Source organism: Bufo bufo, chromosome 6, assembly GCF_905171765.1.
Source record: "Bufo bufo chromosome 6, aBufBuf1.1, whole genome shotgun sequence".
Lineage (NCBI taxonomy): Eukaryota > Metazoa > Chordata > Amphibia > Anura > Bufonidae > Bufo > Bufo bufo.
Window position 1 is genome coordinate 433,087,200 of NC_053394.1, and position 72,089 is coordinate 433,159,288.

The window sequence follows — 72,089 nt, forward strand, 5'->3', positions numbered from 1 at the left end:
TTGGGCCTAGGGACCCTATTGGCTAAGACCGATATTGAGGCAGCTTTTCGGTTACTCCCAGTTAACCCTGATAGTTTACACCTGTTGGGTTCTTTTTGGGATGGGGGGTATTTTGTGGAGAGATGTTTACCGATGGGTTGTTCCGTGTCGTGTGCATATTTTGAAGCGTTTTGTTCTTTCTTGGAATGGGTAGTGGCGGACGTGGCGGGGTGTTCATCCTTTATCCATTACTTGGATGATTTTCTGTGTTTAGGACCGGCGGGTTTGAGGGTTTGTTCTCTCTTGTTGTCTACGTTACAGTCGATTTTTGCGTATTTTGGGGTGCCGTTAGCTGCAGATAAGACTGTGGGTCTGGCGACTGGATTTAGTTTTTTAGGTATAGTGATAAATACGGAAAAAATGGAGTCGGATTGGGTCGGATTTTTTGTCAACTGTTGGCGGTGGCTACGGCTGGGGTTCTTGCGCCACATCACTTTATCAGGTTGGGTCGAGAATTGAAGAAAGATTTGGAGGTTTGTGTCGGTTTTTGAAAAAAAAATTATGGTACAGCGTTGGTGATGGGAGATGTGGTAGATAGTTTTGATTTCAAGTTATTTACGGATGCAGCTGTGGGGGTTAGTTTTGGGACATATTGTAATGGCCAGTGGTGTGCGGATCGGTGGCCAGAATCCTGGGTTTTACGGGGGTGGGTTAGGAATTTGGCTCTCTTGGAGCTCTTTCCCATAGTTCTTGCAATGGTGCTCTGGGGCGATAGATTCAGTAACAGGAAGGTGTGTTTTCATTGCGATAATCTTGGGGTGGTGCAGCCAATCAATGATTTGACCGCCTCGTCTCCTCCAGTGGTTCGTTTATTGAAGCACCTGGTGTTGCTCTGTTTATCGTGGTTTATGTGCCTGGGTGGTTCATGTGCCTGGGGTTTCTAACTGCATTGCGGATGCCCTTTCTCGATTGCAGTGGGAGCGGTTTCGACAGTTGGCTCCGGAAGCAGAATCCGAAGGGATGAAATGTCCGGGGTCGTTGTAGGAGCTCTTGGAGGTACCGTAGAAGGGCTTTTGCAGGCTTCTTTGAGTGCAGTTACTTGGGCCACACATGGGAGAGCTTGGAGGGAGTTGCAGCAGTGGTGTGAAACAGTAGGGGTGGGAGTAGACGAGGGTGAAATACCATTGCTGTTATTCCTGGGTCATGGCAAGAAGCAGGGTTGGACAGTGGCACAATTAAACAAATGTGTTGCAGGCTTGGAATTCGGGTTTAAGTTAAGGGGTATGTCTGATGTTACTAAAGCTTTTCTTGTGAGACAAGTTTTGAAGGGTTGGAGGAGAGGTACGCGAACAGAAGATCGAAGACGGCCAGTGTCGTTTGCTTTGCTGTTAATAATTCAGCCTGTAGACCAATTTTTATGTAGTTCTTTAGGGGAAGTTCGGTTGTTTCAGTTGGCTTTTTCTATGGCCTTTTTTGGGGCGTTTCGTTTGGGTGAGTTGGTGTCCAAGAGTGTTAGCGTTGCTGGGGGTCTTTATGGGGAGGATGTGGCTCTGTTCTATAACAGGGTGGTTGTTAGGCTTCAGGCGTCTAAGACGGATACAGAGGGCAGAGGGCGGTATGTTACCTTATTTTCAGTGCTGGAGTGTTCATTGTGACCCGTGAGGTGTCTGCAGGTTTATAGGGAAGGTGTGAGTTTCGATTGTGGCCCGCTTCTGAGACATGGCAATGGGTCGTTTCTCTCAAGGTTCCAATTTGTGGCTGTTTTTAGGAACAGTTTGTTAGGGGTGAGACTGGACCCAACGGACTTTACGGGTCACTCCTTCAGAATTGGGGCATCAACTGAGGCAGCTAGGTTAGGGATGAGCGACGATTTTATAAAAATAATTGGAAGATGGGAATCCATCAGGTTTCGTTCCTACATGCGGCTACGTAGTTTATAAGGGGTAGTTATGGCAGGATGTATAGTAAAGTGTTCTTTTTGTGGTTCATTGTAGGTTCTTCCCCAGCGTTAGTCTGGATCCTTGGGCACTCTTTTGTTTTCTGGGGGGCGCTGAGGGCAGATGTTTGGCTGAAAGGACGCAAATTCTGTTTTAAGAGAGAAGTCGTAGTCATGAAGTGGCTGGGGTCGCGAGGTATGTTGTGGGGGAGTGTGTTGAAGGAGGTTAATCGTTTTGTGAGGTTAGATAGGTCTCCGGACATTTTAGTGCTTCACGTTGGATGCAATGATTTGGGAGTTAGACTGGTAATGGAACTGATCAGAGATATCAAATTTGATCTGTTAAGGCTTTGGTCATTGTTTCGACAGTTAATAACAGTGTGATCTGACATTGTTCCTAGGAAAACCTGGAGGGAGACGCGGTCAGTAGAAGGGGTTAACAGGGCCCGTATAAAGGTGAACAGGGCGGTTTGTGGCCAAGAGCAGGGCAGTGGCAGTTAGGCATGGGGAACTTGAGTCGGAGGTGGGGGAATTTTGGAGGGCAGACGGTGTTCTCCTTAATGCGAGAGGGCCTTAGGGGTTTGGAGAAATGCGCCAGCTTGAGGGTTATAGAGTGGTCAAGTTGCGCGTTGTTGGCGACGGGAGGTCCTCTGAGCTGGTGGAATGGGTTGGTGCTTGAGAATGGGAGGGCCTCAATGGTGGGACTGGACTCTCAGGATTGGGCACTTGGTTAGTCGGTGAGGCGTCCATCAGTTGGTGGCTCCGAGCTGGTGTTCTACGGATGGAGGCAAGGTGGATTGTCCAGTTTTTGGTTTGTGAATTTAAACATGTTGGGGCTTCTAAGACCTCCCTCGTCTGGGTTAAATTATTTTTTAATTATTGTTAAAATAAAATTATTATGTATTTTTGGTTAATAAAATGACTGCTGTGGCCGATTAAATCCGACTCAAGTCTCTGTGTTCTTATTACTATGGGGGTAACGAGAAAAATAAATAAAGAAAAAGGTGAAAAAAAAAGTATAGGTCAAGGGTTTTAGTTTAATGGGGCCCGAGGATGTCACCTATAATTTGATCATGCTTGAAGAGGCCGTGACACTCCAGTCACCTTCATCGGTCTCAAGGTCTAGGCGTAGCTCAGTTGCATTCTAGTGAATGTGGTCTGAGCTGCAGTACCAGGCTCAGCCACTGTACAAATGGGGCAGCAAAAGATGTGGACAGCACACCATGTGCTGTCTGCATCCGTATGTCCGTTCTGCGGCCCTGCAAAAAAATATAGAACATATCCTATTCTTGGCTGCATTACGGACAAGGAAAGTACTGTTCTATTAGGAGCCGGATGTTCTGTTCTGCGAAATGCACACAGTCAGTATCCATCTTTTCCGGATCGCAAAAACGCCAACGGTCGTGTGCATGAGCCCTAACCTTTCCATGAGTTGTCAGGAGTTTTGAGAGATTTGCCAACTCATTTTGGAGGTCTCCCCTTTTTACGGGGGCCTACCTTACGTTACAGGGGTGTCGGCACTTCAGCTTTAGAAAGGGACCTGTTATTTTGAGAAGCTCTCAGTAGTGCAGCCTCAGACTTCGACCTTTACTTTCAGATGACCAGAACAGACTTTTGTAGTGTCCCACTAGGTAAAGGTGGGCACTACACAAGGGTCAATTGGGTTGCGTGTTACTTCTACTCACCAGGGACAGTGTCTTGTATTTAATTATGCACTTAATGCATTTTCTAATGTGTTGTTGTATGCAATGTTCCCCTGTGTAAATGCTTAGCAGGCCTAGTTAGGGAGCCCCTAGTATAAATGTCCAGGCCCAGACAGGGAGGAGGGAGTTCAGAGTCAGGAGTCTGTGGAGACAGAAGTCAGAAGGCACCAGCCAGAGATATGCTGAGGGCCTCCTCCTGACATACAGCTGGATAGTCCTGGCTGCTAGCTATGACCAGGAGGCTAGTGAAGAACGCTAGCCTGCCTGAAGTCCAAGAGAGCCTTAGTTAGCTCATAAGTCACCCCAGTAGAAGGACAGAACCTCCTGGGAGAACCCTGCAGTTACCTTCAAGCCAAGTAAGGATATTTCCAGCCAAGATAAGTACACTAATAGGCAGAGGAACTATAAAGCAAAGCAAGGATTAATACGGGAGGAAGATATATTTTACCAAGGATTTAAGCTAGCATTTAGGCATCCAGGCCTTGGGATTGAAACCAGACAGGAGTTCTAAAAGGACAGTGTACACTATTTCCGAGGAAAGGTACAACCTGATTCTGAGTGTTTTGTGGATTTGCCCTCTGAGTATCTTGCATGATTAATACCTGCCATCTTGTGAAGTAAGCCTGCTTGTGAAGCTTGTGATATAAAGGACTGCATTACTATCTTGATGTACAAAGTTGGACTGTTTAAGTAAAGCAACGTTTGGTTCACTATACCACCTGTGTACCTCACTTATTCCTACTATAAATCGGTGTGCCACCTTTACAGGCACTGGCGTCACGAATCCAAAAGGACCTTGCTTCAGGCACTCAAAATACCTGTAACATCCAGGGCACCTCATCCACCATCAGGCCTGGTCCCTACATACCGAGTGTGCCCCAGAGGAACTTGTGTCTACCTCTCCTTCACTGCCGCATGCCTGCCCAGGGTTCTCCAAAAAGTGAGCAACCCTCGATTGCCCGTAACCGTGACCTCACTTCGCTATACCCTGCAGGTCTGGCGTGCTGCACTTTGCTTTAAAATCCTGAAATGCAACAACATAGAAAACAATATATCCTCGGGCTCGTGATTTTGTAGTTTTGATCCATGGTCCACTGAAGCAGACGGAACAAGCGGTGAAAAAACATATATACCGACATATCGGAGCCAGTGATTTGGGTATTTATCCATGCTTGATTATCGGTATGTCGTGCCAATGGGCACCGGGCATTTTTTCCTTGATTTGACAAGTTTGTTTTATCATTAAAGGGGGTGTCCGGGATTACGCTTCTCCCTATCATTGCCGGACCCTATAACTTCCTAATACAGAGATCAGGGGACTCATCACGTGCTCCTTCATGCACACAGCATTTCCACTGACTTCTCGACCAGACCTCCCATCATGCACTGCGAGAGAACCCCGGGCCGAATAGTCCTGACCTCAGTCCCATGTGACCCCGGCGGGGCCGATCCGAGGACCTCACTAAATCATACAACCCCTGCCGGAATAGTCCTGACCTCAGTCCCATGTGACCCCGGTGGGGCCGATCCGAGGACCTGACTAAATCATCCAACGCCTGCCTGAATAGTTCTGACCTCAGTCCCATGTGACCCCGGCGGGGCCGATCCGAGGACCTCACTAAATCATCCAACCCCTGCCTGAATAGTCCTGACCTCAGTCCCATGTGACCCCGGTGGGGCCGATCCGAGGGCCTCACTAAACCATCCAATCTCTGGCCAAGTGGTCCTAACCTCAGTCCCATGTGATTTGAAATGTAGAACTGACTTGACTACTAATCGGCCAGCCAGCGCATGCACCGTAGCTTCCTGGAGGTCGGAGGAGTGGTCCTCGGAGGGAGCAATGGAGGATGGAAGGTGTGGAGGACAGGGTTTGCTGCAAAGAGAAGAGGTGTAGCGGGCGTTTACCCGGAATATAGCAACATGTACAGTATGCTACCAGAAGATGTATGAACCACAGACAGCCCCATTAATATTGGAGGGGTTGTCCATTGTGTGAAGTAGGCTTCCTTTGGGCTGAACAGATCCCTAACAATGAGCTGTGGTCACCAGGGAAGCCGTCAGCATCTGCACAGTTCACCACTATAATTGATCGAGTGGACTCGTCCATATGTGCATTTGGAAATGATGTATTCACTGCAGTCCCCCCCCCCAAAAAAATAAAGCCTTTCTACCCAAACATAATCCAGAATGTGTACCCCCCCCCCCCCCCAAAAAAAAAAAGAAAAATTGAATGGGATTCTGACATACAGCACCTTGTTCAGACATGACTGAGTACTTTCTGTCCAGATTTGGGAGCAGCAAATTTGCATGGATGGCGTGTTCAGACCTCAACCACACACTAGGAAAATGGCGGTGCTGTGGATTTTTCGATCTGCTGTATGTTACTCTGTGACGTGGGTTTGTATTTCTGCATTCCCATGGGAGTGTCAGGAGAGGCGACTGCAGGATTTGTTTTATTTTTGATACTTGCCTGTTTTCCGAATTGACACTTTTTGTTTCTCTGCGGATTCTTGTGGAATTGCTAGTAAAAGTTTTTGCAGACTGCAAAAGTTGCTGTTCGCATCTTCTGCGGCCCCATTGAAGTGAATTGGTCCGCATCTGAGCAGCAAAAAAATGTGGCTCAGATACGGACCCAAACAACGGTCGGGTGAATGAGGGCTAAATGTGAGATTCTTGGCAAATATATTTTGACCAAAATTATTTGTGCCTGTCCGCTGGCGTCGAGGCGATCTCTTTAGGACAGGAACCTACACTAAATACTACCTCCACTGAAGGAATGCAGCTTCCACATGCAAGCTGAGCCCACACTGTATTAAACCTTTTTTTGTGCCATCAAAGTATCATGAAAAACTGTTAGTTTTAGGTATAATTATTTATTACATTTTTTACGTCTGACTTTTGTGAGTTTCAGTTATTTTTTGCTCTATACTTTTTGCAGTAGCTGTTTATAATACACAGTTGATTTATTTTTTTAAGCTCACTCAATATTAGGGTACTTTCACACTTGCGTTAAAGTTTTCCGGTATTGAGTTCCGTCCTAGGGGCTCAATACCGGAAAAAAACGCTTAAGTTTTATCCTAATGCATTCTGAATGGAGAGCAATCTGTTTAGTATGCATCAGGATGTCTTCAGTTCAGTCCCTCTTACGGTATTTAGCCGGAGAAAATACCGCAGCATGCTGCTGTATTTTCTCCGGCCAAAATTCCGAAACACTTGCAATTATTTTCCATTGAAATGCATTAATGCCAAGTGTTCCGGAAAAACGGATGCGGTTTTCCAGTCTGCGCGTGCGCAGACCTTTAAAAATGTGAAAATAAATAAATACCGGATGACACAGGAGAGACAGATCCGGTGTTTCAATGCATTTGTTAGACTGGATCCGTCTACACATGCTATCCGTTTGCACATGGATTTCCGGAGCCGGCAGGCAGTTCCAGCAAAGGAACTACCTGAAAGTACCCTTAAAAAAAAGCTGAAAATGGTGTCACATTCACACTGTATTGCCTTTTAAAATTTTAAAAAATTCACCACTTACTAGAAAAAAAACATAAAGTGAAGCAAGGTAAAGTAATATGGAAAAACCACTACGTAAAAGAAGTAAAAGTTGTAATATGCCGCTGTGTTTCTTGTATACACATGACTGGTCAGCACAAGGATGATATGATTGTGACCGGGACAATGCCCGTACATAACAGTAAGATTCTTGGCTCATGGAGGAGTACCTGTAATGTTCTGCAGTGTTACAGTTCACAGGCAGAGCAGGTTTTTTGGACTCTTTGGAACCTAGAATGAGAAGACGAGTGATAAAGTAGCCCTAAATTAGAGCATTTGAGATACACTCTGGTGCTCCAAATCAATGTACCCCCAGGGGGTTAATCTCCACCATCTTTAACACATGTGTGGCTTACATTTCCGCAGAGAAGACGCTCTATACTGACTCGCGTAGGTGCTGCCAGTATGTACGGTACGAGACCTCTGCGGTCAATGTGTCATCGATGTAGCAGTATTAATAAAGAAACGTGGAGGACCACAGAAACATGGGCGCCGGGTTGGTAAGGGATTTACTGGGTGATTGTGGGCATATTGTTTATTTCAGCCCATCTGTAGGTAACAGAAGCTGGAAAACTTCAACAATAAAATAACGTAATGAAAGTGAATTATAATTACTACTAATAATAATAATTTAGATAATTTATAATAAATAGAATACACAACATTTTAAGTTATTATTTTGTGAATTCATGGTTCAAGATAATCAAGATGCGATTTTGTCGTAACATATACATGGCCACAGATGGGCAAAGGCCTGGACATCACCAACAGTTGGCCATCAGGATAACATCGAGTATTTCTGATTGTTGGGCATGCTCTCATCTACACAGCTCCATTGACTTCTCAGGCTATTAAAGTGTAGCATGTATGTGGACGACGCGATTGATGTCCAAGATGACATCTTCTGCTCATGCCATTAGTCCAAAAGAAAACTGCTCCGTCTGTATATAGTACACGGTGAAGAAGACATTTCATACGCATATCTCGATGGGCGCAGACACTAAGATGGTATTTGCGTTGCTCTCTTTCGGGACGTCCTCGTAGCTGCTGCACGAGGAGAAGGATAAACTGGGGCTGGTGTCGCTTTTATTGTTATCTAGAGTGTTGCCATTGATGTAAGGAAGAGCTTGCGTCTTAATGTGTACAAAGACTTCGCCGTTGTTTTTTGCCTCTGAAGGATGGGAGTCTTCCTTAGTGACCAGCCAAGTCTTGCCAAAATACCAGAGGATATCCTTAATGGAGCATCTTTTCTCCGGCTCAATGGAAAGCAATTTGCTAAACATTTTAAGGGCATGAGAGGTGAATCTCCGCCACTGCGATGGCACGTTGGCATTCTTGTATTTTTGCCACTGGTAAAATTCATAGTAAAACGAGTCTGAATGTAATGCTTTTTCCCAAGGGAAATTCCCAGTCATCATGCAGAACAGAAGGACCCCAAAGGCCCAGACGTCGATACTATATTCCACCAAGAATCCACTGTGTTTTGATGTTTCGCACAGTTCGGGAGCAGTGTAAGGGATGGTTCCACTAACACGTTTTTCCGTGGTGCCGGCAATCCTGGTCATGCCAAAATCTGAGAGTTTAATTTTTCGGCATTCTTTGTCAAAAATGAGAATATTTTCTGGTTTGATATCGCGGTGGACAAGCTTTCGGTGGTGGAGATAATCCAGGGCTAATGCTACTTGGTAGATGCAGCGTTTGGTTGTATGCTCGGAGAGACCAACCTGGAGAGAACAGAGTAAGGAAAAGAATGAAGGACAGAAAATACATTCCTTTCAGATCTTAAGATGGAATAATACTGTGTACATTTTGTTGGTGTGGCAACATTTTTATGCTTATAAATAAGGGGCTCTCGTGTAACAGGCTTCAAAGATTTCACATTCTTGTAAGCCCTTAGGTGAACATGTAGTTTTCCATCTGTAATGCCTCAGAGTGGCATTACCACCTTTTACGCCTCTCCACTATCTTCTATGGTTAATGTAACATCATTTATGAATTTATATCCTGATCATGCAAAATGTGTCATTTCCATGCAACTGTTGTATTTATATGTAATGCGTCTGGTTCACCAGCAGATGGCGGCGAGTATGGCAGAGCTACAGGGGCAGAGGATGGAACCTTCTTTCCATTCTCTTCTCTCCCTCTAGGAGAAGTTTAGTTAGTGAAGGTCAGTGGAAAGTAGCTCCCTGTTCAAGGGAGATTGGGCAGCAGGGAGCTCAGCCTGGCTCGGCGAGCCCTGCCTTTGCCAGCAGAGCACCATCAGCTCTGTAGGACCTGGAGGCCAAAGCTATAAGCTTCAGCAGCCAGGGAGGGGAAGCTCCCCTGGATAAAGCAAGACAGAGACAGACCAGACTACAGAAAGTAGTTTCTGTTTAATCCTGTCAGCAAAGCAGAGCTAGAGAGCAACTGATGTAGCAGAGCTGAATGTGTTCGCCTGCCAGAATTTATGCCAAAGCTTGCTGGTGACCAACATAACATTGGAAGATTGTTGCCTGATGAAAGTTTATTCAAGTAAAGTTGCTGTCAAGTTTAAGTCTGGACTCCAATTTATTTCTTCATCCCACCATCCCTACCTCTTTTCTGCAACGGACGACCACGCCTGGGCTTCCAGCGTATCCAGGTAGGAGCACCGTGACAAGTGCTACACCACTAAGGAACCTTAGGCCACCCTACACCACTCTGGCATTCCTATCCTGGGTACTACCATATCTACTAAAAGGGGGACTCTGTCCCTCGTTGCTGAAATGCAACTGGCGTCACGACCAAAAACTCTTATAACATTTAAAGGGACCACAAGTAGTGGCCTCGCTTCCTTGTTGCACATCCGTACCTGAGGAGGGATGATATCAAAGAGGTCCCCAGCCACGGCATATTCTTGTGCAAACACGTAGTATTCATCTGTCTCGAATGCAATGTCGTACATGCCAATAATATAGGGACAGGCTGACAGGTAGCGTGAAATACAATATTCCTGCAGGAAACTCTTTTGTTTTGTTGTTTTCTTCCTCAAAAATTTTAAGGCCATCTTTATACCTAAAGTGACAAAAAAGATTGTTTGAAACTGTCAAATATTACTAATAACATATGGCTGCCCCTCCACAAGCTACAGGGGTTGCAGTGGTCGCAATTGCGACTGGGTTCTTAAAGGGATTCTGTCACCTCGTTTTAGCCTATAGAGCTGCGGACATGCACGGCTAGATCGCCGCTAGCATGTCCGCAATATACCTGTCCCATAGCGCTGTGTGCATTTATTGTGTTTAAAAAAATTATTTTATAGATATGTAAATGAGCCTGGAAAGGAGCCCAAGGGGCTTTACTAACCTTCTCATTTTTTAAACACAATAAAAGCACACAGCCCTATGGGACAGGTATATTGCGGACATGCTAGCGGCGATCTAGCCGTGCACGTCCGCAGCTCTATAGGCTAAAACTAGGTGACAGAATCCCTTTAAACCAAGGGGGCCCACAGGGCCACCCTTGCTAGTGGCGCACCGCCAATTACCATATTTTTCACTTTATAAGACGCAGTGTGTCTTATAAAACGAATACTAGTGAGCGCTTCCATTACATTCCACGCTGCACTGTCCTGTCTGTGTACAATGTCACAACGTGACGTTGAACGTAGTCAGGTCCAGTGCATCGTGGGCCCAAAGAAGACCAGGGAGCAGTGACTGCAGGGGAGGCCGTCAGACCGGGAAAGTGGCAGCAGAGCAGGAGAGGTAAGGGAATTTATTTATTTGGGGTCTGATCTGAGGTCTGATGGAGGTCTAAAGGGGGTCTGATCTGAGGTCTGAAATGGGGGTCTGGCATGGAGGTCTAAAGGGTATTTGATCTGATGTCTGACATGGAGGTTTAAAGGGGATCTGATCTGAGATCTGATATGGGGGAGGTCTGATGGTGGTCTCATCTGAGGTTTGATATGAAGGTCTGATATGGGGGTCTGATTTAAGATCTGATATGGGGTTCTGATTTGAGGTCTGATATGGGGTCTGATCTGAGAGGTTAGGGGCTATACACTCTGGCAGAGAACTATTACTATTGGTGGGACTTTGGGGAGCACTATTACTGTGGTGGACATTAGGTTTACACTGTTAGTGACAGGGACACTACTGTATTTGCTGGATGCAGTTAATTGTTAGGGCGCTGTGTGCCAATAATTATTGAAGGAGGCACTATCTGTGTGGTACTAGTATTTTCAGGGGGATCATCTGTTTCTGCAGTGTAGTATTGGGGAGCACAGCGGGCGCAGTATTGGGGTGGCAGGATCGGGTGTTGAAAAGGTGGTAGGATGATAGAAAAGTAAGAAACTAAGATGTCTGTCAAACTCTGCAGAGACGAGAAATGTCTGAAAGACATGATCATGGCGGTCTGGTCTGAAAGAAGAAGATGAGGAAAGAGAATGTCTACATCAGACGAGACATCCTTGGATGTAAGAGGTACATATGTGGCGCTGTATTACCCTGTATGTTCTGTAGCTCTGTATGTAATGTTTTCGAAGTATGTCTTCCACAATAGGGCTGAAGGGAAGGGCTTAGGTTGAGAAGTTGGCAATGGGGGTGCCTCAGGCAGCAGAAAGGGCCACAAAGCACTGAGGGAAGGGGGGCCCAAGCTGAACTTCTGCACCTGGGCCCATGAGCTTTTAGCAACGCCCCTGGCCACGCTTAGAGTTGAAGACAAATGTTTCCATCCACATTGGTTTTTCTCAATTCCTGGGACACCGGCTGTGTGCATTCCGCATCACGGATGTGGACCCATTCAATTGAATGGGTCCGCAAATCCGGAGTTGCGGTGCGGAACGGAAGCACTACGGAGTGCTTCTGTGGTGTTTTCCGTTCCGTGCTTCCGTTCTGCAAAAAGATAGAACTTGTCATATCTTTTTGCGGAATGGATGGATCGCAGACCCCATTCAAGCAAATGGGGTCACGATCCGCATGCGGCTGGCCCACGGTTGGTGCCTGTGCACGGAGCCCTTACGTTCGTCTGCAAGAGGCCTTAGAGAAATGTCCTCTGGTCTGATGAGCAAAAATTTAACTGTTTGCCTTTAATGACCATCGTTCTGCATGGAGACAAAAGGGCGAGGCCTACACAATCCAAAGAACAACATCCTAACCGTGAATCACTGGGCCGGATTATGTTGTGGAGGTGCTTTACTGCAGAAGGGAGAGGTTCACATCATAGATTGTATTATGTAGAGATATTAAAGAAACATCTCAGGATGTCAGCCAGGAAGTCAAAGCTTGGATACAAGTGGATATTCCAAATAGGAAAATAACCCCAAACAAACTTCCAAGGTTGTGGCAAAATGGATTAAGGACAACGTGAAAGTAATGGAGCAGCCATGACAAAGCCCTGACCTCAATCCCATAGAAATTTTTTGGGCAGAACTGAAAAAGCGTTTGTGAACAGCCACAACCCCTGATCCAAGTTCGAAAATTTAGAGGCAATGCTACCAGATACTACTTCTGAGACACTGGGAATGTGAGGAAAGAAATACAAGATGAAATAAATCATTGTATTTCACCGTCTTGAAATGGAGTGATCCTACCTGACCTACGAGAGGGAACGTGAACCAGCATTAAAGGTCAGCAATTGTGAAAACCTGAGTTGTAATGAATGTGTCTAAGGTGTATGTAAATGTATCTCCTGAAATATTCTGTGCTGCTTGTGGATCCTGCTTCTTTCAATATCAGTTTGTGATGTCCCGCTGACTCAATTGCCTCATTACAACAATGCCTCTGTCACATGAGTGGACAGGTCACTGCCTCCCGCAAGACCTCTCGTCAGATACCCACTGGAGAACCCAGACCATACCACTGACTAAATCTCAGTCTGTGAGCAATATACAGTTGCAAGAACAAGTATGTGAACCCTTTGGAATGATATGGATTTCTGCACAAATTGGTGATAAAATGTGATCTGATCTTCATCTAAGTCACAACAATAGACAATCACAGTCTGCTTAAACTAATAACACACAAAGAGTTAAATGTTACCATGTTTTTATTGAACACACCATGTAAACATTCACAGTGCAGGTGGAAAAAGTATGTGAACCCTTGGATTTAATAACTGGTTGAACCTCCTTTGGCAGCAATAACTTCAACCCAACGTTTCCTGTAGTTGCAGATCAGACGTGCACAACGGTCAGGAGTAATTCTTCACCATTCCTCTTTACAGAACTGTTTCAGTTCAGCAATATTCTTGGGATGTCTGGTGTGAATCGCTTTCTTGAGGTCATGCCACAGCATCTCCATCGGGTTGAGGTCAGGACTCTGACTGGGCCACTCCAGAAGGCGGATTTTCTTCTGTTTAAGCCATTCTGTTGTTGATTTACTTCTATGCTTTGGGTCATTGTCCTGTTGCAACACCCATCTTCTGTTGAGCTTCAGCTGGTTGACAGATGGCCTTAAGTTCTCCTGCAAAATGTCTTGATAAACTTGGGAATTCATTTTTCCCTCGATGATAGCAATCCGTCCAGGCCCTGACGCAGCAAAGCAGCCCCAAACCATGATGCCCCCACCACCATACTTCACAGTTGGGGTGAGGTTTTGATGTTGGTGTGCTGTGCCTCTTTTTCTCCACACATAGCGTTGTGTGTTTCTTCCAAACTCAACTTTGGTTTCATCTGTCCACAGAATATTTTGCCAGTACTGCTGTGGAACATCCAGGTGCTCTTGTGCAAACTGTAAACGTGCAGCAGTGTTTTTTTGGACAGCAGTGGCTTCTTCTGTGGTATCCTCCCATGAAATCCATTCTTGTTTAGTGTTTTACATATCGTGGATTCGCTAACAGGGATGTCAGCATATGTCAGAGACTTCTGTAAGTCTTTAGCTGACACTCTAGGATTCTTCTTCACCTCATTGAGCAGTCTGCGCTGTGCTCTTGCAGTCATCTTTACAGGACGACCACTCCCAGGGAGAGTAGCAGCAGTGCTGAACTTTCTCCATTTATAGACAATTTGTCTTACCGTGGACTGATGAACAGCAAGGCCTTTGGAGATACTTTTATAACCCTTTCCAGCTTTATGCAAGTCAACAATTCTTAATCGCAGGTCTTCCGAGAGCTCTTTTGTGCGAGGCATCATTCACATCAGGCAATGCTTCTTGTGAAAAGCAAACCCAGAACTGGTGTGTGTTTTTTATAGGGCAGGGCAGCTGTAACCAACACCTCAAATCTCATCTGAATGTTTAAAACATAGAAACATAGAATGTGTCGGCAGATAAGAACCATTTGACTCATCTAGTCTGCCCAATATACTGAATACTATGGATAGCCCCTGGCACTATCTTATATGAAGGATGGCCTTATGCCTATCCCATGCATGCTCTATGGACTCCAGTTGACTGACACCTCACTCCAATTAGCTCTTGGAGATGTCATTAGTCTAGGGGTTCACATACTTTTTCCACCTGCACTGTGAATGTTTACATGGTGTGTTCAATAAAAACATGGTAACATGTAATTCTTTGTGTGTTATTAGGTTAAGCAGACTGTGATTGTCTATTGTTGTGACTTAGATGAAGATCAGATCACATTTTATGACCAATTTGTGCAGAAATCCATATTATTCCAAAGGGTTCACATACTTTTTCTTGCAACTGTATCATAGTACTAAAGTGAGATGTAGTTTAGAAGTTTTCAGTATCTGGAATTAAAGAAAGTTTATGTCCCAAAAGGTCTTTGCAGATGTCCACTACTGTTGGGGCTAACTGGGTCATAGCTCTGTGGGGTCTAGAGGTAACAGGCCCTGGTGCATTAAGGGTAAAAAAAAAAGCTTCTACCCCACAAGACACTAATAATATAAAAAGCACATGGTATGTGGGGGCCCTGTTACAAGTTGTGAATTGGGGCCCACCTTCATGGGCAAAGTACTTTTCATTTTCTGTAAATTTGATCTCACCTCTTGCTTTATGGATCACCAGATCAACTCTTCCATATGTCCCTTTCCCAAGCTCCCTGATGACTTCATATTGTTTTGTGATTTCTACTTTCTCCATCGTCTTCGCTGTCAACATCTGGAGCTCCTCAAGAATATCCACTGCTCCTCGGGACAGTAGTGATGAGACACTCATAATTATTTTCTTTGTGAAGTAATTTAGTCACTAAAACGGTTTCACTTTCATTAGATTCGTGAATATCTGCAATTAAGAGACAATTTTGGTTAGTCACCAAACAGTCGTTTATGGTTTTCATCTCTATCAATATCCATCACCAGCAGTTCTCATACTTTGTCATCCATCAAATATCCTCAGCCATGATCATCAACCATTGTGTCATAGAGGCATTTTGTGCTGCTGCTGTCCTCCTATCACCTAACCTGGTGGAAGACCGCCTTAGTCCAGTGTCCAATCATGCTGCAAAGGTCTCTTCCTGTTTCTCTTAGGGCATTTGCATCTCCTGACTCTTAAATGGCCAGTGCTCAATTGCCTCAGTCTCTGCCAGCCACCTGAACAGTCACCTTAGGGTATTTAAGGCACCTTTCCCTAGGGGAGGGTGCCTGAGCTTTAGTTTCCTAGCTTACTAATTTACTAGTGAAGGTGTGCTTTTCCATTTGCCTATGTACCCATCTCTGCCCATTTACCAATTCTGATTCTCCACTGGTTGCCCTGACTTCTGACTGTTCGTCGTATTCATTCTCTGCTTCTTGTCCTGACCTCGGATAGTTTTATGGATACGCATGTCCTCTTCCTGACCACGGCCTATTTCTGACTGAGTATTGCCTGATGCCTCAGTGCTTTGCACAGTTGTCTTTGACCCCTGGGGGTCAGCTTCCAAATACACAAGGACTTTTCCAAGAGGTAGGTGCCTGGTGGCTCACCTGCAGCGAAGTTCAGGGGTTAAAAGGTTAATTGAGTGATCACCAGAATTACTCCCCTAGGAATAGCCCTAAACCAAACTGGTTAGTTAGCACAGTGATCCTACAACCATTGTTCCTTACACATTTCCACTTACCCATCAAACCATGGCAGTTGTCATCTTTGACCATCATTCTTGTCAACCATCAGCATTGGGGGGATCTGCTGCCGAGAAATAAGCACTGCGGTTCCTGCATTGCTGGCTGATGGCTGGGATATTTACACAGGCCAGTGATCGGCAATGAACTTTCATAGCAATGAGACAACCTACCCTATCGTGAGGGTGAAATTTCTCTAGTTTTACATTCATGAGGAGTGTTAATTACTCTGCTAATGATCAGGATGTAGCAGCTGATCCATCACAAAACTGCTGGCCGGCTTTTCGTAATCCCCTTGGAGATAAGGACAGGACAACATGTGTCAGATTGACGTCCTCTGTCTGCGACAATGTAAGTGGATTTAAATGTCATACACTACATGTACTTGTACTATATGTAGATCTAGTTGTGTACCAGAAGACAAAAACCCTCAAACAAGTGTTTCACACCATTACCTGGCTATGGTGGAAGCGTCTGAGGAGAAGAGACTTAGGGGCCCTCTACACAAGCCGAGAATCCACCAGATAATCGCCAACGAGCGTTCATGGGAATGCTTGTTAGCGATTATGACAGCGCAAAGGTGCCGCCGATTACCCGATGAACGAGCGAGATACTGATTCATCAGGTAATTGAATCATGTGTAGACACCTACATCATGGTTGGCCAGCAGATCGTGTTGTCTAATCACGATCTGTTGCCGGCAAACAACAAGTCTGTATGGGGACGAGTGATGGCATTAGCGATCACTGCTCCCCGCACTGTGGAGGAGATGGCTGCATGTAAATGATGTAATGTAACTGGTTTTCCTGTAGGCACATCCAGTTGTGATCACGACAAAGGACCAGCTGTATTGGTAGTATTTTTGTGCATTTACACTGGACGGCTATTGAGAAAATGATAGTTTAATGGACACATGGAAGGGGTTCAACGGCAACTACACCAATCTTCAGAGTCAGGCATGTGAGGTATCTACTTTGGCACAAATTTAGATTTGAACTTTGTAAAACTAAGTGAAATAAAATACAAATATATAAAAAAAAATCTAATCTGTAGGACCAGCAGCATATCAAACCTGGGAATATCCAATGAAAAGAGAGAAGAATGTGCCACGAGGGCCGTGGACACCCCATTTTGTGGCAGTGCCATAAAATCAGACACACAAACTGTCCCAGCTTGTTTTTATTGTCAGCGGCTTTTATCAAAATCAGTGACGGCAGAACAGGATAAACAACACTCGGCGAAGGCCGGGAGAGCCACGTGTCTCCATAAATGAACAGGAGGACGCAGACGGAGCATCTGGCCCATTATAACATTGCCGGCTCTGTAATCCCTGAGAGATAATTAGGACAAGACCTCTACAGTACCAGAACACGAGCCATACATCTACCCACCGCAGTCCTCTCAATATCACAATCACCTCTGAATGCTGGACATTAAAGGGAAAATCTTGGGGGGAAAAGCAACAATATTATTTAACATAACCAGGAGATGCCCAGGTTATACCAGCATGGTCCATATCACTATATACAAGAAGATGTATAACTTATACCAGCTGTACATATATAATTATATACAGGAGATACCCAGGTTATACCAGCTGTACATATATATTTATATACAGGAGATACCCAGGTTATACCAGCATGGTCCATATCACTATATACAAGAAGATGTATAACTTATACCAGCTGTACATATATAATTATATACAGGAGATGCCCAGGTTATACCAGCATGGTCCATATCACTATATACAAGAAGATGTATAACTTATACCAGCTGTACATATATAATTATATACAGGAGATGCCCAGGTTATACCAGCATGGTCCATATCACTATATACAAGAAGATGTATAACTTATACCAGCTGTACATATATATTTATATACAGGAGATACCCAGGTTATACCAGCATGGTCCATATCACTATATACAAGAAGATGTATAACTTATACCAGCTGTACATATATAATTATATACAGGAGATACCCAGGTTATACCAGCATGCTCCATATCATTATATACAAGAAGATGTATAACTTATACCAGCTGTACATATATAATTATATACAGGAGATGCCCAGGTTATACCAGCATGGTCCATATCACTATATACAAGAAGATGTATAACTTATACCAGCTGTACATATATAATTATATACAGGAGATACCCAGGTTATTCCAGCATGGTCCATATCACTATATACAAGAAGATGTATAACTTATACCAGCTGTACATATATAATTATATACAGGAGATGCCCAGGTTATACCAGCATGGTCCATATCACTATATACAAGAAGATGTATAACTTATACCAGCTGTACATATATAATTATATACAGGAGATGCCCAGGTTATACCAGCATGCTCCATATCACTATATACAAGAAGATGTATAACTTATACCAGCTGTACATATATAATTATATACAGGAGATGCCCAGGTTATACCAGCATGCTCCATATCACTATATACAAGAAGATGTATAACTTATACCAGCTGTACATATATAATTATATACAGGAGATACCCAGGTTATACCAGCATGGTCCATATCACTATATAGAAGAAGATGTATAACTTATACCAGCTGTACATATATAATTATATACAGGAGATACCCAGGTTATACCAGCATGGTCCTTATCACTATATACAAGAAGATGTATAACTTATACCAGCTGTACATATATAATTATATACAGGAGATGCCCAGGTTATACCAGCATGCTCCATATCACTATATACAAGAAGATGTATAACTTATACCAGCTGTACATATATAATTATATACAGGAGATACCCAGGTTATACCAGCATGCTCCATATCACTGTATACAAGAAGATGTATAACTTATACCGGCTGTACATATATAATTATATACAGGAGATACCCAGGTTATACCAGCATGGTCCATATCACTATATACAAGAAGATGTATAACCTATACCAGCTGTACATATATAATTATATACAGGAGATGCCCAGGTTATACCAGCATGCTCCATATCACTATATACAGAAGATGTATAACTTATAGCAGCTGTACATATATAATTATATACAGGACATACCCAGGTTATACCAGCATGCTCCATATCACTATATACAAGAAGATGTATAACTTATACCAGCTGTACATATATAATTATATACAGGAGATGCCCAGGTTATACCAGCATGCTTCATATCACTATATACAAGAAGATGTATAACTTATACCAGCTGTACATATATAATTATATACAGGAGATACCCAGGTTATACCAGCATGGTCCATATCACTATATACAAGAAGATGTATAACTTATACCAGCTGTACATATATAATTATATACAGGAGATACCCAGGTTATACCAGCATGCTCCATATCACTATATACAAGAAGATGTATAACTTATACCAGCTGTACATATATAATTATATACAGGAGATACCCAGGTTATACCAGCATGCTCCATATCACTATATACAAGAAGATGTATAACTTATACCAGCTGTACATATATAATTATATACAGGAGATACCCAGGTTATACCAGCATGCTCCATATCACTATATACAAGAAGATGTATAACTTATACCAGCTGTACATATATAATTATATACAGGAGATACCCAGGTTATACCAGCATGGTCTATATCACTATATACAAGAAGATGTATAACTTATACCAGCCGTACATATATAATTATATACAGGAGATACCCAGGTTATACCAGCATGGTCCATATCACTATATACAAGAAGATGTATAACTTATACCAGCTGTACATATATAATTATATACAGGAGATGCCCAGGTTATACCAGCATGGTCCATATCACTATATTCAAGAAGATGTATAACTTATACCAGCTGTACATATATAATTATATACAGGAGATGCCCAGGTTATACCAGCATGGTCCATATCACTATATACAAGAAGATGGATAACTTATACCAGCTGTACATATATAATTATATACAGGAGATGCCCAGGTTATACCAGCATGGTCCATATCACTATATACAAGAAGATGTATAACTTATACCAGCTGTACATATATAATTATATACAGGAGATACCCAGGTTATACCAGCATGCTCCATATCACTATATACAAGAAGATGTATAACTTATACCAGCTGTACATATATAATTATATACAGGAGATACCCAGGTTATACCAGCATGCTCCATATCACTATATACAAGAAGATGTATAACTTATACCAGCTGTACATATATAATTATATACAGGAGATACCCAGGTTATACCAGCATGGTCCATATCACTGTATATAAGAAGATGTATAACTTATACCAGCTGTACATATATAATTATATACAGGAGATGCCCAGGTTATACCAGCATGGTCCATATCACTATATACAAGAAGATGTATAACTTATACCAGCTGTACATATATAATTATATACAGGAGATGCCCAGGTTATACCAGCATGCTCCATATCACTATATACAAGAAGATGTATAACTTATACCAGCTGTACATATATAATTATATACAGGAGATACCCAGGTTATACCAGCATGCTCCATATCACTGTATACAAGAAGATGTATAACTTATACCAGCTGTACATATATAATATATACAGGAGATACCCAGGTTATACCAGCATGCTCCATATCACTATATACAAGAAGATGTATAACTTATACCAGCTGTACATATATAATATATACAGGAGATACCCAGGTTATACCAGCATGCTCCATATCACTATATACAAGAAGATGTATAACTTATACCAGCTGTACATATATAATTATATACAGGAGATGCCCAGGTTATACCAGCATGGTCCATATCAGAACATGTTTGCTTTCTGTCTTTCTCAGGTTCTGTCGATCTCCGGTCCCTGGTGACCTTGTGGTTCAGACCTTCTGTCAGGATGTAATGTGATATCACTGATGTATATAATATAGGTAATTGTGCTGAAGCCTTCCTGGTCCTATATACCTATATGGCACCTGGCCTTCTTCTTACTAAGAACATGCAGACTGAGGAGTGGGACGCTCTTCTTTGTGGGGTATCAGTTATAGAGCTGAACATTACTGGAGATGATCCTCAGGATGCCATATTTGCTCCAGTCATTGGCCCTGTACTGGCAGGTGCAGTAATTCTATGGATATGTGATGGCAGGGCCTACCACGGGAGCCTCCACCACAGCCCTGTCCTGAGGTCGATGCTTTATCGTATAATTTACGTTTTTCACCACAGAACCCGGCCTCTGGAAGATCCTGGCAGCCGCGTCACATCATTGTGCAGCCGTGATAAACCCCATCCACCTCACAGGAGTGAAATGCCAATCTCTGCGGGGTCGGAGACAAGACTCAACCCCAGGTGTGACATACACAGTAACATAGGATATAAGGCCGAAAAAAGACATCTGTCCATCCAGCTCGGCCTGCTATCCTGCATGACCGAGTCCTAGAACCGTATAGGATCTGGTAGAGGATAAGTGTGGAGGGGATTATATTCTATACTGTGTGTATATATACAGTACAGACCAAAAGTTTGGACACACCTTCTCATTCAAAGAGTTTTCTTTATTTTCATGACTATGAAGGCATCAAAACTATGAATTAACACATGTGGAATTATATACATAACAAACAAGTGTGAAACAACTGAAAATATGTCATATTCTAGGTTCTTCAAAGTAGCCACCTTTTGCTTTGATTACTGCTTTGCACACTCTTGGCATTCTCTTGATGAGCTTCAAGAGGTAGTCCCCTGAAATGGTCTTCACTTCACAGGTGTGCCCTGTCAGGTTTAATAAGTGGCATTTCTTGCCTTATAAATGGGGTTGGGACCATCAGTTGCGTTGAGGAGAAGTCAGGTGGATACACAGCTGATAGTCCTACTGAATAGACTGTTAGAATTTGTATTATGGCAAGAAAAAAGCAGCTAAGTAAAGAAAAACGAGTGGCCATCATTACTTTAAGAAATGAAGGTCAGTCAGTCAGCCAAAAAATTGGGAAAACTTTGAAAGTAAGGGCTATTTGACCATGAAGGAGAGTGATGGGGTGCTGCGCCAGATGACCTGGCCTCCACAGTCACCGGACCTGAACCCAATCGAGATGGTTTGGGGTGAGCTGGACCGCAGAGTGAAGGCAAAAGGGCCAACAAGTGCTAAGCATCTCTGGGAACTCCTTCAAGACTGTTGGAAGACCATTTCAGGGGACTACCTCTTGAAGCTCATCAAGAGAATGCCAAGAGTGTGCAAAGCAGTAATCAAAGCAAAAGGTGGCTACTTTGAAGAACCTAGAATATGACATATTTTCAGTTGTTTCACACTTGTTTGTTATGTATATAATTCCACATGTGTTTATTCATAGTTTTGATGCCTTCATAGTCATGAAAATAAAGAAAACTCTTTGAATGAGAAGGTGTGTCCAAACTTTTGGTCTGTACTGTACATATATGGAATGGAATATATGGAGGGCAAAAGATAGATAGACAGATTGATAAATATAAGAGTATATGAGATAGGAGCAATAATATAATAGGCCAAGTCCCCTCATATTGTCCCTTTTCTAGTATACTGTATATATATCACCCCCAGACCCGGTTATATACTGTGTATATATATATATATCACCCCCAGACCCGGTTATATACTGTATATATATATCACCCCCAGAACCAGTTATATTTTGTATATATATCACCCCCAGACTCGGTTATATACTGTATATATATAACCCCCAGACCCGGTTATATACTGTGTATATATATAACCCCCAGACCTGGTTATATACTGTATATATATATATCACCCCCAGAACCAGTTATATTCTGTATATATATCACCCCCAGACCTGCTTTTATACTGTATATATATATATATATATATATATATATATATATCACCCCCAGACCCGGTTATATACTGTATATATATCACCACCAGATCCGGTTATATACTGTATATATTCAGCCTCCAGTCACCTGCTGCTCTGTGTGGAGCTGGTGCTGGTGCTCCTGCTCCCTCTAGTGGTTATTTTGTGCAATTAAAGCAAAATGTAGTTAAAGTTTGTTCAATTCCCAGGCGTCTGACATCACTTTCAGGGGCGGGGCTTAGACAAATCTGGCGCCAAATTGTATTATAAAAAGCCTCCATTCATCCAGGCTGTTTCTGTTTGCAGCCTGGTTTGGTTACTTAGAGAAACTATTGTAGTTAACAACTTATTGTGCCTTGGGTATGTCTGGTTGTTCTCTTTCTCTAATGAATAAGGATTGTTCATTCATTATTGTCTTCTGCCGGTGATGGTGATCGGTCTGGCTGCAAATCGACATCCAAGCGCAGATATCTGGCGTGTAGGGATTGTGACACCCCTCTAGCAGACACCTATGAATTTAATAGGTGTCCTTCTTGCCGTCCTCCTCCAGGAGAAATCCTACCATACCATGGAGGAAGTCCATTCCTCTGAGTCTAGCGGGGAGGAAGAAGAGGCCATAAGGTACTTCTTTCCTGTAGAGAAGACCCAGAGATTAATTAGATCCATCCAGTCGGGGGACCAGGATGTTGATCCCGGGGAAGCTTCAGAGTCCACCTCTAGGGGGCCAAGGTCCTTCAAAGTGGACAAGACTCTGTCTCGGTTAATGAAGCTAGAATGGAAGCATCCTGAGAAGGCACCGGTCATCTCAAAGCGCTTCAAGTCCATGTTCCCGATTGTGACATCCCAATTAGACCAGTGGGGCACTGTGCCCAAAGTTGATTTGGCAATCGCAAAATTGTCTAAGAGGACCCTTGTCCCGGCTGATGACGGCTCCAACTTACAGGACCCGATGGACAGGCGGGTAGAATGCACCTTGAGAAGATCTTACTCCACCGCTGCTGCTGCATCTGTGGCTATATCCTCTACGGAGGTAGCCGTCTTGCTTCAAAGATGCCTCCGACAGGTGCAGTCGGATATCGACTCTGGCATATCCCGTGATGACATCCTGGCGCAGTTTAAGTCCATTCTACTTGCCGTGGATTTTCTGTGTGACTCCGGCCCACAGCAGTTAAAATTAGCCTCTAAGGCTATGGCCCTTTCTTCAGCGGGTAGGAGGCCACTATGGCTAAAACCTTGGGTGGCAGATAATGCCTCCAAGTATAATTTATGCAGCCTCCCTTACGAGCCAGGAAGGCTTTTTGGGGCTGAACTGGACCGCATTATGGAGGGTCTTGCCGATAAAAAAGGTAAATGCCTCCCTCAAACTCCTATTCTTTCAGACCTCCCAGGCCGTTTAACTTTTTTTCTAAATACCTGGACAGAGTTTGTTCCAGATCCCTGGGTCCTGAATATAATAAGGACAGGGTACAGGATAGAATTTCTACTTCCCCACGAGAAGCAAGCAGTGTTGGAGGAGTCTTTACTGGAATACAGGCGGAAAGGGGCCTTGGAGGAGGTTCCTCCAGAAGACATTGGCTCCGGTGTTTATTCACCAGTTTTTCTTGTTCCCAAGGCCACAGGAGGTTGGCGCATGTTCATAGATCTCCGCTACCTCAACCGATTCATAAAGAAGAGGTGGTTCCGGATGGAGTCCATCAAATCGGTAATCAGCATCCCAAGCCCTAGGGACCTGATGGTTACACTGGATCTAAAGGATGCCTATCTTCACATCCCTGTGTACCAGGCCCACAGGAAGTATCTACGAGTGGCAGTGAGTCTCAGGGGGACGGTGAAACATTTTCCCTTTGGCATCACAACCGCCCCCTATATCTTTACCAAGGTGGTAATAGCTGTAGTAGCTCCCCTCAGATTGAGAGGCCTGGAGATCATTCCATATCTGGACGATTGGCTCCTAAAAGCCCACTCGGTAGAGACTCTTCATCTTCTGCGGGCTCAGTCCTTCCTCCAGCATTTGGGCTGGATTATCAATTGTCAGAAGTCAGAGATTTCTCCCAACATGACGCTCTCCCTTTCTCCGGAAAGAAAGTCACGCATTTCCAAGACTGCAGATCATCTCATGGTTCCCCGCCAGGTAACTATCAGAGTATTGATGAGGATGTAAGGCCTAATGTCAACAGCCGTGGATGCGGTTCCTTGGGCCTTGTGGCATATTCGCCCTCTTCAAGCGGAAGTTTTGAGTCTATGGGATCGAACTCCCAGAGGGCTAGAGACAAAGTGCTCCCTGTCATCTCAGGCTCGCCGCTCACTGAAGTGGTGGAAACAGGTCAAAGATGGGAGGTCCTTGATCCAACCTTGTTGGATCCTGTTGACGACAGATGCATCCCTTCTAGGCTGGGGTGCCCATCTAGAGGAACTTCAAGTTCAAGGATCCTGGAGCCCTCAAGAGCATTTGATGTCATCCAATCTGAGAGAACTCAGAGCAATCCAGATGTCTCTCTTTCATTTTTTCCCCCTTATCAGAAACAAGGCTGTAAGGGTTCGCTCTGACAATTCTACTGCGGTATCCTACATCAACAAACGGAGGCACCAGGTCCCAGAGTCTACTCTCAGAAGTAGGTCTAATTCTGTCTTGGGCAGAGCAGAATCTTTCCCACCTTTCAGCAGTCCACATTCGGGGGTCCCTGAATGTGGTTGCGGACCAGCTCAGCAGAGGAGTCCCAGCTCTAGGAGAAATGTCTCTGAATCAGGAGATCTTTCATTAGATCACTCTCCGGTGGGGTCGCCCAGACATAGATCTCATGGTGACAAGATTCAATGCCAAAGTGGAAACGTTCTGTTCCCTGTATCGGGAGGACAATCCCTTGGCAATAGATGCTCTGTCAATTCCATGGGAGTTCAGGCTGGCCTACATCTTTCCTCCCATCGCCATGATACCCAGGGTATTGATGAAGATTCGGCAGGACCAAGCCTCAGTAATAGCCGTGATTCCATTCTGGCCCAGGAGGTCTTGGTTTACCCTGCTCATGCAGATGAGCCGAGGGCAATATTGGAAGCTTCCCCCAATGCAGAACCTGGTGTCCCGGGGCACTCAGCTCTGCCTGGATCCATCCAGACTCAATCTGACAGCCTGGAGATTGATGAGTCCCTTCTAGAGCCTGAAGGGCTATCAGCGGCGGTCTTAAGAACGATGTCTCATTCCAGAGCTCTTGCGACTGTCAAGGCCTACACCAGGGTAAAGCGCATTTTTCTTCTAAGGTGTGCATCTCATCAAGTACCATCTCAGGATCCTCCAGTATCAGCTAATCTCCAGTTCATGCAGGATGGACTAGATAAGGGCCTCAGCCCTTCTACACTCAAGGTACAGATCTCGGCTCTGTCAGCCGCCTTTGGCAGATCTTTACATCAAGATCCTCTGATTAAGAGGTTCCTTAAAGGAGCCGTACGTCTTAAGCCTAGCATTTCAAGACCTATACCGCAGTGGGATCTCTAAGTGGTGCTTAAAGGGTTAAGTGGTCCTCCCTTTGAACCCTTGGAAGAAGAGGACTTTAAGTTTTTATCCATGAAGGTAACCTTTTATTTGGCCGTAACTTCGGCCAAATGCATTTCAGAGCTTCAGGCTTTTTTGGCGTATGAGCCATACACTTTATTTTTACAGGACAGAGTCCTTTTACGTTTTCTACCCACCTTTTTGCCTAAGGTGCCCTCTGTGCACAACATCAGTCAAGTTGTGTCTTTGCCTGTGTTATGTTCCTCTTCTTCCTCTGCAGAAGAAAGTTCCCTCCATACTCTGGATGTGGCCAGATGTTTGAGAATCTACATTGAGAGATCCCGGGAGTTCAGAAGGTCGGAGAATCTTCTTATCCTGTTCTTTGGCAAGAATAAAGGGAAGAAGGCCTCTAAGCCTACTCTAAGTAGATGGATCAGAGAGGCCATCAGAGAATCTTTCGCTTCCCAGATTAGACCTCCTCCTGCCTTTGTCACTGCTCACTCCACCCGAGCAGTCTCTACTAGCTGGGCCGAAAGGTCTCCTATTCCTCTGGAACAGATCTGTTCCGCGGCCTCCTGGAGCTCACATTCTACCTTTGTGAGCCATTATAGACTCAACCTCAGGGGTTCAGAAGACAATGCCTTTGGGCGGTCTGTTTTGAATTCCATTCAGCATTGAAGTCCCTACCCTCTAGGCTAACTTCTTGCTAAGTCCCCACATGTGCTGCTGGTTAGGACGTAAGGGAAGCGTTAATTTCTTAACGATAATTTGTTTTCCCTTAGTCCTAACAGCAGCACACAAATATCCCTCCCTTTGTTTTTGAGAGTTTCTTGTTATACCAACACTGATGTATGGGGGGTTTGACCTCTTATAGTGCGGTAATGGGGGCGTAGATTTATTTGATTACTTTACTTCATTAAATATTCCGTCTGTCCTACCAGTTTCACTGGGGCGGATAAACCCCCACATGTGCTGCTGGTTAGGACTAAGAGAATACAAATTATCGCTTAGAAATTAATGCATATATATCACCCCCAGACCTAGTTATATACTGTATATATATCACCCCCAGACCTGGTTATATACTGTATATATATCACCCCCAGACCTGGTTATATACTGTATATATATCACCCCCAGACCTGGTTATATACTGTATATATATCACCCCCAGACCTAGTTATATACTGTATATATATCACCCCCAGACCTAGCTAAATACTGTATATATATCACCCCCAGACCCGGTTATATACTGTATATATATCACCCCCAGACCTGGTTATATACTGTATATATATCACCCCCAGACCTAGTTATATACTGTATATATATCACCCCCAGACCTGGTTATATACTGTATATATATCACCCCCAGACCTAGTTATATACTGTATATATATCACCCCCAGACCCGGTTATATACTGTATATATATCACCCCCAGACCTGGTTATATACTGTATATATATCACCCCCAGACCTAGTTATATACTGTATATATATCACCCCCAGACCTGGTTATATACTGTATATATATCACCCCCAGACCTAGTTATATACTGTATATATATCACCCCCAGACCTGGTTATATACTGTATATATATCACCCCCAGACCTGGTTATATACTGTATATATATCACCCCCAGACCTGGTTATATACTGTATATATATCACCCCCAGACCTAGTTATATACTGTATATATATCACCCCCAGACCTGGTTATATACTGTATATATATCACCCCCAGACCCGGCTAAATACTGTATATATATCACCCCCAGACCCGGTTATATACTGTATATATATCACCCCCAGACCCGGTTATATACTGTATATATATCACCCCCAGACCCGGTTATATACTGTATATATATCACCCCCAGACCTGGTTATATACTGTATATATATCACCCCCAGACCTGGTTATATACTGTATATATATCACCCCCAGACCCGGCTATATACTGTATATATATCACCCCCAGACCTGGTTATATACTGTATATATATCACCCCCAGACCCTTTTATATACTGTATATATATATATCACCCCCAGACCCGGTTATATACTGTGTATATATATCACCCCCAGACCTGGTTATATACTGTATATATATCACCCCCAGACCTGGTTATATACTGTATATATATCACCCCCAGACCCCATTATATACTGTATATATATCACCCCCAGACCCGGTTATATACTGTGTATATATATCACCCCCAGACCTGGTTATATACTGTATATATATCACCCCCAGACCCGGTTATATACTGTGTATATATTACCCCCAGACCTGGTTATATACTGTATATATATCACCCCCAGACCTGGTTATATACTGTATATATATCACCCCCAGACCTAGTTATTTACTGTATATATATCACCCCCAGACCCGTTATATTCTGTATATATATTACCCCCAGACCCGTTATATACTGTATATATATCACCCCCAGACCTAGTTATATACTGTATATATATACCACCCCCAGACCTGGTTATTTACTGTATATATATCACCCCCAGACCCGTTATATACTGTATATATATCACCCCCAGACTCAGTTATATACTGTATATATATCACCCCCAGACCCGGTTATATACTGTATATATATATATATCACCCCCAGACCTGGTTATATACTGTACATATATCACCCCCAGACCCGTTATATACTGTATATATATCACCCCCAGACCCGGTTATATACTGTGTATATATTACCCCCAGACCCGTTATATACTGTATATATATATCACCCCCAGACCCGGTTATATACTGTATATATATCACCCCCAGACCCGGTTATATACTGTATATATATCACCCCCCAGACCCGGTTATATACTGTATATATATCACCCCCAGACCCGGTTATATACTGTATATATATCACCCCCAGACCTAGTTATTTACTGTATATATATCACCCCCAGACCCCATTATATACTGTATATATAATCACCCCCAGACCTAGTTATTTACTGTATATATATCACCCCCAGACCCCATTATATACTGTATATATATCACCCCCAGACCTAGTTATTTACTGTATATATATCACCCCCAGACCCGGTTATATACTGTATATATCACCCCCAGACCTAGTTATTTACTGTATATATATCACCCCCAGACCCCATTATATACTGTATATATATATCACCCCCAGACCCGGTTATATACTGTATATATATCACCCCCAGACCTGGTTATATACTGTATATATATCACCCCCAGACCCGGCTATATACTGTATATATATCACCCCCAGACCCGGCTATATACTGTATATATATCACCCCCAGACCCCATTATATACTGTATATATATATATCACCCCCAGACCCGTTATATACTGTATATATATCACCCCCAGACCTGGTTATATACTGTATATATATCACCCCCAGACCCGTCATATACTGTGTATATATATATATATCACCCCCAGACCCGGTTATATACTGTATATATATCACCCCCAGACCTGGTTATATACTGTATATATATCACCCCCAGACCCCATTATATGTTGTATATATATCACCCCCAGACCTGGTTATATACTGTATATATATCACCCCCAGACCCGTTATATACTGTGTATATATATATATATATCACCCCCAGACCTGGTTATATACTGTATATATATCACCCCCAGACCCCATTATATACTGTATATATATCACCCCCAGACCCCATTATGTACTGTATATATATCACCCCCAGACCTGGTTATATACTGTATATATATCACCCCCAGACCCGGCTATATACTGTATATATATCACCCCCAGACCCCATTATATACTGTATATATATCACCCCCAGACCCGGTTATATACTGTATATATATCACCCCCAGACCCGGTTATATACTGTATATATATCACCCCCAGACCTGGTTATATACTGTATATATATCACCCCCAGACCTGGTTATATACTGTATATATATCACCCCCAGACCCGGCTATATACTGTATATATATCACCCCCAGACCTGGTTATATACTGTATATATATCACCCCCAGACCCTTTTATATACTGTATATATATATATCACCCCCAGACCCGGTTATATACTGTATATATATCACCCCCAGACCTGGTTATATACTGTATATATATCACCCCCAGACCTGGTTATATACTGTATATATATCACCCCCAGACCCCATTATATACTGTATATATATCACCCCCAGACCCGGTTATATACTGTGTATATATATCACCCCCAGACCTGGTTATATACTGTATATATATCACCCCCAGACCCGGTTATATACTGTGTATATATTACCCCCAGACCTGGTTATATACTGTATATATATCACCCCCAGACCTGGTTATATACTGTATATATATCACCCCCAGACCTAGTTATTTACTGTATATATATCACCCCCAGACCCGTTATATTCTGTATATATATTACCCCCAGACCCGTTATATACTGTATATATATCACCCCCAGACCTAGTTATATACTGTATATATATACCACCCCCAGACCCGGTTATATACTGTATATATATCACCCCCAGACCCGTTATATACTGTATATATATCACCCCCAGACTCAGTTATATACTGTATATATATCACCCCCAGACCCGGTTATATACTGTATATATATATATATCACCCCCAGACCTGGTTATATACTGTACATATATCACCCCCAGACCCGTTATATACTGTATATATATCACCCCCAGACCCGGTTATATACTGTGTATATATTACCCCCAGACCCGTTATATACTGTATATATATCACCCCCAGACCCGGTTATATACTGTATATATATCACCCCCAGACCCGGTTATATACTGTATATATATCACCCCCCAGACCCGGTTATATACTGTATATATATCACCCCCAGACCCGGTTATATACTGTATATATATCACCCCCAGACCTAGTTATTTACTGTATATATATCACCCCCAGACCCCATTATATACTGTATATATAATCACCCCCAGACCTAGTTATTTACTGTATATATATCACCCCCAGACCCCATTATATACTGTATATATATCACCCCCAGACCTAGTTATTTACTGTATATATATCACCCCCAGACCCGGTTATATACTGTATATATCACCCCCAGACCTAGTTATTTACTGTATATATATCACCCCCAGACCCCATTATATACTGTATATATATATCACCCCCAGACCCGGTTATATACTGTATATATATCACCCCCAGACCTGGTTATATACTGTATATATATCACCCCCAGACCCGGCTATATACTGTATATATATCACCCCCAGACCCGGCTATATACTGTATATATATCACCCCCAGACCCCATTATATACTGTATATATATATATCACCCCCAGACCCGTTATATACTGTATATATATCACCCCCAGACCTGGTTATATACTGTATATATATCACCCCCAGACCCGTCATATACTGTGTATATATATATATATCACCCCCAGACCCGGTTATATACTGTATATATATCACCCCCAGACCTGGTTATATACTGTATATATATCACCCCCAGACCCCATTATATGTTGTATATATATCACCCCCAGACCTGGTTATATACTGTATATATATCACCCCCAGACCCGTTATATACTGTGTATATATATATATATATCACCCCCAGACCTGGTTATATACTGTATATATATCACCCCCAGACCCCATTATATACTGTATATATATCACCCCCAGACCCCATTATGTACTGTATATATATCACCCCCAGACCTGGTTATATACTGTATATATATCACCCCCAGACCCGGCTATATACTGTATATATATCACCCCCAGACCCGGTTATATACTGTATATATATATCACCCCCAGACCTGGTTATATACTGTATATATATCACCCCCAGACCTGGTTATATACTGTATATATATCACCCCCAGACCTGGTTATATACTGTATATATATCACCCCCAGACCCCATTATATACTGTATATATATTACCCCCAGACCCCATTATATACTGTATATATATCACCCCCAGACCCGGTTATATACTGTGTATATATATCACCCCCAGACCTGGTTATATACTGTATATATATCACCCCCAGACCTGGTTATATACTGTATATATATCACCCCCAGACCTAGTTATTTACTGTATATATATCACCCCCAGACCTGGTTATATACTGTATATATATCACCCCCAGACCCGGTTATATACTGTATATATATCACCCCCAGACCTGGTTATATACTGTATATATATCACCCCCAGACCTGGTTATATACTGTATATATATCACCCCCAGACCCGGTTATATACTGTGTATATATTACCCCCAGACCTGGTTATATACTGTATATATATCACCCCCAGACCTGGTTATATACTGTATATATATCACCCCCAGACCTAGTTATTTACTGTATATATATCACCCCCAGACCCGTTATATTCTGTATATATATTACCCCCAGACCCGTTATATACTGTATATATATCACCCCCAGACCTGGTTATATACTGTATATACATCACCCCCAGACCCCATTATATACTGTATATATATTACCCCCAGACCCGTTATATACTGTATATATATCACCCCCAGACTCAGTTATATACTGTATATATATCACCCCCAGACCCGGTTATATACTGTATATATATATATATCACCCCCAGACCTGGTTATATACTGTACATATATCACCCCCAGACCCGTTATATACTGTATATATATCACCCCCAGACCCGGTTATATACTGTGTATATATTACCCCCAGACCCGTTATATACTGTATATATATATCACCCCCAGACCCGGTTATATACTGTATATATATCACCCCCAGACCCGGTTATATACTGTATATATATCACCCCCCAGACCCGGTTATATACTGTATATATATCACCCCCAGACCCGGTTATATACTGTATATATATCACCCCCAGACCTAGTTATTTACTGTATATATATCACCCCCAGACCCCATTATATACTGTATATATAATCACCCCCAGACCCGGTTATATACTGTATATATATCACCCCCAGACCTAGTTATTTACTGTATATATATCACCCCCAGACCCGGTTATATACTGTATATATATCACCCCCAGACCTAGTTATATACTGTATATATATCACCCCCAGACCTGGTTATATACTGTATATATCACCCCCAGACCTAGTTATTTACTGTATATATATCACCCCCAGACCCCATTATATACTGTATATATATATCACCCCCAGACCCGGCTATATACTGTATATATATCACCCCCAGACCCGGCTATATACTGTATATATATCACCCCCAGACCCCATTATATACTGTATATATATCACCCCCAGACCTGGTTATATACTGTATATATATCACCCCCAGACCCGTTATATACTGTGTATATATATATATATCACCCCCAGACCCGGTTATATACTGTATATATATCACCCCCAGACCCGTTATATACTGTGTATATATATATATATCACCCCCAGACCCGGTTATATACTGTATATATATCACCCCCAGACCTGGTTATATACTGTATATATATCACCCCCAGACCCCATTATATACTGTATATATATCACCCCCAGACCCCATTATGTACTGTATATATATCACCCCCAGACCTGGTTATATACTGTATATATATCACCCCCAGACCCGGCTATATACTGTATATATATCACCCCCAGACCCGGTTATATACTGTATATATATATCACCCCCAGACCTGGTTATATACTGTATATATATCACCCCCAGACCTGGTTATATACTGTATATATATCACCCCCAGACCTGGTTATATACTGTATATATATCACCCCCAGACCTGGTTATATACTGTATATATATCACCCCCAGACCCCATTATATACTGTATATATATTACCCCCAGACCCCATTATATACTGTATATATATCACCCCCAGACCCGGTTATATACTGTGTATATATATCACCCCCAGACCTGGTTATATACTGTATATATATCACCCCCAGACCTGGTTATATACTGTATATATATCACCCCCAGACCTAGTTATTTACTGTATATATATCACCCCCAGACCCGTTATATTCTGTATATATATTACCCCCAGACCCGTTATATACTGTATATATATCACCCCCAGACCTGGTTATATACTGTATATACATCACCCCCAGACCCCATTATATACTGTATATATATTACCCCCAGACCCGTTATATACTGTATATATATCACCCCCAGACTCAGTTATATACTGTATATATATCACCCCCAGACCCGGTTATTTACTGTATATATATATATATCACCCCCAGACCTGGTTATATACTGTACATATATCACCCCCAGACTCAGTTATATACTGTATATATATCACCCCCAGACCTAGTTATATACTGTATATATATCACCCCCAGACCCGGTTATATACTGTATATATATCACCCCCAGACCCGGTTATATACTGTATATATATCACCCCCAGACCCGGTTATATACTGTATATATATCACCCCCAGACCCGGTTATATACTGTATATATATCACCCCCAGACCCGGCTATATACTGTATATATATCACCCCCAGACCTGGTTATGTACTGTGTGTGTATATATATATATATATATATATCACCCCCAGACCCGGTTATATACTGTATATATATCACCCCCAGACCCGGTTATATACTGTATATATATCACCCCCAGACCCGTTATATACTGTATATATATCACCCCCAGACCTGGTTATATACTGTATATATATCACCCCCACACCTAGTTATATACTGTATATATATCACCCCCAGACCCCGTTATATACTGTATATATATCACCCCCAGACCTGGTTATTTACTGTATATATATCACCCCCAGACCTGATTATATACTGTATATATATCACCCCCAGACCTGGTTATATACTGTATATATATCACCCCCAGACCTGGTTATATACTGTATATATATCACCCCCAGACCCGGTTATATACTGTATATATATCACCCCCAGACCCGGTTATATACTGTATATATATCACCCCCAGACCTGGTTATATACTGTATATATATCACCCCCAGACCCGTTATATACTGTATATATATCACCCCCAGACCCGGTTATATACTGTGTATATATATCACCCCCAGACCCGTTATATACTGTATATATATCACCCCCAGACCCGGTTATATACTGTGTATATATATAACCCCCAGACCCGTTATATACTGTATATATATCACCCCCAGACCCCATTATATACTGTATATATATCACCCCCAGACCCGTTATATACTGTATATATATCACCCCCAGACCCCATTATATACTGTATATATATCACCCCCAGACCCGTTATATACTGTATATATATCACCCCCAGACCCGTTATATACTGTATATATATCACCCCCAGACCTGGTTATATACTGTATATATATCACCCCCAGACCCGGTTATATACTGTATATATATCACCCCCAGACCCGGTTATATACTGTATATATACATATCACCCCCAGACCCGGTTATATACTGTATATATATCACCCCCAGACCTGATTATATACTGTATATATATCACCCCCAGACCCGGTTATATACTGTATATATTACTCCCAGACCCGGTTATATACTGGATACACACAGCATATGCCTCCACGTAGTGTCATGTCAGATGCTGCATAGCTATAGGCAGGGCCATCATCTGGGAGCATCACCCTCCTCACCTTGTGTGCACACCCTGTAGGTCATGCAGCTTCCTCCATGCCCCGGTGCTGGGTCCAGAGGTTGGGGGTGTATTATGTGATTTGCCTTTGTTCCAGTGCAGATCCTGTCATTGTAGTGCAGCCCGCAGTCTCTGCAGCAGATGGAATGAGCGGTGTACTATGGAAGTGACAATAGACCCTCCCACCAGTGTAATCCATGCACTGCAAATCCTCCCTGCCCTGCACAATGCAGCTCTGGAGGGGGCGTCACCAGTGCAAAATGCAAGTGTATATTGTGGGAGGGAAAGCTGCGTCAATTCTCCATTTCTATTTTACAGAAAGCATTTATGTTACCCTTTATAGTCTCCATTTATTATGTCCTCCCACAAATCCATGCACTGCAGCACTCATATATAAGGCGGAGCTAGACCCTGCTCATCCTGAGCCTCCTGGTTCTGCTTACCCTTAAACCTTTGGTTCGTAGATACAGAAAAAAAAATGACACACAGGCAGAGGAATGGAAGGGCGAAACAACGCACACTGATGTACCATGCAGAGCGACAACCACGATGTTCGTTGTAAGGCCTTTTATTAAGGTTGTCACTGAACAATAACTTATAGGACACTGAGATGCATCAAAGTGGACAATTGGGTTATATGTCTGGGTAGCTCAATGGTTCTAGGTGGAAGTGTTCCTTAGACATAGCTATTTGTCCTTTGGATCCATCTCTATTTCCAGGTCGTGTCCACAGTATTAATGGAGAGGGAGAAATAGAGCATAGATCATACTTAAAATGGACATCCCCTTTAAATGATCTGGTTTTTGCACTGCGATTCATCCAATCTGCATGATGCTACCTCTCCATCGTTCTAGGAGGCCTTGTGAAGACGATTGGCAATTCCCGACACACATGAGGCGGCAAGGCCATTCTCCACCATAAAACATTTGACCAGTGAAGACAACCCAATGGTGGCCATTGTGCTAGGCTACATGGTAGGGATAAAGTAATGGCTGTCATTAGTGGTTGTCACCAAGTATCTGTTACCTACATGGGAGTCCTAATATTCCCGAACTAAGATACTTTGCACCTGAACATGTCTTCTATCATCCTCGCTGCTCGATGGAAGGGAAACTGTTACCACCCCAAAGGTCAGAGAAGGGTCAAAATTAACTTATTTCCAGCATAAAACTCACATAATTTATTGAAGAAAAAAAAATAACCCACTGCTCAGCTACTTGGATGAAGGATGTGACCAATTTATGTAGAAGATCGGAAGAATCAGAGTTGGCTTTTCACTATACCTGGTGAAGAAACTATGAAGATGTTCTTCAGACATTTCATGTAGACACTTCAGAGGAATGTCTTGGAGCCGAGAGGGGTCTCAACGTCTTTGGCACTCTACGGGGATTCCAATCAGCAGAACCCAAACCTTTGAGGAAACACCAAACAACTGTGTTATGGGAGGCAGATGCTCACTGTAACGAGCCCCGCTCTATTCTGCTCTCATGGCTCTCCCTGATGTGACCACAATATCTGCTGGTTCCGCCGTTGAGGATCCGACCGCTCGTGTCGTTTTAATTCTCACAGAACTAACACCAGTCAGGCTGTATGTGAGTTCAAACTGACCGAATCTTTATCGAATGCATCACATATATTTATAATGACAGTTGGAACACCTCTTTCAATTGGTAAATTGTAAAGCCCCCTCTGATTGGCTATGCAAATGAGGTAAGCAGAGATTAGTTCAAGAGCTTGGCTGGGAGGCAGATGGGTGTGGCCATTGTCACAGAGAGAGTCAAACCATGACATTACCCCCCCCTCCCGGGAAACAGTCCAACAGCCACAGTGGGACCCTCACCGGGTCAACTCGAGGATGTTGGAAAAGTAGTCTTAAGATTCCAGGTCCGTTTGCCGTGACAATCCATCCGCATTCCCGTTTTGAGGCCCTGGCCGATATTGTATGGTGAAATTGTAGGGTTGCAAAGCCAGGCTCCACCTTAGTAATCGGCCATTCTCTCCCGCCACCCGGTTTAGCCATATCAAGGGATTGTGGTCCGTCATGACGGTAAAAGAGCGTCCATAGACGTAGGGCTGCAATTTCTTTAAAGCCCAGACTAAAGCCAAACATTCTTTTTCCACGGCAGCATATCCAACTTCACGGGGTAACAACTTGCGGCTGAGATACGCCACCGGGTGCTCCTTCCCATCGTCGCCAACTTGACTTAGTACGGCTCCCAGTCCGAACATGGAGGCGTCTGTATGTACGACAAAGCGTTTGTTAGGATCGGGTGCCGTCAGTATGGGAGCTTGTGTTAGGGTGGTTTTCAACTGTTGAAATGCTGTTTCGCACTCCGGGGACCACAGGACCTGTCTAGGGAGATTCTTTTTGGTCAGGTCCGTCAGTGGTTTGGCTATGTCACTATAGTGAGGTACAAACTTTCTGTAGTACCCGGCTGTCCCTAAAAATGCAAGTACCTGGGCCTTGGTTCTGGGAACCGGCCAGTTTAGGATGGCCTCGATTTTTGCAGGCTCCGGCCTCCCACATCCCACTCTATGTCCCAAATATTGTACCTCAGACATCCCGATATTACACTTGTCTGGCTTCAGGGTCAGGCCTGCAACTCTGATTCTGTCTAGCACTATGCCCAGGTGTCTGAGATGCTCCTCCCATGTCTGGCTATAGATTGCGATGTCATCAAGATATGCGCATGCAAAATCCTGCAGACCACCGAGGAGTTGATCTATCATTCGTTGGAAGGTAGCCGGAGCATTTTTCATCCCGAATGGCATTACCCGGAACTGGTAAAGGCCAAACGGGGTGATGAAGGCCGACTTTGGAATGGCGGCCGTATCCAGGGGAATCTGCCAGTAACCCTTACACAGGTCAATAGTCGTCAGATAATGTCCCTGAGCTATTTTGTCCAACAATTCGTCCACTCGGGGCATGGGGTAGGCATCTGTCACAGTATAGTCATTCAGTCGCCTATAGTCCACACAAAATCGGGTCGTGCCATCCCGTTTTGGGACTAATACTACAGGGGAAGCCCAGGGGCTTGCTGATGGTTCGATCACCCCTAACTCAAGCATCTCCCTAATCTCTGCTCTCATCCCTTCTTGCACAGCTCCAGGAATCCTATAGGCTGATTGTCTCAGGGGCTTCTGCCCGAGGGTCTCCACCTTGTGCACTGCCAAGTGAGTGTATACAGGGAGTGTTGAGAACATCTCTTTCCGGTCCTGGAGTAATTCCCTGACCTGTTCTTGTTCCTGGGGTCCTAACCCATCTCCTAACTTAACATCTTCCACCCCCCCAGAATGATTACTGATTGCAGGAAGCTCCAGCATCGGCAGGTATTCAGAGTCCCCGGTGGCAGGAGCGCATATGGCGGCTACTGCCTCAGCCCACTCGTGATAGGCCTTCATCATATTGATGTGGAATGTCTTCTTAATTCTTGTGTCTGCACAGCTGGCGACCACGTAGGTGGTGTCGCACAGCTGTTTTACCACCTGATAGGGGCCCTGCCAGGAGGCCTGTAATTTATTTTGCTTCAAGGGTTTTAGTACTAGGACCTTCTGTCCGACACAAAAAGTGCGATTCCGAGCAGATTGATCATACCAAACCTTCTGCTGACTCTGGGCTGATTGCATATTCTCATGGACTAGCTCGGTAAGTTCCCGCAGTCGATCCCTGAGTTCCAAGACGTAACTAAGGATGGGGAGGTCTTCAGGATCCTCTCCCCCTTCCCACTGGGCCCTCACTAAGTCTAAGGGTCCCCTAACCCTTCGCCCATACAACAGCTCAAATGGTGAAAACCCTGTGGACTCTTCAGGTACCTCCCTGTATGCGAACAGTAGGTGGGGAAGATATTTTTCCCAATCCTTCCTACTCTCCACGAAGGCCCGAAGTAGCTGTTTTAGGGTCCCGTTAAATCTCTCGCACAGCCCGTTCATTTGGGGGTGGTAGGGTGCACTCTGGAGGGTTTTAATACCACAGAGGCGCCAGAGCTGCTGGGTCAGCTCAGCGGTGAACTGATTTCCTTGATCAGACAATATCTCCTGGGGAAATCCTACCCTAGTAAACACCCGCAGTAAGGCATCAGCTACCGTGTCAGCCTGGATATTGGATAGGGGAATAGCTTCCGGGTAGCGTAATCCACCACTGTAAGAATATACTTCTTCCCAGTAGCACTGGGGTGGGCCAGTGGGCCAATAATGTCTACTGCTATCCGGCTAAAGGGTTCCCTAATTATCGGCATGGGGTGCAGAGAGGCTTTTGGATGATCCCCCGCCTTTCCTACTCTCTGGCAAGTCTCACAGGTCCGGCAGTATTCTCGTACCTCTGCATGTAACCTAGGCCAGAAGAAAGCACGAGACAACCGACTCCGGGTCTTAGCTATCCCTAAATGTCCGGCCAAGGGGATGTTGTGAGCCAGTCTCAATAGCTCCTGTCTGTACTTCTGGGGTACGACTAGCTGTTTGTGGGGGCCCTCACGTTTCCCGTTGCCCACCCCTTCAGTGTAACGATAAAGAAGCCCTCCCTCCCACTCTATTCTGTCTTCCCCTAACCCCCCTGGATCCTTGCCCGCCCTGTCCCGATAGCACGCTAAAGTAGGGTCTCTCCGGGTTTCTTGCCTAACGTCGGAAGGAGAATCCCAGGACATGGGGTTTTCAAGTCGGGGTAACATGGGAGGATTTGGTCTTACCTGGGTCCCCATAGGAGTGGAGTTGCCTTGTAGGTGGCTTTGTTGTCGGGTGGTCACGGCCATGGCGGTCTCTGGTGCAAATAAAGAAGTCAAATGCCCCAAGTCGTTCCCCAAAAGTACTTCTGTGGGTAACTCACGGAGTATCCCTACTCTCACTTGTCGCTTCCCTGAGCCCCAATTCAGGTGAACTCTGGCGGTGGATAAGCGCAGCACCTTGACCCCTGCTACCCTGACTGCCACAGTCTGGCCGGTTCGGGCCGACTGAGGAACCATGTGAGGCTGAATAAGGGTAATCGTAGCCCCGGAATCACGAAGTCCCTGGGCCGGCTGCCCATTAACCCATACCGCCTGACGATGGTGCTGCCGATTATCTTCAGCTGCGGCCTGGACGGGATCCGCCTCGAACAGCTCACCAAACTCTTCCTGAACATCTAGCGGGTTGGCCTCGTTCTGGAGGCAATAATTCGCCGACCTGGATAACTGGGCAGTCTCTTTGTACCTCGGGGATCGGTTAGGGCAATAACGCTGCAGATGACCCGTTTGATTACATGTATAGCACTTAGGCCCGGTAGAAGATTTTGATTGGGCTAAGGGTCTAGAGGCAGCCCACTGAGATACTGGAGTTGGGCTCGAGGTACACTAGGTACACTGGGCCGCGGTAGTGGATAGCGCTGGCCTCCAATGGATCTCCGAGAGTCCAGATATTCATCGGCCAAAGTAGCTGCTTGCTGTACCGTCTGTGGCCGCTTATCTCGCACCCAATCCCGTACTATCGGAGGGGTGTGGTCAAAGAACTGCTCTAAGAGAACTAGCTGGGTGATGTCCTCTATGGTATGAGCATGGCTTCCCTGGAACCAGCCCTTGAGGTTCCGCTGCAGACGATGTGCCCACTCCACGTAGGTTAGGTTGCCTTGTTTCTGGGATTCTCGAAACTTAATCCGGCTGGCTTCAGGGGTAATGGCAAATCGGGCTAGCAGGGCTTCTTTCACCCGGTCATAATCCATGGCGTCCTCATCCTCCATGGCCCGATACGCATCCGCAGCTTTGCCAGTTAGGTTACTCGCCAGTAAGGCGACCCGATCTTGGGACGGCACTTTATGTATCTGGCACAGTCTCTCAAAGTCCTGGAGGAACTCTTCTATTTCCTCCTCTCCTTCCTTAAATAATTTGAATGCGCGAAAGGGCAACTTACGGACAGGTGCTGTATCTCTAGGTGCTGTCTCTGATCGCCGTATTTCCGCCATTCTCCACTCATGTTGTCGCTCCAATTCTCTCTCTTGTCGCTCTAGTTGTTTCTCTTGCCGCTCATCCTGCAGCTGGATGTCTCTGATGGCATTCTGTATGGCGGTCTCGGATGGGTTGGCACCATATAATGCCAACCGTTCTCTAACTCGTTGCTGAAACAAGGCTTCCACGGACCGAGGTCCAGCATCACCATCCCTCTGATCCATCTCAGCTAACTCACTGATCAAGGTGGCCTTGTTCTTTGTCCCAGCGATCCCTCCTCGGCTCTCAAGTAAATCTTTCAGCGTGTCTCTCCTGCAGGCTGCGTAGCTGGTCATTCCTAGTTGTGATTTGGAGTGTCCCAGTAACTGGAGAGCCAATCCCACCGCTGCCACCAATGTAACGAGCCCCTGCTCGCACTATTCTGCTCTCATGGCACTCCCTGATGTGACCACAATATCTGCTGGTTCCGCCGTTGATGATCCGGCCTCAAACGACCGCTCGTGTCGTTTTAATTCTCACAGACTAGTCAGGAGCTAACCTAATGGGGTGTTCCAGTGTGAACAATATATCTTTTTGTGAGAAGAATCCATGAAGATTAGTAGATAATAGAGTATTCTGCTGCTTTGGCACCTAGTGACCACTTTTAATTGATGGGGAAACTTCCAGTAAGTGTTTAATTTCACTCCGAGGAGAAATTAGGCATTACATTGTGTCTTTATGAGATACAGACATTTCCAGGTCCTCCAAGGATTTCCTTAGTAGGGAATATGAAACAATTTTTGTCTAAACCATGCTAACCATATGGAATTTAATATGGAAGACAAGGCATTATGTTGTGCTCTGTTGGTGGCCTTGTTGATAAAGACTTTCCATTGATACATCACTAAAATAGTTGAGATTTGTGATTTAATATTCCCGAATGACGTTCTTTTTGTTCCACCCCAGGGAGCAGGTTATAAATATATAACAGAACTAAACTCATTGTCCAGACATTTCTGGAAACATTAATATGACAGAACATTTCGAACGTAAAGACGCTCGTTCTTTCCTCCTCCACTTTCTGCTCCATAGCTATTTCTGGGCTGAGTGGGCGTCTTTAGTACTGAGATGCCTCAACATTGCTCAGGAAACATACTGTATGTGTAATCTTGGTCTATGTTACCGATTATCCAGCGCTTGGCTCTTCAAATATAGTCACTTAGTTGAAAAAAAGGCCCATGACCAGAAAGTCTGACCGATCTAGATATTTGGCCAGGAGAAACCCAACAAAGACACTGGTTCTGGCAAATTTTGCTTCCTGAGGATGGGAAGTTTAACCTTCCTGACCCTACAAGGGCACGTTATCTTAAAGCATTCGCCTTGTCCATTACAAGTGCCAATAGTCTCTTGTGAGTAATTCATTTGGGGGTGTTGTGGTATAACCACTGTTACTTGTCAAAAACAAGGCACAGTGTAAACACTCTTACAGTAAAGAATCCTTTCACTTACTAACTCTAGTGGTAGGACATACCACAGCTAAACCACTATCATGGTAAAGAACTGCTTCAAATAAACAAACGTAACAAACAACAGAAAATATCACGTGTAGTAAGAGAACATAACATGCTAAGAGTGCAGGGCAGTAGTACAGTCCAGGCAGTCTTACCCATAGCACAGATATAGGGAGAGTGACAAGGGGGTGAGACAACCTCGATTATTAAAAATTATTCATTTGATGCCTTTAACTTGAATGTTAGATAAAGTATGTATAAAATGTATAAAATATAAAAAATCTATGTATACCTTTTATTCTCAATAAAAATTATAATTTTTTTTGTTTAAAAGTCTGCTCCAGAGCATTACATATGCTCTGGAGCAGACTTTTTTAAAAATTTTTTTATAATTTTTATTGAGAATAAAAGGTATACATAGATTTTTTTTATATTTTATACATTTTATACATACTTTAAAGGGCTTCTGTCACCCCACTAAACATATTTTTTTTTTTATTACTTATAATGCCTATAATGCGATTTATGCATACATACTGTAATTAATCATTTTCGTTTAGCAGATTCTGTTAAAAACGTACTTTTAAAATATGCAAATTACCTTGCTACCAGCAAGTAGGGCGGCTACTTGCTGGTAGCAGCCGCATCCTCCTACCCTAAAGACGCCCCCTCCGCATGCTGATTGACAGGGCCAGCGGACGGGATCGTCCTCTGGCTGGTCCTGTCTGCTATCAAGATCTCGCGCCTGCGCCGTACCTGTCTTCAGTCGGCGCAGGCGCACTGAGAGGCGGACACTCGCTCGGTCGCTCCATCCTCAATGTGCCTGCGCCGATGATGTCACATCTACACCCGGCGCAGGCGCATTGAGGAAGGAGCGACCGAGCGAGCGCTCTCCTCTCAGTGCGCCTGCGCCGACTGAAGACAGGTACGGCGCAGGCGCCAGATTTTGAATGCAAACAGGGCCAGCAGAGAAAGATCCCGTCCGCTGGCCCTGTCAATCACAATGCGGAGGGGGCGTCTTTAGGATAGGAGGATGCGGCTGCTACCAGCAAGTAACCGCCCTACTTGCTGGTAGCAAGGTAATTAGCATATTTTAAAAGTACGTTTTTAACAGAATCTGCTGAACGAAAATGATTAATTACAGTATGTATGCAAAAATCGCATTATAGGCATTCTAAGTAACAAAAACAAACAAACAGCTGTTTACTGGGGTGACAGAAGCCCTTTAAAATCTGGACATTTGTGGACATTTGCCCCTGCCTCTCTTATACAAAGTCATATAAACTCCTTACTTTATTTCACTTTAAAGGGTTAACTTTCACTGACTTATACTGTTTAATACTGTGTAACTGCATTTTATATGTTTGTTATATCTCTTGTTCATTTGCACTGTGTTTGCACAGCACGGTGGAAAGGTTTACAGAATACTGAGAGACTTTTAGTACTTTGTAGCTAATAATGAGAAGCTGGTAATTTTGTGCAGTTACCATAAGAGTTGAAGAAGAGCATGTTTTGGAGGGAAAAAGACAGACTTGTTTTACCACCAAAACCAGACAGACTGACCTTTCGAATGCCAGGTACTGCTATGTTATTATGTCTGAAAACCTGTTTTTGTCTGGAAAAACTGCTGTGTCATTGCCATCGAGTATCATTAAAGCTCTAATGCAATTCTGTGAGAGACGGAAAGTGTAACATTGTATTTGTTTGTGCTGAGTTTCTCCAAGGAGAGCAGTCAGAGCCCCTAGTGTTCTGCAGTTAGGGACCAGTGCTTAGAAAAGGAGACTTGAGTGACCAGAAGAAGACGCTGAGACAGACCCTGGGTCCAGGGTACCAGCCTTCTGAGAGAGAGGGGCAGCTAGCTCAGGCCATCAAATCCTTCTTCTGCCCTGGAGGAGACTAGAGAAGCCAGCCCTACGCCTCGCCTGTATTGTTTTGCATTTGAGTTCCTTCAAGAAGCACACTGGTTAACTGGTTAAGCATCTGCACTTGTAAGTGTTCTCTTTGTGGGGTCTGCCACAAGCAAGTGACTAGCTAGAGAATTGCTAGTAAAGGGACTGAGTTACTGCTTTATTGTGCTACTATACTTTGCTGCCATGTCAGTAGACGGAGACAGTGATATGCCTGCTATTCCTGGGGTCTCTAACCCTTCTCCAACAATACCCTTGTTAGTACCATACTTATTTGGCGCACCATGGTTACCGAAACATGGAGGAGAGCCTACAGGCCTCATGGCCTAGTACTGAGAAGCAAACTGTTAACCAAATTTTAAACAGACTTGCCAGTATGTTTGACAGGCACACATTTTCACGGTTAAAAATGCATTTCTTTAGCAATAAATAAAATATGAGTGAAAACCTGAGAGATTTTGCTCTAAGTCTCCAGGAAGCTCTGCGTGACATCCAGCACACAGGTCCACATGAGGTACTTAACCCAGACCGGTTTGTAGAGGGTGCCAGACTAGATGCTGTAAAGACCCAGCTGAGAGTTCTTACATTAGAACGCCCTGATCTGCCATTTCTTGACTTTAAGGAGTTTGCAGTAAAGGTACTGGTACTGATCCAGACCCAGGTTATAATTGTGCCATTATGTCTGAACAAAAGAGCGCTCCAGTAGAGTCTAATGTTAAGAGATGTGATGAAAATACAACGTTAACTTGAGTTGGTATTAAAGCTTGATAAAATGTTGAGGTATTACAAAAAGAGGTCCAGGGCATGAAACAGCCGCCAGTCTGATAGAGGTACTTGGTACCCTTGAGGTAGACCGAGATATGGTTCTAATGGTAACTTTAGGAATTATAGTTGATTACCCACTGAACGGTTTGATGCCAATGGTTGACTTATATGTCATAAGCATCATAAAGTTGGTCGTGTGGAGCATGAACGCAAGCAGGTAAAACTAGCTTCTCCTGGGGCAGTGGACTAGCCCTCAGGGGGAGACTATTTGGGTAAAAAACGTTCTGCATATATTGGTATATGTCCTACAATTACTGTCAGAATTAATGGTGTGTCCTGCCTTGCTTTAGTGGACACTGGGTCACAAGTGACTACTATGCAACTTCCATTCTATCAGCGGCATTGGGAGCGAGACCAGCCTATCCATCCTACTCAGAGTAAGATGATTGTAATCGGCAGCAATGGCCAGCCCATAGCGTCCCAGGGATACTGGGAGCCCACTGTGTAAATCGGTAATACTGAATTACAGCAGCAAGGGTTAATAGTTGTGTATGATGAGGGTTTTCCCCCAGTGGTATTGGGGATGAATATTCTGCAGAATTGTATGGAGGACCTGATGTGTATTCTCCAGAAGAGTTAGTTGCAGCCCCTTGTGTTACAGCATGTGGGCACAGCATGTGGGCACTCCAAGGGCATAAAAATTTCAGTGATCACAAGGGTGAGATTGGAAATGTAAGGGTTACTGATGCTAAACGCATATGGTTGCAACCTCACTCAGAGACATTACCACATATAGGACCAGATGGGCAAGCTTACCAGGCCCTTGTGGAACCTATACTGGATGGCAGCAAGGAATACTTGCTCGCTGCCCGCAGTCTAGTTACTGGGAAGCGTGGCCGGGTGCCAATCCGCATTCTAAACATCAGTGACCGCCCTATTCAGTTGAACAAATACCAGACTGTTGGTAAATTAATGCATGTTGGGAATGATGATATTGTCCAGTTTGACCGTCCAGTTAAAAATTGTTATGCACCCACTAATACCCACGGGGTGAAGATTTATTCGGGACTTTACTAAGATTGCAGCCCCTTTGCAGGATTTGTTAAAAGGCCAGCCTAATAGAAAAGGTCCAGATAAGACGCTGTTGTACGGACTGATACTCAGGAAAAAGCTTTTAATGATCTGAAATGTAAACTTAGTGAAGCCCCTGTTCTTGTTTACCCAGACTATACTAAACCCTTCATACTGTATACCGATGGATGTAAGAAGGGCTTGGGTGCAGTGTTGGCTCAAGTGCAGGACCGTCACGAAAGAGTCATTGCATCCGCTAGTCGCTCACTGAGGCCTACTGAGAGGAATGACTGGAATTATAGCTCTTTTTGGCTGGAGTTGCTCGCCTTGGTCTGGGCGGTTACAGAGAAATTTAGGGAATACTTGACTGCTACTGAATTTGTGACCTATACAGACAACAACCCGATGGTTCTGCTGCACATATAGGTGCCATAGAACAGCGCTGGGTCTCTAGATTAGCCAATTACAAATTTACCATCAAATACCGTTCTGGCAAATGAAATATGAATGCAGATGCACTGTCGAGATTTCCTATAGGTATACCAGCCAACCTGCCTGATGACTACTGGGGGGACGCTGAAATGCCAGCCTTTTTCACCTTGGGGCTCAAGCAGTACACCATCACTGCCCGACATGCTAGTCAACAAAATCCAATCCATCCACAAGCAGTCAGAATGGATTGGACTCAATTACAACGTAATAGCAGAGTGCTACAGGAACTATGGACTGTGCTACAATCTGGTAAGAGCCTTACACCATATCAGAGAGAAACCGTCGACCCTGAGGTCCTCAAACATCAGACAGAAACCGCTGACCCCGAGGTCCTCAAACTGCTGAGACAGAGGAAACACCTCTTTTATGAGAAGGGTCAGCTCAAACGTTGCACTAATGTCATGACCGGCGACACGCAAAGGGAGGGAAATGGGAAGGCCCTGTCCAAAGGAGAGGGAAAGGTGGTGACCCCTGACTCACCTTGAGGCTGGCACCTGACTGCTCTGACGTCCCTAGACGGGTTCCTCACCCATACGCCGATCACGTGCCTAAACCCTGGCTTTCCCTAAGATGAGCCCTACGTAGTAAACAGGGCGGTGGGACCACTAGTCCGCACCACTGACACTAAAGGAAAACACCAAGGAGAGGACAGACAATACATATAATCCCAGGTGGGCGACAACAGCAGACAACAAAGGCCCAACAGGGATCCGGAGGGTAACGCTCTGGAACAACGACCAGGGATCACAGCTACTCAGCTCCAGTGGGTCAGTATAGAAGTCCAGGCAGGAAGCTCTATATCTGGCAACCAGAGAAGTGGGAGAGGGGAATATAAGGAGGTTGGGAGTGCTGGACAAGAAACAGCTGAGGAGAAGAAGCTACGGATCCCTGAGTGAGCCAAAAAGGGTTACAAGGCAAACCCAGAAAGCTACCATTAAGAAACAGCACTATCTTTATACATAGAGCGCGCAGCCACCCACTGCGACTTCCTGACCCCGGGTATAACGGAGTCAGGGGTGGTTCTCGATACCCTCGTGACAGTACCCCCCTTTCCACGAGGGGCCTCCGGACACTCAGGACCAGGTCTCTCAGGATGAGAGGCATGAAAAGCCTGAACTAACCTGTCGGCGTTTACCTCAAACGCTGGAACCCACATTCTTTCCTCGGGACCGTAACCCCTCCAATGCACCAGATACTAAAGAGAGCGGCGGACTCTGAGAATCAACAATTTTGGATATTTGAAACTCTAGATTACCATCCACAATAACAGGAGGGGGTGGCAGCGGTGATGGTTCTAGAGGTGGAACATACTTTTTGAGTAACGACTTATGGAAGACGTTATGAATTTTAAAAGTCTGAGGTAGCTCCAGGCGAAAAGCCACGGGGTTAATGATGGCTACTATTTTGTAAGGACCAATGAACCTAGGACCCAGTTTCCAAGAGGGAACCTTTAATTTAATATTCCTAGTAGACAACCACACATAGTCATTCACACCTAGGTCCGGACCTGGCGACCGTCTCTTATCAGCCATGCATTTATATTTACCTCCCATATTTTTCAAATTAGCTTGCACTTTCTGACATACAGATGAAAGAGATGACGAAAACCGTTCCTCTTCGGGAACCCCAGAAGACCCCCCCCTCTTTGAAAGTACAGAATTGGGGATGAAAACTATATGCACCAAGAAATGGCGACTTGCCAGTGGATTCCTGACGGCGATTATTTATAGCAAACTCGGCTAACGGTAAATATGATGACCACAACTCTTGGTTTTCAGACACAAAACACCTCAGATATGTCTCAAGGTTTTGGTTGTACGCGCAGTCTGTCCATTCGACTGAGGATGGAAAGCTGAGGAAAAGGACAAATGTACCCCCAAACGGGAACAAAAAGCTTTCCAAAACTTAGAAATAAACTGGGTACCCCGATCCGAAACAACATCGGAGGGGACCCCGTGAAGCTTCACGATTTCACTGATGAATACCTGAGCAAGAGTCTTAGCATTAGGTAGTGCGGGTAACGCAATGAAGTGTACCATCTTGCTAAACCTGTCTACTACTACCAAGATAACTGTTTTACCCGCAGACAAAGGTAAGTCAGTAATAAAATCCATTGACAGATGTGTCCATGGCCTATTGGGAAGGACAAGTGGCAATAAAGACCCTGCAGGACGTGTATGAGAGACTTTCGCGCGCGCACAAGTAGAACAAGTAGACACAAAATCCATTACATCCTGACGCAACCTTGGCCACCAAAAACGACGAGACAATAGTTCCAAGGTTGGTTTATACCCGGGTGCCCAGCAAATGCCGAATTATGATGTTCCTTTAATAATTCGAGAAGCAGGTTTAACGGTACAAACAATTTCTCTGAGGGGCAAGAGACCGGGGCGTCCCCCTGGGCCTCTAACACCTTCCCCTCCAGAACAGAGTGTACCGCAGAGACAACCACTCCTCTTTGTAGAATGGATACCGGATCACTCACATTACCCCCTCCAGGGAAACAACGAGATAATGCATCTGCCTTGGTATTTTTTGCCCCAGGACGATAGGTAATAAAAAAGTTAAACCTGGTAAAAAATAGCGACCACCTAGCTTGTCTAGGGGTGAGACGCTTAGCTGATTCGAGGTACAGAAGGTTTTTGTGGTCTGTAATCACCGTGACGGGGTGGACTGCCCCCTCTAAAAAGTGACGCCACTCTTCAAACGCTAGTTTAATAGCTAATAGTTCCCTATTGCCAATATCATAGTTCTTCTCCGCTGCAGATAGTTTTTTAGAAAAGAAAGCACAAGGACGCCATTTACCAGGAGACGGACCCTGAGACAGTACAGCCCCCACTCCGACCTCTGACGCATCTACTTCAACAATAAAAGGCTGGGAGACATCAGGTTGGATTCGTACAGGTGCCGAGGTAAACCTCTCTTTTAGAGAGGAAAAAGCAATTTTAGCGGCGTCAGACCATTTAGAAAAATCAGTCCCCTTCCTAGTCATGTCAGTAAGGGGTTTGACAATCACCGAATAATTTTTAATGAACTTTCTGTAGAAATTTGCGAAGCCCAAGAACCGTTGCAGTGCTTTGAGGTTCTCAGGAAGATCCCAATCTAAAATTGCCTGGACCTTCCTAGGATCCATATGGAAACCTGAAGCAGATAATAAATAACCTAGGAACTGTATTTCCTGAACGGCGAAGACACACTTTTCAATTTTCGCATATAATTTATTCGTCTGTAGGACCTGCAGTACCTGTCTGACATGCACCTCATGTGTTTTCAGATCAGACGAATAAATTAAAATATCATCTAGGTATATCACCACAAACCTGCCGATAAGTTGACTAAAAATGTCATTAACGAAATGTTGGAAGACAGCAGGAGCATTGGTCAGACCGAAAGGCATGACTAGATTTTCATAATGCCCCTCAGGGGTGTTAAAAGCTGTCTTCCACTCATCCCCTTCCTTGATATGAATCAGATTGTAGGCCCCCCTAAGATCAAGTTTGGAGAACCACCTAGCACCCGCAATCTGATTAAACAGGTCAGGAATGAGAGGAAGAGGGTATGGGTCTCGGATGGTTATCCGGTTTAGTTCACGGAAATCTAGGCAAGGACGCAGGCCCCCATCTTTCTTTTTAACAAAGAAGAACCCTGCAGCCACGGGTGAAGAAGAGGGTCTGATGTGTCCCTTAGCCAGGCTCTCGGAGATATAATCTTTCATGGCTTGTCTCTCTGGACCCGAAAGATTATATAACCTCGTCTTGGGTAATTTTGCACCTGGGAATCAGATTAACCAGGCAATCATAAGGACGATGAGGTGGTAACTTCTGGCAACCCTTTTCAGAAAAAACATCCTCAAAGTCCGAAATAAATGTAGATAGGGTAGCTATGGAGGCGACTAAGCAATTGCTATTTAAGCCATTTTCTCTGCAATGCTCACTCCACTCCAATATCTCCCTGGCCTGCCAATCCACCACTGGATTGTGTGCTACCAACCAGGGAAGACCCAGCACTACCGGAGTGGGAAGCCCCTCCAGAACATAACATGAAAGCATCTCGTTATGGTGGTCCCCTACCCGAAGGTGTAAGTTATGGACAATGTGAGTGAGGTTTTTCTGAGACAGAGGAGCAGAATCAATAGCGAATATGGGAATAGGTCTCTGTAGCGTACAGAGAGACGGGCAAAATGGGCATCTATCAAATTTACCCCTGCTCCACTGTCTAGAAAGAAAGAAAGAAATAGTCTCCGTCTTAACACCAAAAACAACAACTGCTGGCAACACAAATTGAGATGTTCGTATGGAGGAAACGTATACCCCCCGGCTGACATCCTCCACACAGCCTGGGGTTAGTAGTTTTCCGACGGTCTCTTGTTTTTGAGAAAGGAAGGACAGACATTAATGAAATGACCCCTCCCCCCACAGAAAAAACAAACCCCACGCCTACGGCGAGCCTCAGGAGGACGGACCTGACGAGTAGTTCCTCCTAGCTGCATAGGCTCGTCTAAGTCCGTACAGACTAACTGCTGCTTGGGAGGGGTTACCAATTTCTCAGGATTTTTCAATCTGTCCCTCAGACATCTATCTATTCTGATAGAAAGGGACATAACCGCATCAAGGGAAAAGGGGGTCTCATACAGCGCAAGCGCATTCTTAACCCTTTCGGATGACCCAGAGCAGAACTGACTCCTGAGAGCCGGGTCGTTCCACTGGGTATCCGTAGCCCACCAACGGAACTCTGAGCAATACTCCTCTGCCGGCCGCTCTCCCTGTAGGAGTCTCCGTAATTTTGATTCAGCCAGAGTGACTCGGTCAGGGTCGTCATATATGAGACCCAAGGCCCCAAAAAATTCATCCACTGACCGGAGAGGCTGGGAATCAGTAGGTAAAGAGAACGCCCAGGACTGCGGATCCCCCTGCAGCAGGGAAATAACAACCCCCACCCGCTGTTCTTCATTACCAGAGGAGTAAGGGCGCAGCTTAAAATATAACTTCCAGGCCTCACGGAACGTCACAAATTTGTCCCTTCCCCCAGAAAATCTGTCAGGAAGAACAACCTTGGGTTCCGCAACAACCTGGTTACCCATAGCAACCGCTGGGGGTGCGGTCTGTTGTAATTGCTGCTGTTGCTGGAGGACCGACGCCTTCAATCCTGCCACCTCCAAAGACAGGCCTTGAAGTTGCTTTGTCAAAGCAGCAATTGGATCCATACTGGATTCTAAGTAGGCAGAAAAAGAAAAAAGTATATATATATATATATTTTTTTTTTCTACCTACACAAAATGGTGGCCAGATATAATGTCATGACCGGCGACACGCAAAGGGAGGGAAATGGGAAGGCCCTGTCCAAGGGAGAGGGAAAGGTGGTGACCCCTGACTCACCTTGAGGCTGGCACCTGACTGCCCTGACGTCCCTAGACGGGTTCCTCACCCGTGCGGCGATCACGTGCCTAAACCCTGGCTTTCCCTAGAATGAGCCCTATGTAGTGAACGGGGCGGTGGGATCACTAGTCCGCACCACTGACACTAAGAGGGAAACACCAGGGAGAGGACAGACAATACAGACAAACATATAATCCCAGGTGGACGACGACAGCAGACCACCAAGGTCCAACAGGGATCCGGAGGGTAACGCTCTGGAACAACAACCAGGGATCACAGCGACTCAGCTCCAGTGGGTCAGTATAGAAGTCCAGGCAGGAAGCTCTATATCTGGCAACCAGAGAAGTGGGAGAGGGGAATATAAGGAGGTTGGGAGTGCTGGACAAGAAACCGCTGAGGAAAAGGAGCTACGGATCCCTGAGTGAGCCAAAAAGGGTTGCAAGGCAAACCCAGAAAGCTACCATTAAGAAACAGCACTATCTTTATACATAGAGCGCGCAGCCAACCGCTGCGACTTCCTGACCCCGGGTATAACGGAGTCAGACGTGGCTCTTGACACCCTCGTGACAACTATTGATCCTCTGACACATGGCCATATTAAACAGACTGTAGTACAGGATGCCCATCTGATCCTAGATGCAGACCACAATCAATCAGGACATTTTGGGTGCAAAAGAACAGAGTCACTAATCAGACAGAGATTTATTTTGGGTTGGAATGCGAGACGAGATAGAAAAATGGTGTTGCGAGTGTCCTATCTGTACCATCAATGGACCAGCCCAGACAAAAAGCACCACTGCACCCAATGGAGATCATAGGCCATTTGAGCTTGTTGTATTGGTCCATATTAAATTAAGACCCAGCTGAGATGGGCATATGCATGCTCTAACCATCATTGACCATTATAGCCAGTATGCCCTGGTGATACCAGTAGAAGACGTTTCAGCACAAACCACTGTGGATGTGTTTGAGAAGAGGTTTATTGAGGTCCACAGACCACCAGAAAAGATTGTGATTGACCAGGGCTCAGCATTTGAGTCATAATAATTCCGAGAAATGTGCATATAAAAAAATAATTACGACTGCCCATCACCGGTTTTTGTGAAAAATTGAATCGAAACATAATGAACATATTGCGCAAATTGCCAGGGTGTGAGAAAGCAAAATGGCCGACATGGTTATCTAGATTGACTTTTCTATATAAGCATACACCGCACTGTTCAACCAAACAAGCCCCCTATACATTCATGTCTGGACACAAAAGTTGGCTGCCAGCCGACATAGTGCTTAATGTGCCAACAACTCGTTACCACAAACTGACTGGGGAAAAGATCAACAAACTGATCCAACAAATAACCAATGAAACAACCCAGTAGACACAACAAGAACAAATGGATGACTATAATGCCAAAGCTGAGGCTAAACCACTATATGTAGGAGATCACGTATGCTTACAAAAACAACACAGGTCAAACAAACTGGAAAATAAATGGGAACTGTGCCCTACGAGATCAAAGCAAAACCAACTGCTGAAACCTATCAAATAAATAAAGAGGGTGATGAGAATCTAAAAATTGTACACGTAATCAATTGAAGCTGTGTTTAGCCAAGGAACTTGGGGAAGAAACCTCTATATCTCAGGAAAATGTACCAACTGAAAATGTATTACCGGAAATTAAGTTAAAACCAGTTATGGTCAGTGAAACCCCCTTTAACTGGTTTTCGCTTCTAAAATGGTCGGTGCTGCTAAAAGTGTCGTTACCTGTGTCTAGTGTTCCTGAACATTGTGGTTCCATCTCCGAGGTCACCAATAATGCTTTTTCTGATCCTGTGATTGATGCACAGCTTAGGACATCCAAAAGAGTCACCAAAGGTATCAAACTAGCAAGATACCAGCATTAAAGGGGTATTCCTGTAAGATCCTCACCTGTCTCGCACTCCGGTGTGACCAAAAAGGGTCCTCCTGGAGCTGTGGGACAGGTGTAACATCCCAGAGTTATGTTACTACACTCTGTTACCCTGCTACAACCTGTTAAGTGTATCTGCATTATCATCTTGTGTAATTTTACATCACATCCTCATAATGTGCATTTTATAAGCTTGTTATCCATATTTGCTGTAATTTTCATGTACACCAGCAGGTGGCAGCAATGTGTTCAGCAGGCCTTAGTGACAGTTTAGCATTTCTAGACTGGAATAGTACATTTCAGTTTAGCTCCCCCCTCTTTGAGGAGGTGTGGAATGTTCCCACATCCTGCCTCATGGGGAGGAAAGGAAGTTAAGTTAGTGTGCCAGCTACCCCTGCTAGGGGAAGGCTGTGCTGGTAGGAGCTCCCAGAAATAGGGATCCCAACCCAGGATCGTGCCTCGGCTGAGGCCAAAGATCTTCATCCTCAGTCTGAGCCTTCAGACTCAGCTGGTTGACAAGCAAGCAGCACCTCCAGATCTCCAGGACGAACCATTCCCTGTGAGCAGAACTGTGAGTAACTATCCAGAGACCAGGAGAAGCCAAATTCCTCCTCAGCTAGTCAGTCCCATACCAAGCAGAAGATAGACAGAGCAGAAGACAGATTCCTGCCAGATTCTCCAGGCACATAGTATAGACGCAGAAGAGATATTGATCCCTGCCATACATTGCCAAATACAGTTGCAAGAAAAAGTATGTGAACCCTTTGGAATGATATGGATTTCTGCACAAATTGGTCATAAAATGTGATCTGATCTTCATCTAAGTCACAACAATAGACAATCACAGTCTGCTTAAACTAATAACACACAAAGGCCCAGATTCAGGTAGATTTGCCCATTACTTACACCTGAGCCGCTCAGCTGAATTTCTCTGCGCTGGAGCAATTTTGCCAAATTGCCACCTGATTCAGGAATCGTTTGTTCATTTAATTTGCTCCTGTTTAAGGCAAAGCTGAGGGCGCAAGGCCGTGCAAGTCAAAGTGGGTGTGCCCCTATGTAAATGAGGAATTTTCGGCTCAGCAGAGGTTTGCTAGCATAATTTCAGGGCAAATCCTGCTCAGCTGCTTGCACTGAGCAAATAAATAGGAGCAGACTTGCGCAGGTTCTTTGCTGAATTTCATCCTGCTTTTTCCTACCCCCCCTGAGCAAGGAAATTCAGCCCTTTTGCAAGACATGGCACCTCCCAAAGGGACCAAAATATTTTATATTACTGTATAAAGAATTTAAATTATAAAAGAACAGAAATAAACATACATAGCCTTTATTTTATTGGTGCAGCTGTTTTAGTGTAGTACTTGAATGAGATAAGTAAATTCTAGAAACATCTGAAAATGTCATTTTTCATTTGAAGAGCACAAGGAACACTTGTTTTTGTGTTTTATTCTCATAGGATAAAAAGGTATAAGAACAAACTGCCATCTAGAATAACTATTTAGATGTTCTTTAGATGTATTTCAAATCTGCTTGTTCAGATCGTCTGTCTAGGTGCTGCTGAAGTTGCGCGCTCCTTCAGATGACATTTGGCCATCTTTTGCTAACTTGCCCCTGCTTTTAACAGGAGCAAGTTTGCCCAGGGAAAAAAGCTTGCACGCTTCCAGCGCAAGATGCGCATCACACGCGCATGTTTCTGAATCATCGGCAGTACCTAATTTGCATATTCGCTGAGGGAATTCCATGAAGGCGCAACTTACACCCCGCGCAAAATTGCACGCAAATTGCGCAGGAACAGCTAGGCTGCGTGCGCGGGAAAATGGCAGCATTTCAGGCTTAACTGGTTTACAGAATCAGCCGCAAATTTGCATAGGAGCAAATCAGTACTTGCGCGGCGCAAATCACACTTGTTCCCGCGCAAGTGCTTCTTGAATCTGGGCCAAAGAGTTTAATGTCCTATTGAACACACCATGTAAACATTCACAGTGCAGGTGGAAAAAGTATGTGAACCCTTGGATTTAATAACTGGTTGAACCTCCTTTGGCAGCAATAACTTCCACCAAACGTTTCCTGTAGTTGCAGATCAGACGTGCACAACGGTCAGGAGTAATTCTTCACCATTCCTCTTTACAGAACTGTTTCAGTTCAGCAATATTCTTGGGATGTCTGGTGTGAATCGCTTTCTTGAGGTCATGCCACAGCATCTCAATCGGGTTGAGGTCAGGACTCTGACTGGGCCTCTCCAGAAGGCGTATTTTCTTCTGTTTAAGCCATTCTGTTGTTGATTTACTTCTATGCTTTGGGTCGTTGTCCTGTTGCAGCACCCATCTTCTGTTGAGCTTCAGCTGGTTGACAGATGGCCTTAAGTTCTCCTGCAAAATGTCTTGATAAACTTGGGAATCCATTTTTCTTTCGATGATAGCAATCCGTCCAGACCCTGACGCAGCAAAGCAGCCCCAAACCATGATGCCCCCACCACCATACTTCACAGTTGGGATGAGGTTTTGATGTTGGTGTTCTGTGCCTCTTTTTCTCCGCACATAGTGTTGTGTGTTTCTTCCAAACAACTCAGCTTTGGTTTCATCTGTCCACAGAATATTTTGCCAGTACTGCTGTGGAACATTCAGATGCTCTTATGCAAACTGTAAACGTGCAGCAATGTTTTTTTTGGACAGCAGTGGCTTCCTCTGTGGTGTCCTCCCATGAAATCCATTCTTGTTTAGTGTTTTACGTATTGTAGATTCGCTAACAGGGATGTTAGCATATGCCAGAGACTTTTGTAAGTCTTTAGCTGACACTCTAGGATTCTTCTTCACCTCATTGAGCAGTCTGCGCTGTGCTCTTGCAGTCATCTTTACAGGACGGCCACTCCTAGGGAGAGTAGCAGCAGTGCTGAACTTTCTCCATTTATAGACAATTTGTCTTACCGTGGACTGTTGAACAGCAAGGCTTTTGGAGATACTTTTATAACACTTTCCAGCTTTATGCAAGTCAACAATTCTTAATTGTAGGTCTTCTGAGAGCTCTTTTGTGCGAGGCATCATTCACATCAGGCAATGCTTCTTGTGAAAAGCAAACCCAGAACTGGTGTGCTTTTTTATAGGGCAGGACAGCTGTAACCAACACCTCCAATCTCATCTCATTGATTGGACTCCAGTTGGCTGACACCTCACTCCAATTAGCTCTTGGAGATGTCATTAGTCTAGGGGTTCACATACTTTTTCCACCTGCACTGTGAATGTTTACATGGTGTGTTCAATAAAAACATGGTAACATGTAATTCTTTGTGTGTTATTAGTTTAAGCAGACTGTGATTGTCTATTGTTGTGACTTAGATGAAGATCAGATCACATTTTGTGACCAATTTGTGCAGAAATCCATATCATTCCAACGGTTCACATACTTTTTCTTGCAACTGTACCTGCTGGGACCTAAAGACTAATGCTGTAACTCGTATGGATTTATGCTGCCATTCAGTAAAGACAAGTTGGATTGTATTACCAGTCTGGATCTCATTTACTGCTACCAAAGTTCCTCAATTACTCCTACTAGCAACACTCATTTATTGCAAGTGAGCCAGGAACCAGGAGTCCAGCCGTACCCAGGTAGGAGACACCGTTGACACTACACAGAGACATTACCCCCACTCTGGCATTCCTCACCTGGTACGTGAGTTACAACATCTTAAAGGGCCCTGCAACAGTACCCTGCGCAAGCTGCAATTGGCGTCACGAACAAACCACAAACTTTTTACACATATCCTGACCCACTGCATAATTGGCTATCGTACCACGGTCCTGCTCATTGCACAGGTTACGCATGTCTCCATTGATACACCAGCTCCGACCCCTTTGCGAACCGACGCGGGGATGCGTTCGCATGTGTGCCGGAAGGGGAGGACCGCATGGCTTTCGGGGACAGCTTGGTCGGGCTAGTGGCAGTACGCTGCGGCCGAGCTTGTCTCCGGTGCCTGTTGCGGATTCCATTCCGGTGTCCATGTTGATGTGCTTGTGCACTCTCGCAGAGCCTGTTGTGCATCCGAATTTACGTTTGAAAACGGGTTTGCAAGGGGATACGCGGTCGCGTGTACGCGCTTCTTATGCGCTTTGCCGACCAGCGAAGGGAATAACACTGCTTTGAACGCAAGTTCAAAGCAGATAATGGGGCCGGCATTGGTCTAATTGACTAATGACCGGCCAAAGCCTTGTACACAGGTGTAGGGCAGGATCATGACCTATGGGGAGTGGACACTTGGCGCCCTGGGATTTGTTAGCAGGCACATAAAAGGTGGCCTCCCAGGTCGGTCAGTGCCCACTGGTATCCTTCCTTAACCAGGTGCAGGTCAGTACTGCTAGCTACTGACTGACGGGACTTTCCGTGATGCATCCGTTTACCTGGCAAGTTGCACAGAGACTTATGCACGGATCGGGACTACTCCTGGCTTTCCTTCGTTTTTTGTTTGCCTGATGTATGCCCGGTGAAGTTTACCTGGACTTTGTTTATTTTGTTAATAAACCCCTTTTACTTCACCCTCACTGGTCTGTTTCATTGGTGCCTTGCATCACAATTCCTATCATAGCCAATGGGGGCATATTGCTAGGATATGTCCCCATTGCCTGATAGGTGCGGGCCCCACCTCTGGGACCCGCACCTACACTGTGAACAGAGCGGGGAGAGTGGTGGCTGGAGGACTCAGGGTTTCCCGGATTCCGGCCACCGCCAAACGCTCTCCCCATACAAGTGAATGAGAGTGCACCATGCTTGTGTGGCCACAGCTCCTATTCATTTCTGCGGGGCCAACAGAAATAGCCGATCCAGCGCTCGGCTATTTTTGCCGGCCCCATAGAAATGAATGGAGGGCGGCTGCACATACGCAGTGTGCCCTCCACCACCTTTCTCCACTCTGTTCTCGGTGTAGGTGCGGGTCCTATCTCTGGGACCCGCACCTATCAGAAAATGGGGGCATATCCCAGCAATTTGCCCTCATTGTCTGTGATGGGACAACTCCTTAAGTGTTCCACCCACATTTCCATTATGTCATTTATGGTCTAGAACTGCATTTGTAGAGAAATAGTATTTTTATGACAATGTCATGATGTACTATATGCAGTGGCGTAACTAGAGGCCTTTCCTCAGCATCAAACCCTTCTTCTGCCAGGGAGGAGACTGGAGAAGCCAGCCCTATGCCTCGCCTGTATGGTTTTGTACCTGAATCCCTCCAGTAAAGAAGCCCCCTGGTTACTGCAGACCCTGATTCTCTGGACTTATTTCCCATTGGGGTGCACCACCCCTTACCATCCCTTCTGGTAAGCAGCAACACGTGGTGACACCTCAACGGTGTCCGGGGGAACCAGGGTAACGTTGGGGCCACCCCAAATATGGCCACTGCATAACCATGTATCAGAGGTCTCTGGAGGCACAGGGTTCATAAACTGATGTTTGAAGAGTGTTCATGATGAGGATCAGGATGATTTGGCAAGCTCCTCTACTATACAACTTTGACATGGAAATGTGCCTGGTGGAGGTTGATTAGACTTGTTGAGGGTACTTCAAGATCTAGCTGGAGAAGACCTTGTTATTCAGGCTGCCTCGGGTAGGCTGGTAGTGGCAGACATTGTAGACTGCTTGTGCTAGTGTGCAGCACTTAAAGAGGACCTTTCACCTTGAAAAATATTGTGAACTAAGTATGCTGCCATGGAGAGCGGCGCCCGGGGATCTCACTGCACTTACTATCACCCCTGGAAGCCGCTCCGTACTCCCGTTATGCCCTCCGGTATCTTCTCTCACTAAGTTATAGTAGGCGGTGTCTGCCCTTGTCCTGTGGGCGTCTCCTTCTCCTAGGCTGTAGCGCTGGCCAATCGCAGCGCACAGCTCATAGCCTGAGAGAAAAAAACCTCCCAGGCTGTGAGCTGTGCACTGCGATTGGCCAGCGCTAGAGCAGAACAAGGGCAGACTCCGCCTACCATAACTTAGGGACTGGAATCTCCGCCTACTATAACTTAGTGAGCGGAGATACCGGAGGGCATAGAAGGAGAACGGAGCGGCGCCCGGGGATAATAGTAAGTGCAGTGAGATCCCCGGGCGCCGCTCTCCATGGCAGCATACTTAGTTCACAATGTTTTTCCAGGTGAAAGGTCATCTTTAAAGCTACAGTCGTGGCCAAAAGTTTTGAGAATGACAAAAATATTAGTTTTCACAAAGTTTGCTGCTAAACTGCTTTTAGATCTTTGTTTCAGTTGTTTCTGTGATGTAGTGAAATATAATTACACGCACTTCATACTTTCAAAGGCTTTTATCGACAATTACATGACATTTATGCAAAGAGTCAGTATTTGCAGTGTTGGCCCTTCTTTTTCAGGACCTCTGCAATTCGACTGGGCATGCTCTCAATCAACTTCTGGGCCAATCCCTGACTGATACAACCCATTCTTTCATAATCACTTCTTGGAGTTTGTCAGAATTAGTGGGTTTTTGTTTGTCCACCCGCCTCTTGAGGATTGACCACAAGTTCTCAATGGGATTAAGATCTGGGGAGTTTCCAGGCCATGGACCCAAAATGTCAACGTTTTGGTCCCCGAGCCACTTAGTTATCACTTTTGCCTTATGGCACGGTGCTCCATCGTGCTGGAAAATGCATTGTTCTTCACCAAACTGTTGTTGGATTGTTGGAAGAAGTTGCTGTTGGAGGGTGTTTTGGTGCCATTCTTTATTCATGGCTGTGTTTTTGGGCAAAATTGTGAGTGAGCCCACTCCCTTGGATGAGAAGCAACCCCACACATGAATGGTCTCAGGATGCTTTACTGTTGGCATGACACAGGACTGATGGTAGCTGTAACGGACCGTTTCCGCAGACAAGGGGTTAAAATCCGTTTAGGCGATGTGCCCCTTTCTGAGAGACAGGCACAGCTACTGCAGAACACCAACTCCCGAACTGGATACAAAGTAGCACTCCAAACTGGAACCTCACGAATAGCTGCTAGCAGACGAACAGGAAAAGCATACAATCCTGGCAATCGGTCCTCTAACAGCGTACAGTGAATCCCCCCAATAACGAGACAAGGCTCCGTTTTGAGGGTCAAGCAGTGGTCTGACTGTACTTGAAGTACAGCCTCTTTTATTCACAAAAAACAAACATAGTACTGCCCACAGGGGTTTGAAATACAACCAATCAGTAATTAACAACACATACAATGTAACTACAGCAACCAATCGTTCACGCCCCCAGAGGACCAGAATGAAGACTGGGACATAGGACAACATATCCCCACAATGCATCATGGTTTCCTCCTCTCTGTCCAGACAACCTGAAGAGCAATCCAATTATCTCTGAGGACAAAGGGAGATCGCCAATACACATTTGCAGACAACAGAACAGACATCACCCTTTAAACACACAATGGGACAATGGCACAATAGAAACACACCCAGCATATTCCCTCCCCTTATCCTGAGAGGAGACTCAATTATACATACAGTTAAACATACTTTCTACCCAACTTTCATAACTCTAAAACCATACATCACGTTCACATAAAAATTACATATTCGCAATCAATCCATTCAGGGGAACAACATATTAAAAAATGGCATGAATCAGACCAGTGGTTCAAAAGTTAGTATATGGCCCATAATCCAGGGGCAAGAGGCCAGCAGCCAGTCCTCTCCAAAACCCAGTGGCGAGGTCGGTTTCGCCACACATCTCCCCCCCCCAGGGAAGACTAACCAGATACCTGACCTCACGCCGGTCGGTACCTGAGTTAGTCTGGCAGCCCACCCACAACCCAATACTGGACCTGTTGAATTTGGTAGCCTGTCTCTGTCCAGTGAGTCCACCAAGGTTGTGTTGGAAGCTCGTACTCTCGGTCTCTGTGTTGCTCCCTGGCTTGGAGTGGAGGTTGCTTTGTGGGCAGGTATCAGCGGTACTCTGCCCTGGTGCCAGCGCTACCACGGAAGAAGCCTGGTTGGAGCCTGGTTGTTGGAGGGGGAGACCGACTGTCTCTACCCCCTGTGCTGTAAGTGCAGAGACCACGGTCCCATCTGCACTGTTGTGGGGCTTACTGTCTCCCCCTGGTGCGTTAAGCTGCCGCTGGGGAGAGGGGGTAACAAGCTCCTCTCCCATACATACTTCCAGCCGCTGGGGAGGGCGACCGACCGTCTCCGCTCCCAATACAGTGTCCTGCTGCTGGGGAAAGGAGACTGGGCTCTCTATTCCCAAAAAATCATGCTGCTGCTGGGGGACAGGACCGACTGTCTCTGCTCCCAATACAGTGTCCTGCTGCTGGGGAAAGGAGACTGGGCTCTCTATTCCCAAAAAATCATGCTGCTGCTGGGGGGCAGGAACAACTACCTCTGCCCCCTGTAACTCAGCCTGCCGCTGGAGAGGGAGGACGCTGCTCTCCTCTCCCTGCACTTCACACTGCCTTCCCGGCATATCACTCTGCTGCTGGGGGGCAGGAACAACTACCTCTGCCCCCTGTAACTCAGCCTGCTGCTGGAGAGGGAGGACGCTGCTCTCCTCTCCCTGCACTTCACACTGCCGCTGGGGAATGGAGACTGGGCTCCCAATTCCCTGCAGGACCGGTGGAGAGACCTCGGTCCCATCTCTACCGGCCACCTGGGGTCCTTCCCAGTAACACTCTACAATATCTGCCCAGCTGAATGGGTCTGGATCTGGGTCTGTCACCTTACCGTCCTGCTGAGCCTTCTCAATGGAGTGGAAGAGATCTCGGTAGTCCTGCTCCAGTTCCCACTCCAGGGTTGCTAGGTGAGCCAGGTCTTGCTCTACCTCATGGGGGTCATCCCACTCATGCCTAGCCTCCCTCTCATAAAAAATGTCCTGAAGTCTGGACTGTGCAGGGCTCCCGAAGTCAGGCTCTGCAAAGGACTCCCATAACAAGCCAGGACCATAAAACTCCTCTCCCTCTGGCTTGTCATGTTCGGCTGTCCAGGGTATATACTGTGCCATATACCACCAAAGCGCCTGGTAGACATCCTCCAGCCATAGCTCCTGCCATACCCGGTGCTCTAGTTCCTTCACCCATTCCTCCAGAGGCTGCTCTTCCAGGAAGGGCATCCGCAGGGCCACTTGCTTCTGCAACCGCTGCTCTTCACTGGGGAGACTCTCACCCCGCTGGTATTGTAGATTATCCAGGGCCTGGTACCAGATGCCTTTCCTTAATGCATCCCGGCCATCCAGGTCCTCCTCCTCGTATAACACTGCTGGTTCCATCCTGGTGCTTTTAGGGTCGCTGTACTGAGACATGCGTTGTCCTTAAATTGTAGAATCCACAGAAATGGTGTCTCCCGTAGCTGTCCTTCTGGCTGTAGGAACGATCCCGCTGCTTGCCACCAATGTAACGGACCATTTCCGCAGACAAGGGGTTAAAATCCGTTTAGGCGATAAGCCCCTTTCTGAGAGACAGGCACAGCTACTGCAGAACACCAACTCCCGAACTGGATACAAAGTAGCACTCCAAACTGGAACCTCACGAATAGCTGCTAGCAGACGAACAGGAAAAGCATACAATCCTGGCAATCGGTCTTCTAACAGCATACAGCGGATCCCCCCAATAACGAGACAAGGCTCCGTGTTGAGGGTCAAACAGTGGTCTGACTGTACTTGAAGTACAGCCTCTTTTATTCACAAAAAACAAACATAGTAATGCCCACAGGGGTTTGAAATACAACCAATCAGTAATTAACAACACATACAATGTAACTACAGCAACCAATCGTTCACGCCCCCAGAGGACCAGAATGAAGACTGGGACATAGGACAACATATCCCCACAATGCATCATGGTTTCCTCCTCTCTGTCCAGACAACCTGAAGAGCAATCCAATTATCTCTGAGGACAAAGGGAGATCGCCAATACACATGTGAGGACAACAGAACAGACATCACCCTTTAAACACACAATGGGACAATGGCACAATAGAAACACACCCAACATATTCCCTCCCCTTATCCTGAGAGGAGACTCAAATTATACATACAGTTAAACATACTTTCTACCCAACTTTCATAACTCTAAAACCATACATCACATTCACATAAAAATTACATATTCGCAATCAATCCATTCAGGGGAACAACATATTAAGAAATGGCATGAATCAGACCAGTGGTTCAAAAGTTAGTATATGGCACATAATCCAGGGGCAAGAGGCCAGCAGCCAGTCCTATCCAAAACCCAGTGGCGAGGTCGGTTTCGCCACAGTAGCGCTCACCTTTTCTTCTCCGGACAAGCCTTTTTCCAGATGCCCCAAACAATCGGAAAGAGGCTTCATCGGAGAATATGACTTTGCCCCAGTCCTCAGCAGTCCATTCACCATACTTTCTGCAGAAGATCAATCTGTCCCTGATATTTTTTTTGGAGAGAAGTGGCTTCTTTGCTGCCCTTCTTGACACCAGGCCATCTTCCAAAAGTCTTGGCCTCACTGTGCGTGCAGATGCGCTCACACCTGCCTGCTGCCATTCCTGAGCAAGCTCTGCACTGGTGGCACTCCGATCCCGCAGCTGAATCCTCTTTAGGAGACGATCCTGGCGCTTGCTGGACTTTCTTGGACGCCCTAAAGCCTTCTTAACAAGAATTGAACCTCTTCTCTTGAAGTTCTTGATGATCCTATAAATTGTTGATTGAGGTGCACTACACAAGGGTCAATTGGTTAGCGTGTTACTCCTACTCACAAGGGACAGTGATGTTATATTTAACTATGCATTTAATGTATTTTCTATGTGTTTTTATATGCAATGTTCCCCTGTGTTAATGCTTAGCAGGCCTAGTTGGGTGTGGTTAGACATCCCAGACACTAGAGGGAGATAGGGAGCCCCTAGTATAAATATCCAGGCCCAGACAGGGAGGAGTCAGTCTGTAGTCAGGAGTCTGTGGAGACAGAAGTGAGAAGGCACCAGCCAGAGATATGCTGAGGGCCTCCTCCTGACATGCAGCTTGATAGCCCTGGCTGCTAGCTATGACCAGGAGGCTAGTGAAGAACCCTAGCCTGCCTGTAGTTCCAGTGAGCCTCAGTTAGCTCAGAAGTCACCCCAGTAGTAGGACGGGACCTCCTGGGAGAAACCTGCAGTTACCCTCAAGTCAAGCAGAGACAGTGTCATCAGCTCAGATAAGTAAGCTAATGGGCAGAGGAACTATAGAGTGAGAGCAAGAATCCATATGGGAGGAAGATATATTTTACCAAGGATTTAAGCCAGCATTTAGGCATCCGGGCCTTGGGATAGAAACCAGACAGGAGTTCTAAAGAACAGCGTACACTATTTCTGAGGAAAGGTACAACCTGATTCTGAGTGTGTTGTGGATTACCCTCTGAGTATCTTGCACAGAATTATACCTGCCAGTATTTGTATTGAAGCCTGCTTGTGAAGCACTTGATATAAGGGACTGCATTACCATCTTGATGTACAAAGTTGGATTCTTTAAGTAAAGCAACGTTTGGTTCACTATACCACCTGTGTACCTCACTTATTACTACTATAAATCGGTGTGCCACCGTTACAGGCACTGGCGTCACGATTCCAAAGGGGACCTTGCTTCAGGCACTCAAAATACCTGTAACATCCAGGGCACCTCATCCACCATCAGGTCTGGTCCCTATGTACGGAGTGTGCCCCAGAGGAACTTGTGTCTACCTCTCCTTCACTGCCGCATGCCTGCCCAGGGTTCTCCAATACAGTGAGTAGCCCTCGATTGCCCATAACCGTGACCTCATTTCGCAATACCCTGCAGGTCTGGCGTGCTGCAAATCTTAGTAGCTACAATATCCTTGCCTGTGAAGCCATTTTTATGCAATGCAATGATGGCTGCACACGTTTCTTTGCAGGTCACCATGGTTAACAATGGAAGAACAATGATTTCAAGCATCACCCTCCTTTTAACATGTCAAGTCTGCCATTTTAACCCAATCAGCCTGACATAATGATCTCCAGCCTTGTGCTCGTCAACATTCTCACCTGAGTTAACAAGACGATTACTGAAATGATCTCAGTAGGTCCTTTAATGACAGCAATGGAATGCAGTGGAAAGTTTTTTTGGGATTAAGTTATTAATGGGAATCACCACAATCTTATCACATAATTCACAAACACAACAAATCTTTTGCAGTATTAATCCTGGTGCTAATATTGTGCCACCTGACATATTGGTCTGAGTCAATACAGTTGTAGTGAACTTTGAACAATGGACCTTTTTTATTTTTCTTTTTTTTTTTTAAACTGAGATTAGTAAAAAAAAAAAAAAAAACAGTTAATCACAGACTAGTGTGCCTGACGTATTTGTGTGTCTCACATTTACCGACCATATATTGTAGTGAACAATGTCCAACCGACAATTTTTTTTTTCAATTTTTCAATTTTTTTATTTAATTGCAGACCCGTGTGCCTGATGTTCTGTTACACTTATATTTTACTGGACTGTATGAAATATTGTGTTAAAATAAAATGTCTGGTAAAAGACAAAGTGGCAGTGGACAGGGAAATCTAAGATGAATCAACCCTGGCATGTCATCCGGCAATGAGAAAGAGGGATGACAGTACTGCAAGTACCAGCAGCAGTATTGTTTGCACCAGCCATCCCGCCAGACAGCAGGTTGATGCTAATATTACCTCTGATTGTGACACCATGCCTTGGAGACAGTGTTCACTGTATTCTTCTTCCATAACAGTTAATTTGATGCCGATAGAAGCTTTTCTTTACTATCTTTACACTGACCGTTCCTAGTGGAGAGCACCCAAAGTGCTCAAAGAAGATATTCCTCATAGTCCTCCTATTAATGTTGTATGAGAGCAGTCAACATATGGACTGCCATAAGGAGGAGGTTCAGGTGATGGAAGACATGATGACTTAAATGCTTAGACTTCTGGGTCAGTAAATTGGACCAGTGGCAGAAACTGGCACAGTTTGCCATTGGTGTACTGTGAGAGAAGGTATTCAGCACAGCAGGTGGCGGTGTCACACTGAAACAGAAAAGAATCTCCTCCATAAGTGTGGAACACACAACTACAAATCTCCTGCCCTTTTATTTATGTTCCATACTGTAATGCTGCTGCCCTGCACAACCACATATCTGCCACTACTACTACTACTTCATGTGCTACATTGTGATGCTGCTGCCACTACTTCTATACCTACACAGCCACACATCTCCTGCCTTGTCCATCATGATCCATGCTGTACTGCTACTGCCGCTACTACTACCCCTACACAGCCACACATCTCCTGCCTTGTCCATCATGTTCCATGCTGTACTGCTACTGCCGCTACTACTACCCCTACACAGCCACACATCTCCTGCCTTGTCCATCATGTTCCATACTGTACTGCTACTGACGCTACTACTACACCTACACAGCCACACATCTCCTGCCTTGTCCATCATGTTCCATGCTGTACTGCTACTGCTGCTACTACTACCCCTACACAGCCACACATCTCCTGCCTTGTCCATCATGATCCATGCTGTACTGCTACTGCCGCTACTACTACCCCTACCCCTACACAGCCGTACATCTCCTGCCTTGTCCATCATGTTCCATGCTGTACTGCTACTGCCGCTACTACTACCCCTACACAGCCACACATCTCCTGCCTTGTCTATCATGTTCCATGCTCTACTGCTACTGCCGCTACTACTACACCTACACAGCCACACATCTCCTGCCTTGTCCATCATGATCCATGCTGTACTGCTACTGCCGCTACTACTACCCCTACACAGCCACACATCTCCTGCCTTGTCCATCATGTTCCATGCTGTACTGCTACTGCTGCTACTACTACCCCTACACAGCCACACATCTCCTGCCTTGTCCATCATGATCCATGCTGTACTGCTACTGCCGCCACTACTACCCCTACACAGCCACACATCTCCTGCCTTGTCCATCATGTTCCATACTCTACTGCTACTGCCGCTACTACTACCCCTACACAGCCACACATCTCCTGCCTTGTCCATCATGTTCCATGCTGTACTGCTACTGCCGCTACTACTACCCCTACACAGCCACACATCTTACTTGTTCATCATGTTTCATACTATGATGCTGCTTCTGCTACTACTATCCCTGCACAGCTGCATATATTCTGCCTTGTCCATCATGTTCCCTACTGTACTGCTGCTGCCAGTACCACTACTCCTACACAGCCGCACATCCTTTGTCTTGTCATGTTCTATACTGTACTGCTGCTGCTAGGAACTCTATCCTTCACAGTATAGAAAACCTGAAATTGCTCCCCAGAAAGGAATCATTTTTTTGATAGCTTTTGTAAAAAGCCATTGCTTTACTATCTAGTGTGACACATATTTTCTTTCAAATAACACTAAAATTGTGGCTACTTCCCAAATTGGTACAATTTTTCAGTCATTTGTTAAAAACAAGCCATTTTGTCTTCTGATAGCACCAGTTGTGTATAAACACTGGCAGACATCTGCCCCCAGAAAGAGAGAGTTTTTTGGCAATTTTTTTAAAATGAACAACAAATCTAATAGTGCAGTGTCTGTAGCATTTACCCATAGTGTTGCTGTCACTATCACATTACTAACACTGTTTGATCACTTTCTATTCATGTCAAATTTACGTCGACCAAATCAAATCTGGTTGCGAAATTGAAAGAATTATGGAACTAATTTCAGAAAATTTGCTCACCCCCTGAGAGAAGAATTAAAGACAGCTACTACTTTTTTCTCTTCTTCTTTTTGAGTAAGTCCAGTCTCTTTGATCCTGGCAGCTGTCCTCACTCACAGCAGGTTGGGAGTTAAACCTTACGTATGTGCTGCTGTGAGGATGTACAAGAAGGAGTTTTTATTGTGCAAAAGTAGAAAAAGATCAATACCTATATACATTTTTTACAATTCACCCTACTGAAAAAGCAAGCACTCATTCACCTGCCTTTAGAAAATTAAAAAACATACCGTATTTTTCGCCCCATAAGATGCATTTTCCCCCCCCAAAAGTTGGGGGAAATGCCCCTGTGTCTTATGGGGAGAAAACTAATGAGTGCTTCCATTATGAGGCTTCTGGTGGCTGATATAACTTGGCTGGGGGCTGGTGAGAGGCAATGGGGCTGATATAACGCTGCTGGGGGCTGAAGAGAGGCATGGGGCTGTTATCTGAAGTCTGATTGGGGGTCATTCACATTGGGGTCTGAGCTGAGATATGAATGGGGTTTGATCTGAGGTCTTATTAACTTTGGGGGTCTGATTGGGGCTGTCAGCTGAGGTCTGATAAACATTGGGGGTGTGACTGGTGGTCCGACCAGAGGTCTAATGAAAAAAAAAAATTTTCTTATTGTCCTCCTCTAAAACCTAGGTGCGTCTTATGAGCCGGTGCATCTTATAGGGCGAAAAATACGTGTATGGCTTTAAAATGTGGAGAAAAAAATTGTGTCTAGAAGTCTAAAATAGGCCACATCCTTCAAGGGTTAATCTATGTGTATATTATATACATATCTGTTAGTACGGCTTTTCTCAACATATTAGTAGCCTTTATCTTCTTTCTGTATACATTAATGCCCTCTATCATTACCCTAGATCTGTATGTTAGTATTGATATATATGTACCCAGTTGAGTCCCATTATTCTGACCACTTCCTACTTTCAACATCGGTAGCGTGTAGCTCATGAAGGGAGTCATGTGTGGTGAGCTGGCTTGGTGGGTATATAAGGTGTGATAGGCTGTCTGCACACACATCCCTCGGTGGGTATATAAGGTGTGATAGGCTGTCTGCACACATATCCCTCGGTGGGTATATAAGGTGTGATAGGCTGTCCGCACACATATCCCTCGTTGGTATATATGGGGTGTGATAGGCTGTCTGCACACATATCGCTTGGTGGGTATATAAGGTGTGATAGGCTGTCTGCACACACATCCCTCGGTGGGTATATAAGGTGTGATAGGCTGTCTGCACACATTTCCCTCGGTGGGTATATAAGGTGTGATAGGCTGTCTGCACACATTTCCCTCGGTGGGTATATAAGGTGTGATAGGCTGTCTGCACACATCCCTCAGTGGGTATATAAGGTGTGATAGGCTGTCTGCACACATATCCCTCAGTGGGTATATAAGGTGTGATAGGCTGTCGGCACACATATCTCTCGGTGGGTATATAAGGTGTAATAGGCTGTCTGCACACATATCCCTCGGTGGGTATATAAGGTGTGATAGGCTGTCTGCACACATATCCCTCGGTGGGTATATAAGGTGTAATAGGCTGTCTGCACACATATCCCTCAGTGGGTATATAAGGTGTGATAGGCTGTCGGCACACATATCCCTCGGTGGGTATATAAGGGGTGTGATAGGCTGTCTGCACACATATCCCTCGGTGGGTATATAAGGTGTGATAGGCTGTCTGCACACATATCTCTCAGTGGGTATATAAGGTGTGTGATAGGCTGTCTGCACACATATCCCTCTGTGGGTATATAAGGTGTGATAGGCTGTCTGCACACATATCCCTCGTGGGTATATATATAAGGTGTGATAGACTGTCTGTACACATATCCCTCGGTGGGTATATAAGGTGTGTGATAGACTGTCTGCACACATATCCCTCGATGGGTATATAAGGTGTGATAGGCTGTCTGCACACATATCCCTCGGTGGGTATATAAGGTGTGTGATAGGCTGTCTGCACACATATCCCTCGTGGGTATATATATAAGGTGTGATAGACTGTCTGTACACATATCCCTCGGTGGGTATATAAGGTGTGATAGACTGTCTGCACACATATCCCTCGGTGGGTATATAAGGTGTGTGATAGACTGCCTGCACACATATCCCTCGATGGGTATATAAGGTGTGATAGGCTGTCTGCACACATATCCCTCTGTGGGTATATAAGGTGTATTAGGCTGTCTGCACACATATCCCTCAGTGGGTATATA

General features: G+C 44.8%; 1 protein-coding gene and 1 long non-coding RNA gene across 2 annotated transcripts; one reads left to right on the plus strand and one right to left on the minus strand.

Annotated features, from left to right (window-relative positions):
- Window positions 1–7,840: 7,840 nt before the first annotated feature.
- On the minus strand, window positions 7,841–36,408 carry LOC121003876 (serine/threonine-protein kinase SBK1-like). The gene is made up of 4 exons (XM_040435815.1): window positions 36,276–36,408; window positions 15,071–15,308; window positions 10,001–10,203; window positions 7,841–8,894 (listed from the first exon to the last, which is right to left on the minus strand). Exons 2-4 carry the CDS (start codon window positions 15,240–15,242, stop codon window positions 8,142–8,144), a joined length of 1,128 nt encoding a protein of 375 aa, XP_040291749.1. The 5' UTR covers window positions 15,243–15,308; window positions 36,276–36,408; the 3' UTR covers window positions 7,841–8,141.
- LOC121003877 lies at window positions 26,723–53,242 on the plus strand. The gene is made up of 4 exons (XR_005779616.1): window positions 26,723–26,839; window positions 46,696–46,705; window positions 51,575–51,584; window positions 53,229–53,242. It is a non-coding gene; the product is annotated as an uncharacterized LOC121003877 (long non-coding RNA).
- The last annotated feature ends 18,847 nt before the right edge of the window (window positions 53,243–72,089 follow it).

What these genes read in the sequence shown, in the direction of transcription:
- LOC121003876 (XM_040435815.1), bottom strand. Translation starts at nt 15,242, where the DNA reads ATGAGTGTCTCATCACTACTGTCCCGAGGAGCAGTGGATATTCTTGAG. An exon ending in GGTGATCCATAAAGCAAGAG is followed by an intron (nt 10,204 to 15,070) that starts GTGAGATCAAAT and finishes TTGTCACTTTAG; the next exon opens with GTATAAAGATGGCCTTAAAA. An exon ending in TTGATATCATCCCTCCTCAG is followed by an intron (nt 8,895 to 10,000) that starts GTACGGATGTGC and finishes TGTTCTCTCCAG; the next exon opens with GTTGGTCTCTCCGAGCATAC.